Consider the following 70929-nt stretch of genomic DNA (forward strand, 5'->3'; position numbering starts at 1 on the left):
GTCACTTTGCCAAGGAGAGTGTGGGATGGTGGCGTCTTTGGACAGTACAGTCTGCCACATCCAGCCTGTATAGGAGGGAGGTGGGGATTAATGTCCGTGGGGCCATCCTTAACCAACGAGGGTGGGAACAGGCGGATAAACGCAGGCCTCCTGTCCTTCAAAGGGACAATTCTGAGGTGCACTCGACAGGCTCTTCAGAGGGATCCCAGCGGGATTGAGCCCCAACTGCCCACAGTGGAACCAGCTCAACAATGCCCCCTTAATGGCCTTGTGCTCTTTCCCCATCTTTATCTCCCTCTACCTCTCTGCTACTTCCTCCGGCCATCTCCCAGCTCTGGTCTTAGGCCTTGCTCTCCTGGGCAACCAAACCAAAACACTCAATTTCCTCATTTGGAAAAAAACCCTTAAATCAGGCTATAAAATATTGCACCTGGCTCCCGGGCTGATGACTAATCCCACAGGAATGGAGGTGAAAGGGCTTTGTAAACTGGGCGGCCCCGAAACCGAAGTGAGTGAGTGGTCACTGTGAGCAGAGGTATTCCCGAGGGAAGCACGGGGACTTGGGGGCTGCAGGGGTGGGACACCCAGGCCCCTGTCATCAGGGAGTGGTGACCAGAAGGAACGCTGCCGCCTTGGAGGTGATGAGAGGTGAGGACAGAGAGGTGGGGGGAAACGGGAAAGGGGGTGCAGACACAGGGGCTTCCTGGAGTGTGCAGAAGTAAGGAGTGCTGCGTCCCTGCCCTGCCTACCAGATTCAGGTGACTTGGCACAATGAAGTGACTCACCGGGCCGACGCAGCCTGTGACAAGGTCCCTCAAGATCATCCACCCAGTTTTGCAGGAACTTGCCCTCGTGGAATAAACTTCACCTCCTGAATTGGCCTCTTCCCGGGAGGAGAGGGACTGAATTACAATGGGAGGGTCCAGGATTCTGGTTCACTTGCCCTCCATTCAGTAAACATTGAAAAGCTGAGCCCTTTTCCACGCTGGCCAGCTTGTGGTCTGGAGCCAAGGTGAACAAGCCACTCCCTGCTCTCTCAGAGGCTCCAGACCCAGAGACAGCTTGCACAGCATCGAAGCAGCCGGCTTGCTGAGGGACGGGCTCTGGGCCTGGTGAGGGACATCTGACCCAGAATCCGGGAGCGGGGGCCAGGAACTGTGGAACTCTTCCCGGAGAAGCTGATGTCCACCTTTAACTCCAACAGGTCTTAGAACTCAGCTAGGAGAGAGGAAGGGCATCCCAGATGAAGGAAGCAGCATGGGCGGCCTGGCTCATTTGGGAAACTTCACTGTGTCTGGAGCCCAGAGAGGTGGGGGAGTAGGGGTAGGGGGCGGATGAGGTTGAAGAGGGAGACAGCACCAGGAGAGCAGTGGGAGCCCCAGAGGAGTTTAAAGCAGGAGATAAAGGGGGTCAGATTTGAGTATGGGCTCCAGCCTGCTGGTTGCAGTAATGGCCTGGTGGAGACCTGCTCAGGGGCTCTTTCATTCATTCAACAAGGGCTCAACCAGGCATCAGGCCCTGTGCTGCTGCGGGGGTCCAGGTGAGGGGCTGTAGTGGCCTGGATGGTGGCCAGGATGGAGAGAAGGGGCAGAGATTCTAGGGAGGCGCTCTCACTGTGTTACACAAACACATCCTGGCAATTCCCAAACTGGCATCTGGTTCCTGGACCAGCTGTGTATGAATTTGGAAACTGGGGACCTGTTATTTCAGGGGTGGACAGCTGATTGGCAGGGCTGAGCCCAAGCCTCAGGGGCCCCCAGAGAGGCAGCCATTCCTGGAGACCCACCCAGAGCAGCACAGCCCAGCCTGCCTCCTTTCTCCCCCTGCCTTTGCCCCAGGCTCCAGAAAGCTTCCCCGCAATGGTGGCTGATAACCTTTCCAGCAAGGGGGTGAAACACCCCGGTTTCTTTTCCTAAGTGACTCCTGCAGGATCACACAGGAGCCAGAGGCCCAGCTGGGACCCAGAGTTTGTGCTTATTTCCTATTTCTGTGCTCCTCTCCCTCTCAGGTTGCAGGCTCTTTGGGCGTAGGAACTGTCTCCTCCATTTGACTGTGGGTTTTCTGAGGGTGTCTCCCCCAACACATCAGGAGCTTTCCGGAGGGTAGAAGGAAGAGCGGAAATGCAAGTCAGGGAAGCTGTTTTGCTGCCATTTCATAGTTGTTTGAATTTGTGAAAAATCCTGTATTTGCCTCAGTCTCCTCATTTGTAAAATGGGGTTAATGATAACACTACCTGTTGTGAGGATTAAAAGACATAAGATAGAAGAGACATTAAAAGAGCCTCGGGGGTATGGGCAGGACAGAAATACCAAGCACAGACCATGAAAAACAGCCGGAAATGAGAGCAAAGGGAACCAAACTGTAGGCTCCATGAATAGGATCTCTGTTCATGTTACACGCTGCAGTTTTCCAGGTGGCTGGGACAGAGCCTGGTCCATGGTAGGTGCTGGGTGAACATTAGTTGAAGGAATGAATGGAGAGTACAGGTGGCAATGGTGGAGAGCAGGGTGCCAACTCACCACCAGGGTGGGAAGGCTTCCAGGAGGGGGCAGGGGAGGGCCCAGGCCTAGAGGGCTGCTGGGAGTAGGCGTGTCTGCCTCAGAACTCATGAAACTCTGGGGGTTCAACAATACACCCCCGTAGTTCTGACCAGGTTATGAATCTGGTGTCAACAGTGGGATTTCCCTGCCAGGGTCCTCTCCCTCGACTTCTAAATCACTTCCTCCACCTGCCATCCCCCAACAGCTCATGGGCACAGTGACAGTGACAGGAGGGTTCACGCCCCTCCACACACGGTACCCCTCCTCTGCCCTTGATTCCTCAGGAATCCCTCCTGGGCTCCACCCTCTGCTCCAGCTGCTGTCCCACCTTGTTTCCAGACCTTTCACTCAGAAAGCGCACCACTTACCTTAGCCGCAGTAGACCAAAACTACACCTTAACCCCAGCCTTCCCTGCTTCTATCAACTATAAGCAACTCTGCAAAGCTGTGCCTGGTCAAGTTGTACTCTCTGAGCTTTCATCTCCTTCACAGCAAAGGGGGCCAAAAGCCCTGTGCCCCGGGGGGTGCTCCGAGCCGCCTGTCAGAGGGCTTTGTGAGAAGGCCAAGTGCCACGGTAGTAAATAGAATTGTTACCTTGAGGCTGGAAGGGGCTAAAGCAAAACCAGTTAAGTTTGAACCTGTGCGTGTGTGTGTGAGAGAGAGAGAGAGAGAGAGAAAGAGAGAGAGAGAGAGAGGAAAGTGGGAAGATGTTTTGGCAAAGGGATGGATGGTATCAAGTCATTACAGAACCTGTTGATATTTTAAACACATATGATCCTTTATAAATGCAGCCACACCCTCATGAAAAATGTGCTTCATTCCTGAAATCACAGAACTGTAAACTTTTCCCAGCAGACTGAAGATTTTAACCAACGTCCTGTGTGGTGTGGGAAGGGGACCCTGACACTGCTGTGGAAGAGGCCAATTTCTAAACCGTTGAGACCACAAAGTCTGACAAATCTTCCTGTTAAATGGATGCATATGGGCCCAGCTGAGCCTGTCCACTCTTCTTTCACGTCCTTTCCAGCCCACAGTGCCCAGCCCTTGAGCTCAGAAGGCCTGATCTCCGGGGTCCTTCCCTGGCCCACCTTCCTGAACACAGAGGCCCTTTCAGGGGACGCCAGACGTGCCACAACAGAGCAGGTGATTGTGAGCTGGTCATGGGGGCTGCATGGGTTTGAACCCAGGCTCACCATCTATGGAGATCTTCCCTAAGTCACCTTTCTGTGCCCGTTTCTTCGCCTATAAAATGGGGATGTAATACCCACCTCACAGGGCTATTGCAAGATCAAATGAGTCCATTCACATACTATTGAGCATAAAGCGTGTAGAACGGGGTCTGGCAGACTGGCGACATGAGCTGCTAGCCACGGTCCCCCCACTCCTCTCCCCTGTCCTCATTCCAACCTGTTAACTGTCACCTCCTCCAAGAAGCCCGCCCTGACCACATCTTACGTAGCCTGCCCCTTCTCCACCTCCCCACCTCTTTCATTTTCTTGTCCCTTCCACACCACCCCAGTTCTCCCCTTGACTCTCAGGCTGTCCTCAGTCCTCCCAGACTGCCCCCCCATTTGCCCCCAGCCCCTCTCCCCCCACCCCGCAATAGCACGCATCAGACTGGCTTGTCCATCTCATGTTTTATTGTAAAAATGTTAAAATAAATTACATTTGACATCATTGCCAGTATGTACATACAGTGTGTGTGATTCCAGGACAGCCAGCAACACCCCAGCCAAGTGGGGTCAGGAAAACTAAGAAGAGCTCGTTAAAACATTTCACAGAAAAACAGAAGGCCGCTCCTTCCCACCCTGATGCTGGGCCATCATACCCCTGGGTTATAGGCTAAGTGGGGATGGGTGGGGTTCTGGCCCTCTTTGGTCCTGCAGCATTGGGGAGGGGGTTGAGAGGCAGAGAGGGTGTCTGGGTGGCACCTCCTGCCCAGCATCCAGTCGCCTGCGACCAATGCCCCTCCCCAATTCTGACACCATGACCTTGGCTGAGGTCACCGAGAAAGGCCCAACTGGGTTGGGGGATAGGAGGGTGAACATTGGACATCCCGATCCTTGGGACCCCACTCCTGCACCTTTTCTCCCCTCTGGCTCTGAAGCCAACGAGAGAACAAAAATACAGCAATTCATTTAAAAACTAACAAAACACAACATGCAGGGCAGAGTGGGCTGGCCCAAGGGTGCACCTCACGAAGAAGCCAAGAACTCTGCCAGCCCCTCACCAGAAACAGTCCATCTGCAGTTTCACATTATCTTTTGCTCCTCCCATTGCGAATCCTTTCTTTCTTGCACAGACAGACGGACAGAGACACACACACACCAAACAGCAGCTGGAGGGAGGAGGCTGATTCACATATTTGGACATTCCCCACTTGTGAGCCAAGAGTGATCTGGGGAGCGGTGAGGTCACGGGACGGAAGGGTGGAGGCAGGTTCAGCCGGAGCTGAGCCCACTCCTGCAGCTCCCCCGCTGCCAGCTCCAGGAGCCCCAGCCTCTCTTTCTGCCACCACTTCCTGGGAGGCAGAAGCCCACGCCTGCCATTGCTTGGCCAAAGGGTGTCTGGGACAGGGAACCGGACTCTGGGCTGCGCCCCATCCCAGTAAATCCACACAAGGGCTGAGATGCTGGGCCACACTTGGGACTTACTCTGAGTTCCCCGTAACGGGAGTGTTTCAGCACCTGCCTGTTAGCTCCCCTTCCCCAGATGGCCTCCTCCCTACTGAGGTCTGCAGTATGGGCGACAGCCAGGCAGACGAGGTGGGACTGGGGGACGGTTAAACACGTGCCCCAGGCGGGGCCCCACTACTGCTGAGGTGCTGAAGTGCCCAGCCCCCAACCCCACCAGGGTCTTACACCACCCTCACCCTCTCTCTGGCTCAGTGCTGGGCGCACAGGAACCTGTTAATACTGGTGAACTCAAACGGCCAAGGCCCCCAACCTAAGAGAACCGTGAGACAGTCTTAACTGAATGACTGGGCAACGACCCACGCAGGTGCAGGCCTCCCCGGGATCAGTCCTGCCAGCCCACGCGTCCGTGAACCACCAGATCCCCCAACCATGCTCAGGACAGACGCCTCCCGCTGCCAGGGCGCCCGTTCCGCTGGTGAACAGAGGCCCTGTCCTGGGTGCCCCATGTCTGACCGGTAGCATCTAGCTGCAGGGGATGAAGGTGAGGAAGGCCCCTGGCCCCCTACTCCCAGTTCCAGGGCCACACCCCACCAGGGGCCAGGGTCCCAGCCACAGTAGGACACCCCAGGTTGAGGAGAAGAGAAGCCATGGAAGGTGGGGTGGGGAGCCGGCCCCACCTCACGTGCCTTTGGGGCAGTTTGCCTTGTTGTACTCGTTCATAAGCTGTTCGTAAGGCACGGAGAGCTCTGACTCAGTGCTGGTGAAGGTGGACTCATCCGACGAGGGGAACTCGCCCAGGTTCAGGGGCACCTCGGCCGTGGCCCCCTCCTGGGGCCTCTCCTCCCCAGCCAGGTTGTCCTCCAGTGAGGACTTGGAGGTGTCCTCGTCCGAGAGGCCGGCCTCCTCGTTCACAAAGGTGATGCTGACATTCTGGAAGATGAGCGGGTGGTAGTCCTGGGCGTCCCACGGCTCGCCCTCCTCGCTAATGCGGTCCAGCTGGTTAATGAGCTCCTCAGAGGTCGGGGAGCCCTCCTCGGGGGGCCCCGCCCCGGCCTCCTCGCCGGGTGGCCGAGACACATGGCCTTTGCTCCTCAGCGTCTGGGACACCTCTTCCAGGCTGGGCACACGGTTCTTGGAGTAGACCACCAAGGGGGTCAGGGAGGTGGGCAGGGCTGTCAGCCCACCCCCCTGGGGCCCCAGGCCCGGCCCTGGGACCCGCTCCCCACCCCCGCCCGTCTTCATCGCCTTCTTCCCGATCTGCTTGATGAGATCGTTGTAAGTCTCCTCCTTTTTCGACAGAAAACTGAAGATGTTGACGTCCTTGGACGCCGCACCCCCTGCCACCTGCAGGGCCTTCCTGGAGTGTGGGGAGCTCTCGAAGGACTCCTTCCGGCGCCGCCGCCGCTTCTTAATGGCCTTGTGCACCTCCACAAACATGCTCACCTTCCAGTTGACAAACAGGGAGAGCCAGGCCAGCCCCAGGTAGATCCAGAGCTCCACGAAGTAGCGGTACAGGGCGTGGTAGTTGGCGCTGGGGTTCACACCTGAGGACGGGTCAGGAAGCCCAGAGGGTCAGGGAAGGGCCAGCGGGGACCCGGAAACACACAAAGGCCAAAAGCCGTGTCACCTGAAAGTGGACACAGCGCAAGAACACAGAACACCGATACGGATGCACCAAGAAAGAAAGGAGGCCTGTGCTAGAAGCCGGACGCCCCATCGTCCCGAGAACCCTGGCCTGGTCACTCACGTGCCTGTCCCAGACCCCTGCCTGAGCTTCCTCAACTATCAAAGGTCAGGAGAGTGTCTCCCTGGGGTGGGGGAGCTTCAAGGGGGAGGGGCTCTGGGGAGGCTGGTGATGGAGCCGGCACTCAGGTCAGGAGCTAAGCCACGAATGTCGGCCTTTCAATGATTCACCGACACTGACACTTGGCTGTTTTGTGTACTTTTTGGGTGTACGTGTTACAGTTCAGTTAAAACCTGGTTAGAAAGTAAGTGACAGGGCAGCTGGCATCCTTAGTGGGGATGGACTCACTAAGTTAATATAAGTGAGGATGACAGTTGGGCCCGGGATGTCCCAGAGCACGGGTCCTAGCAGGAAATATCCTGGACGGCCTTGATTCTCCTTCTGGTGACGTCTGGCCTGCCTCCTGACTTCCTGTATCTACCCTCGTCCTACTGGTTCCTCCTACGGCCTGGAGGGCTCTGCCCTCTCCACACCCCCACTTCCGTGGCCAGGCTCCAGACACCTGCTCCAGGGAGCCCTCCCAGGTCACCCTGCACAGCTCTGGTCACTCCCCTACCCTCCAGGATCACGGAGATTTCACTTTACACTTCCAGGCATGTTGATCCACATTATTACGTATCCTGCGTCCCCCTTCCTGCCCTGAGACTGGGAGAAACTTGGAAAAGGAACTGGAGGAAGGGGGCCACTTCCGGAGTGGGGCTCCCTTAGAGCAAGGGCTGTCTCCCTTCCAGCCAGGAGGTGCTGTCAACCTTGCTCAGGACTCCGGTCCTAAGCAGGTTATGATGACAACCGGGGCACACTAATATAACCGGGCCCTATCCACTGCACCCATGAATAGCAACTCATCTGATTGTCCAAAACCCTGTGAGGTATGCACCGTTACTTTTTTTTTTAAACCAATTTTACAGATGGGGAAACTGAGGCAGTGGTTTGGTGTCTTGCTGGAGCCGAGAAAGTATGATTAAACACCCTTCCGTGCTTCCCTGATACGAAGGGTCCTCCTTAGCCTGCTCTGGGCCCCAACAGCTAGACAATGGCAGGGCTGTGCGTCCTTCTAAATTTCTCTCTTAAGACAGCAGGCTCAGATCTGCCAGGGTCAGTGGAGTGTTCAGGCCTCTCTTTCCTGCTTCTCCCACCCACTCAGCCGCCCCCTCCCAGCATTCCGAGTCTCCCCTTACAATGGGGCAGGAGGGTAGTGACCTGTCCCTGGCCCTAGGAAGGGGGAGGGGAGAGATCGGAGGTCCTGGAGCAGAGGTGAAGGTCAGCTGGGCAGGGCAGCAGGCACTGAGGGAGCAGCCACTGGGCCAGTGCAGCCAAATGGGGCGTCAGGAAGATTAAGAATCAAGATGCTGTGCAGGCCACAGGCACAGGGACATGAGTGGCTGGAGCCGACAGACAAAGGGGCCAAAGAATCTTATCGCCCGTGTGGATTAAGTAGGGGAGGAGTGGGAGGGAGGGAGGGTCCGGGCCCCGAGGGAGCAGGGCAGCTTGGGGGAAGGCCTCTCTGGTCTTTAAGCTGCCAGTGGCAAGAGCAAAGTTTCTGGTCTCTGAGCCAAGCGTCCAGCACAGCCCCCTCAGCGCCTGGGAATGATGGGAGGAGGCAGCTGTGACGTGGACCCTGCAGGCAGAAGGCTCTACCTCCAGCCCCGAGTGCACCTAAGCACCTAAGCTCAGGAGACGGGGGAGAAGAGAGGAAGAGACCAGACGCCAAACACGAACAGAGAAGAAGGAGGGAAAATCCACGTTCCAAGAAAGAGAAATAGAAAACGTCTGCAATTATTCTGTGCCTTGGTTTCCTCTTGCAACTGGCAGGATCCCACTGGGTGGAGGCCCAGGACACTGGACGCCTACCAGGGCCCCCGGTAAAGGCCAGCTGCATTGAAATTGGAGGAGAAGCAGAGAAAGACAGGGTGGGGAGGCAGAGGCAAGGGGCAGGACTCACCGGCCACGAAGTCGCCGAAACCGATGGTGGAGATGGTGATGAAGGAGTAGTAGAGGCCCTCGATGTAGTTCCACTCCTCTGTCACCATGAACACGAAGGGTGGGATCACCAGGTGGACCAGCACGCCCCACAGGATGAAGATGGCCGTGCACGTGATCTGCGCCTTGCGCTGAGGGGAAAGGGTAGGGAGACCAAGTCAGACGGTGGTGGAGACCGGGGGGAGCCCAGCAGAACACCCAGAGGGCCGAGGAGGCAGCCAGAGGTGAGGCCGGTTGGGCGCCAGGCCTGGGAGGCTCACTGCCCAGGGGAGGGGGGTGGTGGTGATGCTCCCAGCCTCACCCAGGAGGGCAGCGGGCTCTGAAACTGCTCCCCTGCCACCTGTCCTGACACTTCTGTCCAATTCTTAGATCCTTCCCACCCCCTCATCACCTGCCAGGGTCCCCCCATCTCTGCCCAGGACCTAGGGGTGGGGACATACCAGGCTCACGCCTCTCTTGGTGAGGAACTGGCCCAGCCTCTTGGCACGTCCCCCGAAGAACTTGCCCAGGGCACTGATCCACGTCAGACAGAGTGGCACCCCAAAGAGACCATAGAAGACACAGAAGAGGCGCCCGGCGGGGGTCTTGGGGGCCACGTTGCCATAGCCTGAGGAAAAAGAAGAGAGTGAGGCCAACAGAGCCACGGCGGGGGTGATGGACCCGGACTCGGAGTGGCACCTCCCTCGGCCGCCCCCGCCACACACCCAGCCCGAGGAAAGCCCATTCCCTAAGACCACATGACACTGATTAATATCAATGCTTCAGAAGTGAAATTTCCCTTGACCATGCTATGATCGGGATCATTTATAGCAACTATGACGGTATGTCTCCTCCGTCAGACTGGGAGCTCTCTGAAGGCGGACTAAGCCTCCACCATCAGCAAGTCCTCCACGAGTCCGTATGGCACCCTTGCGCAAGCTACAAGGTACAAGTTAGTAGTTTCTCTGGGTAGACACCCCAGAAGCACTGTGGTAGACGGTCTCCAAAGACGGCGATTCTTAATTCCGTCCCTTCTTATGCTCACATCCAGCTGGCCTCTGATTCCCCTCCCTCTGAATCTGGGCTTTAGTGACCTGTTCATGGAATGTGGCAGAAGGGACCCTGAGTCAGTTAAATCCGTATCAGAAGCCTTGTTGCTTCTCCCCTTGATCTCCTGAAATGCTCACTTTGGGGAGTCTCCCTCTTGAAACCCAGCTGCCATACTGTGAGATGCTCAATCATCCCCAGCTAAGCTCCCCAGCAACAGCCAGCATCAACTACCAAACATGCAATAGAAGAAGCCATCTTGGACTTCCAGCCAACTGGGCTTTTTTGGATGACCACGGCCCCAGCCACTCCAACTACCACGGCATCAGAGACCTCAAGCAAGAACCAACCAGCCAAACCCCATCAACTCACAGAATGGCCAACAATAATAATAAATTGTGTTTTAAGCCACTAACTTCTGAGGTGGTTGGTGATGCAGTCATAGATGACCAAAACAGACACCCAGACTGGTGAATAAGCACGGGGTGCATTTGTGCAGTGAGCAACCTGCTCGAACTCTGGCTGTCAAGCTGTGTTGTTTCTACTCCAAAGCCCAGGTCAGGACTTCTAGAAAATAGTCTCCTAAGCATGGCCAGTCACCAAGGACTTACTAAATCTCCAGGGACGTGTCAGAAGGGCAGAGTGCAGCTGGCCTGATCTTAACCTTGACAAGGCCATGTGACCAGAGCTGGACTCTTACAAGATTCTGGGGAGCTCGGACGTGGAAGTAGGTATCCTGAAGGTCCCAGAAGACTTACCGATGGTGGTAATGACCGTGGCTGCAAAAATCATTGCGTTGGGCCAGTTCCAGTTGTTGAAGGTCTGGTTCCCTGTGATGGCCACACCCTGTCCTGCAGCATCAGATACTATCTAAAAAGAGAGACACAATGAAGGTCAGAGAAGAGGTCAGCACTTTATAAACTTCCTTATAAGCATTCTTATTTAATCATCACAATAACAAAGTGACAGTTACTGTCTCCAATTTACAGGTGGTGAAACATTTTATAGAGGATCAGAGAGGTTAAGTGATTTGCCCAAGGTCACACAGCTGGTAAGAATATGAACCCTGGCAATCCGGCTCCAAAGTGCCTTCTCTCACTGAGCCAGTGCTTCTCAAACTTACTAGAATCACCTGGAGGACTTCTTAAGTACAGCCTGCTGGGCCCCACCTCCAGAGGTTGATTGAGTAGGTCTGGGAAGGAGTCAGAGAATGTGCATTTCTAACAAGGTTCCAGGTGATGCTGATGTTGTGGTCCCGGGACCACAGTTTGAGAACCGCAGCAGACTCTTCTGCCTCTGAAAGAAGGCAGATGTGATGCAGACAAACAGGAGGACCTCCGGAAAAGCATTCTACTGCAGGGTTGGCCTGGGAGGGACCGCCCCCCACACCCGACATGCCTTTCACCCCCACTGTCAGGACACCTGCTAAGGTCAGCTCGGTAAGCTCTTGGGTCTGTCCTCCGAGGGCGGACATATCAGCTGGCCTCCTTTCTCCCATGCCTGGGACTGTCCTCTCCCCCCTACAAGCTCCCCCTTCCCTCCCTTCTCTGGATCCCTTTTTCTCTGCCCTGGGCTGAGCAACTTCAAGGTTTGGGCCAGGACAGGTCATCAGAAGATGGTGTGTACTTTTCAGGGTGACAAATTCATGCTATGAGTCCCCACGGAGCTCCCGGCAACTATGGGTAGCAGCAGGTGAGAGGTCACCTGGGGAAGTACACTGGGAGGCACCCAGAGAGGCCTTCCTTAACTGTTCCAGGAACACAGGCAGCTGCCAAACCTGCTCACCGCCCAGGCCCTGCCCGTACCCCATCCTCCTGCGCTACCTCCCTTCACCCACACCCACCACTGGCAGGACCCGGACCTCAGAAGGTGGCTCCCGAGGAGGGGCCAGGATCCACTCTCAATTTGGGGTCCTGCCCCTGCCCCCTAGGAGAGCCCCAGGATGGACCAGCTAAGAAACCAGAAACTCAGCCAAATTGCCTCTAAAAATCAAGCCTAGGACCGAGAAAAGACAGGAGTGAGGGACGGAAGCAGGAGGGAGATGGAAAAACCGGAGTTCTCCCTGCGGCAGGACTGAAGTTTGGTGAGAAAAGAGGGAAGGGTGGGTTGTCCTGAAGGAATGTGCAGTTTGCAGCGGCAGGCCTGTGTAAACGGATCTGCAGACTTTGTAAGGAATTTTCCATGATGACGTGCTCATCTGACAGGCCGTCAAACCACAGGACTCACCGCCCTGCCTCCCCCTGCCATTTCCTGAGCATCTCTCTGCAAAGTGGGAAGTGGGGGCGGCTGCCTTCACCTGCCCTCAGAGAGCGGCCGCCAAGCCGGCCAGGCCACTTCCACGCAAAAGCACCAGGACGTTCAGATACGAAGAGGCCAACAGGTCTATCCTGTTGGAGGTCCACTCAAAAGGTTTTCTAAACCATGAAATCCACGTTCGAAACAGGAGAATGAAAAGTCCCAGGGCCCTGAATGTTAATGTTAAACAGATGGCAGGGAAAGCAGAACTACCGGCTCCCTTTGGCCGCAGCCTTTGTTATCTCAGATATCCATCTTCGGGGGGGGGGGCATGGGGGGGGGGTTAGTGCAGCATTGTCAGGAAGCACAGCCCAAGACGGATGACAACTGACCAGGAAATCGTGGGCCTGGGGCACCACCCCTGGTCATCCCCATGGAATCCCGGAGGAACAGGAAAGATGTCAGAAGACAAGTTGCCCCCCGCCACCCTACCCCCTGCCTTCTCATACGAACGAAAAGGGTGGATTCTAGAAACTCAAACCTGAACTCTTGCTGACTCTTCTTTGGAGACAGCAGAACGTTTGGCATATTCAAAGAGGAAGTGGTGGGCACTGGAAGCTACTAGCACAGGTTCACCAGAGCAAGTCGTGCTCAGCTAAGTGCATCTCCCACTCCAAAGAGGCTGCAAAGCCTTGAAGTTCAGTGGAATGCAGTCAGTCTGGATAGCAGCAAGGCAACTGAACAGATGGGCTTAAAGATATTCACGTGGACAAGACAGAGAAATGTAGGGAGGAACCGGGGTTAATCCGGGTCCACGTAAAGGCAGATAAACAACCCCAAGAAGTACTGATCATTATCTGCCTGGCCTGAGGTCTCCATTAAGCCAAAGGCCAGGCCTCTTCAGCCTTTTAATCCCCAACACAGTAAGGACAAAGATGGCTGACCAGTTTCATCTACAAAGGATGCAAAACTGGGACAAGGCTGGGGTGGGAAGATAGCTAACACACTGCAACGGCAGTTTGGGACTCAAAATCATCTGGACTGGAAAAATGGGCCCAAACTAACAAGATATGGCTGTCTTTTAAATTTTTCATGTCTTACACTTTGGGTTAGAAGGCACTGACCCATACAGGGTTGAAAGGGAAAGTCCTTGGGTTTCAGCTGACCACAAACCAACCAACCAACACTGGTATGGCTGCCAAAAGAAAAGCAAATACAATCTCAGGCAGTGTCAATACCTTCTCTCTTCAGGGCTGGGAGGCAACGAGCCCACTGTCCTCTGTAGGTGAGGCCACATGGGGGGCACTCTGCTCCATTCTTGGGTGTCGGACTTCATGATATGTTAACCGGTGGGCCAAGGTGCCAGAGGGAACGGGGGTGGCTGTTTTGGATAACGAGCTACCTCAGAATGGATTGCCCTTGGCAGTCCTCCATTTCCGATCATGGAGAGTGTTTAGACCCAGGGAGACCAGCACACATCAGCGATGGTGAAGGTGTGACTGGAACAGGGGTTCTCAACTGGGGTGGTAGCACCCTCTGGAAGTGTTTGGAAATGCTGCCTATGTGCCGGGCACTGGTCCGGGCACCAGGGGGAGAGCAGTGAAGGGACGAAATCCCTGTCCTCCCCACACATCTACTCTAGTGGATGCTGGGGGTGCTCCTGACATGAGGCGAGCAGGGACCAGAGAGGTGAGATGCCCTGCCACCCACAGGACAGCCCCACACGCCACGACCATGCTGCCCCCACTGAGATAACACTGGATGGATTGCCAAAGGTGATCTGTGACTTGGGAATCGCTTAGTAAGGGCTAAGGAGACAACAGACGTTAGAGCTGGCAAAACAGGGTAACTGAAGAGGGCATTATGGTTGGGAGCTTTGCAGTAGAAAAGCTGGCTTCCTGCTCTTCACCCCACCAAGGATGTGTCCTTTGGGGCACAGCCCTCAGACCCAGCCTCTGCCCTGGGTTATCAGGGAGCCACAGCCCCACGTGCTGTCCCCCTGACCTCCATTATCTCTCCATGGTCACCCAGAGGGGGGGCAGACAAAGGGGACATTCTGAAGGGCCCTAAGTCCCCCAGGGCCAGAAGCACCACTCACCCTGACAACAGGCCAGTGGCGGTAGTTATGTCCACTGGTCAGGTCAGGAGACTGTGGCTGAGAGGTTAACTGGCAGAACTGGGCCAGGTTCTAGACTGTCTCTTGCAAGTCAGCCGGGCTCCCCACCTCTCTCCCTTCGCTGCTCTCCCTGTCCCTGGACGCCCCCAGCACCCCTGTTGTTGCCTTCGCTCTGCCCACGGGTCCCAAGCAGCTGGCCTGGGAATCAGCCTGGCTCCATCCCAATGCTGGGGAGACAGGCAGGATTTTAGGGCTGCCGTGCATCAGACGCCTCTTGTTGGGGCTTTTCTATATGTTCCCTGACGGGCTCTTCCTGCGATTCTGCCAGGCATCACTTGACAGAGGAGGAAAGCTAGGCTTGGGGAGCAGAGGTCCGGATGTGAACTTGGGCTGCCTGCTCCCTGCTCCCACCCCGTGTTGCTGTGGCTTCAGTCGGAACACCTCACTGGTTACGGTCAGGGTCCCACTGGCCGGTGGAGAGGTCCCCCAGAAGAGAGGGGCTTGACCCAGGACTGAGGCCATCCCTGGGTGAGGGGGAGCCACTGGACACAGCATCCCGTCCCCCGGGGTTAGGGAAACAGCTTTCTCAGGAGACGGCCCCTGTTCAGTCACAGGATTCTTTAACTTGGCTTCCAAATTCACACAAGACAATATCTTCATTTTCCACATATCCCTAGAGAGTGATGGGAGAGGGGGATGCCGCACACAGCCCAGGCCCGCCTCTGGTTTGAGGATGGAATAGAGCTCTCCTCCCCACCCGTCACCCTCATAATAAAGCGGCTGTGATTTACTGAGAGGTGCCTTCAGCTCATCTTTAAGGAGGAAAGAATCCTGCTGGGAAGACACCATCATCTTTTCCATTTTGCAAACGAGGACTTAAGTCTGAGAAGTTAAGAAAGTAGCCTAAGGTCGGGATGCTAAAAGCAAGGAAGCCAGGAGTAGAGCCTGCCTCATCTGGGCCCTGGCCGCTGGTACCCCACCCCTGTCCCACACAGGCCACAGGAAGGAGGCCAGTGCATACCTCCACCCCTTCGCACCACCTGGAAAAACAGTGCCCTAAAACCAGCCCATCCACTCAGACCTGAGCCCTCCGGGGGGAGACATTCCCGCCCCTGCCTGTGGCTCAGGCAACATGCTGCCCCAGACACCACCCTCCCAGAATCTCGCTGTCCATGCAATCTGGGTTCCCCACGGCGCCTCATCCCCCAGGGGTCCGGGGTTTCCTGTGCGGAGGCAGTGCCAGGCCTCCCCATCCTGGAGATTCATTCTGCAGAGTTGCAGGGAGGGCACATCCCGTACCTGCTGCCCACCTGCAGACACGGGCAGCGGGGCTGAGGTCGGGCCTTTGCCTTCATCAGGCCAGTGGGGAAAACAAGTCCAGGTGGCAGCCTGCCTGCGGACAGCAGCTAGGGGCACCCACAGGGCCACCGCCCTGCCTGCCTCCAGCTCCCGCGGCAGACCTCACGCTCAGGTCACAGGGGCCCCTTCCTGCCATGTAGGATCGGCCTCCAGGATGCCCTGGATGCCAGCCTCCACCGGATCCACGCTGCGTCGAGGTACACAAGCGGACGCCCCTCACCATCCTTGGCTGCATCCATCCCTAATTCATTCCGCCTCCGTTCACTTGGTGCCTCCGGCCTGGAAGGGGAATGAGACCAATGTCATGTGTGCACGGTGCTTGGCGGAGTAGGAAGAGCCTTTAATGTCCCTCTCACCTGGCCCTCCCAGCCACCTTGGGAGGTGGGCAGGGCATGGTGGATTCCTCCTCCTTTCATAGATGATAGCTCCTATTTGAATAGTAGCTGATATCTGAGCACCTATTTTATGACAGGCACAATCACAGCACTTTAAATCACTCGGCTTGTTGAGTCTTTACAACCTTGTAATGTAGGTACTCTCACCTCCATCTACAGCTGAGGAAAATGAGGCACAGAGGCTAAGTAAGTAACTTGCTAGGCAGTGGTGGAGCCGGAGTGTGAACCCAGGCAGTCTGGCTCGTAACCCCTGTGCTGTCCACAGCTGGGGAGAGGGGACAGGGGGTGCAGGGTGGGCTTCTCAGCTACAGAAGTGAAGCCGGGTCTCTAGAACACAACCAGGCAAACGCAAGGGAAACATCCATGGGAATGCAGAGACCACCCCCCAGAAGGTAAGCTCCATGAGGGCAGGACTTTTATCTGCGGTATCCCCAGAGCCAAGGACACTGCCCGGCACATAGTAGGTGCTCAACAAACATTTGTTAAAGAAGTGAGTAAACGAACTTGAATGAATGAGGATATCTCCTCTGACCTCGACTGGCTCACCCTCTCATGTCCTTCCTTCAACACCTTCCTAGCATTATTCTGCAGGTGGATTTAATAAATTCATCAGCAACAAGGGGCAGGGCTTTATCCAGCAAGAGGGCGGGAAGCACAGTCAGACCCCAGTAAGAGTGTGGCTGGCGGGGTCAGGGGGTGAATGCAGGGCATCCGACGTGTCGGGGGGGAGGGAAGGGTGGGGTCAGCAGGCTGCAAGAAGAGAGGGCAGGGGGGCTGAAGGTCCTGGGGGCCGGGGGCTGGGAAGGGGTGAGGTGAGGGAGGCAAACAAAGGCCCCCTCGTCCAAGAGGGCAGAGCGGGTGGCAGTGGGGCTGGGAGAGTCCCTGGGGTGACTGGAGGGACTGTCCCTCCTGCAGGAAGGGGAGGCCTGCCCCCTCCAGAAACTCTCCTAGGGGGCTGTGGACGTGTGGAGAACAGGGAAAGGAATATAAAGGGGGGGCGACAGGCCTCTCTCTCGAACCAGACCTGGCCCTCTTCTGGGAGAAGATCGTGGAAATGTGGGGCTGACCTGGGTGTGACTTGGGCAGGGGGCGGTCCTCTCTCAATTGCTGGCACCAAGTCTCTGGGTAAGTAACAGCCTATCAGCCTTAGTTCCTCCATCTGCCAAAAAGAGCACCTACCCCAAACATGAAAAGCACCTAGGACACTGGAAGCACTGAATGAACGTACCTGCAGTCAGTGTCATGAGGAAACCAGACCCAGTGGTGACCCGACACCCCGGGGGGAAGACCGCTTGTCCCCAAAGGTAAATCAAAGGTCGAGGGGTTTACTTCTCTGCACCTGCAGGACAAGCCTGGGTGAGAACAGGGACACCGAAGCTAGCAGGTAGGTGCTCCTGGGCCCCCGGACAGCGAGTCGGGGGACCTGGGGGTCGGGGTGTGTGTTAAGGCTCCCCCTGAGTTGGCAGAGGCACACCCAGGATGTGCCACCCCATCCGTCAGAAGGCCCATCTCTCCGGACCTCTGCCCGCCAGAGGCTCCCCGCCACCCTGGCCGGTTTCCCGCACAGCCAAGCAAGGCAGGCCGGCTGCGGAGGGAGCAAGGCCACACGCTGGTCCTCGCGCTGCGTTCCCCAGGTGAGGCCGAGGCCAGGCGTGGTGGCTTCTCTGAACCCCAGTCCTGAAGCCCCCGCCAAGCTGCCCCCAGCTTCACAAGGCAGCCGAATGCCCATCCGCCCCCTGCTCTGGGCTGGGCTCTTCCTTCCTGCGTGTCCACATCTGTCTGCACGTCCATCTGTTATCTAACAAAGAACCTCCTCAGGGTAGGGGGCCGAGGGAGTTGGGGGCGCTTCTGAACAGAACAGACCGAAGTGGAGATTAGTAAACCTAACGCAGGCACTTTTCAGGCAAATATATTAAGAGTTTGGGCTCGTTCAGAACAATGTTTTTGACCTTTAACACCACGAACTGATGAACAGATAAAGGGGGCAGGGGAGGGCCCCAGATCCCATGTACTGGGGCTCCCTGCCGCAGTGTAAGGAGGGGGAATGGGCAGGCAGGGGGCTGCGGGTAGAGCTCACTCGTCCAGCTATTTGGCCAGCCCTCCCTCTGACCGTCTTTCGGGGACTGTTGGCAGACCCAAAGTACCTTGGCAAGAAGGTGAGCACCTGTTACCTCTCTTATTCCCAAGACGAATTAGAGGACTGAAGACTATTATCAAAGCCCTCAATTACCTTCACTCTCACTCTCCCTCTCTCGCGCTGACTCAGCTTCTCAAACCTTCCTAAAGCGGGGGGCGGGGGAGGGGCATCGGAATTGTTTCCAGATGCTAAACTGAGGCTCAGAGACCTTGGATACCACCCGGTCCCTGAGGCAGCCGCTCTCATTCCCAGCTGCCCAATGGAACCACCTGGGAGTTTAAATAAATACCATGCCTGGGCCTCGCTCGCAGCTACTCTGTGCGGTGGACCTGGGCGCCGAGTGGCTAACAAGCTCCACAGGTGATTCATCCCCTCACCGCTGCCTAAGTGGGGGTGATGGGTGTGGGTGCCGGGCTCAGCCTTCCAGCTCCCCATCCAGGAGGGAGGATGCGCGGGCAGGGAGAAGGCATCCTCGGTATTCCTCCCGCCCTCTCCCTGCAGCCCAGGTGACCAGGTGTGGCTCGGGGGGCGGGCCCAGTTTATGAGTGGGGCACTGGCGAGGGCCCAGTGGTGCCACCCTGACACCTACACCAGCTGCAGGCCTGGCTCACCCGGGCCCTGTCTCTCCCAGGAGGGGAGCAGGTGTCTGCGGGTCAGGTGCAGCAGGGCCGCACCTCATCTCAGTTACGACCAGACCTGGGCTCTTGTAATGTGGACTTGGCAGACTTCTGGTTTGCTTATCTGCATTTTCAGTTTTGCTCCAATGCCTACCCGGATATTTATAATGTTTTTAGCTGAACGAAGGAAAGACAACTTGTTGCAGCCTCGGTTGGTGCACTAGGAAGTCAATGTACAGCCAGGAAGACCCCGGTGCGGCTCACGTTGCTTACCGAGACCCTCCAGGAACCCTTGACTTCCGCCAACGTGACTTCTCTGTAAAATGAGGAGGTTGGCCTATGACTACAGGGGTCCCCCTGTCTGGGGACAATTCACATTTTCCTCTGCCTAGAACCACGACTTCAGGGCCCAGTTCAGCACCTCCCAAGCTCCAGGAAAATCCACAGCACATTCGAGAAAATACATTTTCATTCTCAGGACTCAGCTCACTGGTCACCAGCTCCAGCTCTTCCTGAGCCCCCGGCAAGCCGGGCTGCCCGAGTCAGAAGCGAGCCCTATTCCTCATTCCCTCCCAGATCCCACTGCAGGATGAGGAAGGCGCCTCACTTCGCCTTGGTCCCTAAAGTAACCTGCCTGGTGCTGGCCAGGCTGCCCTCCCTCAGCCCAGGGAGGAAGCAGCCAGCCAGAGGACGCGCCTGGTGTACAAAATACAATCCCCCCAACCCCAGAAACCCACACACCCTCATCAGGCAAGGTGGAAAGTGTATCCCACCCTCACCCTCAAGGCACGCTCGAGGGGTCCCTACAGTACTGCTTCTTAACTTGGTTGCACGTGGAGATCACCCAGGGGGAGCCTGGGGAAATACTCATGCCTGGGTCCTACCCGCAGCGATTCAGACAGAAATGGCCTGGGGTGTGGACTGGGAACTAGGATGCTTAAAAGCTGCCCCAGGTGACTCTAATATTATGTACAGCCGATTTCAAAACCACTGCCCCAGACCCGAACTACCTTCACTCCTTGTTAGGGGGAAGGCCTAGTCCAGCCCCGCCCCAGGGGTCAGCACAGCAGCCATGGATGGATGACTGTCCTCCCATCCACCCTTGGGCTTCCCCTCCTGGGCCATCTCTCAGCAGCCTTTGCAGAGCTCAGAGGTGCTGCAAGGTCTCACGCTCACGGGGGAAAGCCCGTGCCAGAGGTGAGCGCGTTTTCAGCAGAAACCTCTGGGTTTCCGACTTTCTCAGGCCCGGGGGCCCTGCTTGCACTCAGGAGGGACAATGAAAACAAGGCAGGTGACCCTGCCCCCATTGTTCTCAGGCTGGGACGGTAACACTCCCCCCTCCCCCGGGGCAGCTGGGCGCCCCTCCCATGAGAGCTGAGGCCAGGGCAGAGCAGTGCAGGGACTGGCTGCCCCCACGGGTGGGCTGCGGGGGTTTGGCTAAAACAAACAGACGAGGGCTGGTGGGGCCTGAGCTCAGGATGGGACGTCAGCAAGTGTTCTCAGGCACCTGGAGGGCTGAGCTGATGAGTGAGACTGGAAATCCCTGCGTGTGCAGACCCAGGGGACCTCAAGGACCCAGTCCCGGTTCCACAGTCCTGCTGCCTGAGAGCCGGCCCTGGGGAGTAGGAAAGAGCCCCCTCCCACCCAAACACACACACCAGATAACCCCCTGGAGCCATGTTCTGAAACTCCACCCCCTGCCTCATCTTCTGAAGCGCTTGGGGCAGGGGGAACATGCAGTGAGGCTTAAATGACAAGAGGGGCACCTTTCATCCACCTGCAGCTTCCCTACCCCCAATTCACAACCACTGCCCTGCTCTGGGTGGCTGTGGCCCGACCCCATGGCCTTGTGCTAGTATCTCTTCCCTCTCTGGGATGCTTGGCCTGGATTCATGACCTGGCCCCTCCTCTGCCCCCAGAATCCAGATCCTGGGAGTATCTGACATCTTTCTACTTTGACTGATGCCAGCAGACATCTTCCTACTAGTGGGTCAACAACTCGAGGGCAGGAAATTACTCAGCCAGGACACCTCAAACATGCCAGGTGTGCAGATTACCCCCGTCCTTCCCCATAGGGGTATGGGTCACTAGGGAGAGAGAGATCCACGCAGAGGGTTCGGCTCCTGGCTTGTCCTTTCCAGGCAAGCCGGCAAACCTCTCTGGGTCCTGTTCAACTCCTCTGTAACAAGGCTGAGGAGGGCAAAGCCAGCATCTCCCGCCTCCTGGCCAAAACCCCATCCATTAATCAGGCACCTTTCATACCTACCACTCCTCTGGCCCTAATTTCATCTGAGACTCAAGACCCTGTGGGCAAGGCAAGCAAAATGGATATTGTTATTCCCATTTTTGTAACTGAGGAAACTGATCAGAGAGGGCTAGTGACACAGAAGAGCTCACACAGCAAGCTGATGACAAAGCACAGAGAAGAACCAGCCGGAAGCCCTCTGACTCTCAGTTGAGGGCCCTTTGCACCAAACAAGCAAGCCACCCATCCCCCTTCCTGGGACAGGGCTCAGAAATGCCAACCAAAGTGGATCAGGGAAGGTGAGTGACGGGAGACAGGCAGACACGGGTGACAGGTGATGGAGAGCTATAAAAGGGTGTGCAGTCACACCCGTGGATCTAATCCTGAGATGATTTTGGATGAGCGTATGCTTTGCTCCCCCCTCACCCAGAGATGCCTTAGGTTTACCCCAACCTGATAGTAGGGTGGAAGGAGCAAACACAGGAAGTCACCAGCTCCTCAAGGTTTCTAAAAACAGCCCTCAAGCAGGCTACAAAGGAGGTCGCAGGAACTGCTGACCTGCCATCTCCCCATCCTGGGCTGATGACCTGAAGGAGATTCATCAACAGCTCCGCAGCCCCACCCTGTCTGTGCCACCCTATGCTTCCCATTCTCCAGAGCCCCCGCCCACACATTAGCCTGGACGACACAAGCTGCTGATCCACTGCAAAGTCACACACGTCAAGTTTGGGACCCTCTGCAGGCGGCACGGGGGCAGAGCGGGGAAAGGCCTGGCCTTTGGAGCAGACACGCATGGGTTCAACTCCTGGCTCCATCGCCCACCAGCAGGTCACCTGGGGCATGTCCTCCCACCATCTGAGCTTCTCCTTCCGTCTCTGGAAAGCGGGGGTACCGAGACTTCCTTGGGTTGGGGTACAGATTACGTGAAAATGCACAGCTTGGTGCTGGGCATCCAGGATGCTCACTGGGTGGAAAAGTAAACTGGGAAGAACAGGGCGGTGGGGAGGCCACCTCCATTCCAAGGGTTTGTGCCCGGGCACATACCTCCAGAGCTGTGAACACAGAGCTGGCCAGTTGTCACCTGCAATGCCCTCCTTCCTGGCGACCACCACCTGGAAGATCAGGGCTTGGGACGGTACTTATCGCCCCATGACATTCTATCAGGTATCTGCTATCTGGCCTACTATTTATCTCCCCCGAAGGGACTACAGGCTCTGAAGGCAGAGATTTCACTCATCCCTCATTCCCAGAACAGAACCTGGCACCAGTAGGTACTCGGTATTTGCCAAATGACGACTCAGTCTCTGAGATGTATGCCTTCCACAACCACGCTTCCAGGGCATGAAGATGGGCGAAGATGGGTGCTGGTGCTGTATTTAACATGGGTTCTGGCTGGATGAGGTTGGCAGTCCTGGCAGGTGTGGCCACCCGGGGTGATGGCTTTGTGTTTCTCTGCCCAGTGCCTTTTCCTCACCTCACCCCACCCTACCTGTCTGCCAGGCCAGAGACCCCAGAGGTCCTAGCCCTGGTGAGTCAGCTGCACGGCAGACTTTGGAACCATCAGGATTCCTGAGGAAGGAGGCCGGCAGGCGGTGAGAGGGGGTGCCCAGGATGGGTGTCAGGGTTGAGGGCCACAGGTCCGCCCCACACCCCGGGCCCCATGCATGCAGCTGCTTCGTGGCTCCTCCAGCAGAGGGGAAAAACGATGCTCTGTTTCATAAAGCTCTCCTGAGCCCTGGGAGCTGCCAGCCCTGTTCCTCTGGACACAGACGCCTCCCCTGGGCCCCCTTGCTGGGTTCCTGAGGACAAGGCTCTCCAGCAACTGACACCCCCAGATTCCCCCTCCATGGGATGAAAGCTGCCCGCAGCCTCACCACATTCATCCCATCCGGGTACACCCACGCCCTTGGGAGAAGGATGAGGCCAACACCCTCACCTCTTACCCAGCAGAGGACAGCACCCCAGACCACCGTCAAACTGTCTCCACCCAGGGGCCCAAAAAAGGGACCCCTCTCCCTTCACCTGTGGCTGGCAGCTCCGGGTAATAAGTAACTGCCCATCCTTGAAGGCTAGGGTTCTGATGATAAGGGATTATTAAGTCTACCCACTTATTATAATTTGTTTAAGACGACCAGATGGTTAAACTGTAAACCTCTTCACTAATGGGAAAAAAAAAAAAGAAAGAAAGAAAAAAAAGAAAAGAAAACAGGCCACGGGGATACTAGGCGGTGGTGTTAATCCTGCAGGAGAGGTGACAGCGGAGTCTCGCCATGCCTATGAAGTAACCCTCCAGGCCTGTTTATTACAAACCACCGCTTCCCCCCCAAAACCTGGCCCTGCTGCCTCCAAGCATGACCCAACCCCCACGCCTCTCCACGAAGCCCCCTGCAGATCCTCCTGAGGGCCAACCACCTGTCACAAAACCCTTCCTTATTGTCTGACTCTAACCTAAATCCCCCCGGCTGCAGTCCAAGCCCATTTCCTTTGGTTCAGTCTCCAGCTGGAGACGGACAACAGCTGGTCTCCATCGTCTCTGGAATAAATTGTACAAGAAACGACCAGCGAAACGGCACAGGCATTCTGGGGTGGATGGTACTCTTTGCAGGGTGGGGGGCCTTCTGCCTCAATGGCAGATCAAATCCCAGATCAAATTTCACCACTGGAAGACTGAGTCACAACTAGAGACAAGAGCAAAGACAGACCACGACGCTGACAACTTTGAACATCACGAGGCCGGATGCAAGGGGGGTTGTGCCCTGAAGTGAAGACTCCCCAAGCCCCAGACAGCCGGACACAGATCTCTCACCACACCAGTTGCACCAGGGGCTCCGGCCACCAAGGCCCCTATCTGGAGATCACAGCGATGAGATACAAAGGAGATCCCCAAATACAGTGGGAAAGGAACAGAGCCTGATCCATGCAACCGGTGCCCCCCACCCGCCTCCCCTGCCTTCGCTGCCACAAAAGCACAAAGGCACAGCCGCCTCAGCTTTTCCACCCTGCGGGGACAGTCCCCCACCCGCCTCCCATCCCCGGCTGACTGGGGCATAACCAGGGTGAAGCAACAGAGAGCTGTTTTGTGCTGAAGGTATGGAAAAGTACAGCGAGCCCTCCTCGCACAGAGAGGCTGGGCTGAGGTGAGGGGTGCTGGGGTGGGGGGTGGTTAGGAAAACCTCCCATCCTCCAACCTGGGGCCCAGGACCAGGGACAGGCTGGGCCACAGGAAATGGAAACTCTCCCGATGGCACATCAGCAGAGTCCTGACTCTGAGGCAGCCCCATTGTGAACCACGGGAGGCAGAAAGGACCAGCACCACGCCTTCGACACACACATTCTCTCGCTCCCCTTCAGCCGGGCTGCAATTTTACACAAGAGCATTTGCTAAGGCTGCTTAGCCCCCTAACACCCACCCCGGCTCTGGCAGCCCTCAACCTTCCTAGGAGCGCGCAGGAACATTTGACACCCACGCCTGCACAGCGCTAGCTATTCCTCAGACCTCAGTTTCATTACTGCACAGCGCTAGCTATTCCTCAGACCTCAGTTTCATTACTGAGCAAACGGGAGTAATGCTATCTCCCCACCAATTCACAGGGCCATGGGTCCAAAGGCTCAGCAGGTGTGAACGTGAAGAGCGTGAAGTAGGTGCACCAGCAAAGCTAGAGATGCCCCTGACTTTGAACTTCTAGTTTCTAAACACCCACTGCCGTTGGGGGTAGGCTTTCCCCCAGCCTCCGGGTGCATTGTGCATGGCCAGAGGAGGCTCAGAGACAGGAAAGCAAATGCCACCAGATTTCTAATTCATGCGAGGGTCAGCAGGGGAGCGAGACCCGCTCCTCAAGTGGCTGCATCCTGTCCCCCTGCAGAACCCAGTTTCCCACGAAACGCTTTGAGTGGCAGCTGGAGTGGCCACTTCTCAGGCTTGTCTAGGGAGGTCCATTTGCCCTCGCATCTGCTGAAGATGGCCACCTGGCCTGGGCTACTGTGGGCTAAACCAGAGATCTAGCAGTGGGCTTCCAGGATATGGCCTGCCCTAGGTAACCCTCATGGGTTACCTCCCAGGAAGAGCAGGGGGACAAGAGGACAAGATGGGAACAGGGTTCCCTTCACCTTCCCTCCCACGTCGAGGCTCTGGGCATTCCCCTCTTTGGAGCCATTCCTGCCTGATACACATGCCACATCAGGCCAGATACCAGCCCCCAACACCCCTGTACAGATCTACCAACCTAAGTTAACCCAAGGAAAGATGGGACCAGGGTCCTGGGCAAGGTTTCCTCATGTTACGCAGCTCGAAGTCAGGTCGATTGATTCCTTGAGAATTTGCCAAGCACCGGCCCTGTGCCCTGACGTGGGCAAAATAAGGGAAGAGCCAGACACGGGCCCTGCCCAGGAGGGCCTTGGGTCTAACAAGAGACAGACAGGCAGATGGGAGGAGTTACAACGACAGAGGAAGACAGCACAAGGAAGCAGCAGACAAGCCAAGGCGAGGCCAGGACTGTCCTTGCTAAATACACACTCAGCTAAGCCTGATGGGACACAGCGGGCAGGGCACTCAGCAGACCCCGGCCAACCCGCGCTTTCTGTGAACCAGACCGGTGGGGATGCTCACCTCAGAGGAGCCTGAAAGTTTCCCGGGGGGTGGGACGGGGCAACCCCCCCCTCAGGTTCTCAGCACATCACCCTCCCCACTCCAAGGCTGCCGGCCAGCTCTGACCTCATCCACCCCAGAGCAGGATGGAATTTAACTAGGCATCAAGAGAAGCCAGTGTGCCCTTAGGAACCTCCACAGATCCCATCAGCATTCTAGCACTGCCCAAGAGAACTCTCTGTGCTGATGGGACACTATCTGAACAGTCCCATGTGGCTACTGAGCCCCCGGACTGTGGCCAGTGTGATGGAGGAACTAAATTCAAACTTTATGAATTTTAATTAAAAATTAAACAGCCACAATAGTTAGTAATATCATGTTAAAGTAAAATTAATTAGGGACCTGTGGGTGGTAATTAACATACTGATGCAGTCAAACACAACGCATCCTACCTAGGCAGGGTCTGCCTTACCCTGGACCCCTGGATTCACCCAAGCCTTGGCCGTGGCCTGCAGCAAGCTCTGGGCTCTGAATTACACGCATGGTCCTGGGCTGTCCCAAATCTTTCCTGTGCTTGTGTCTTTTGTCAGTCCAAAAGGCCAGGAGGGCAAAGTCTTCTTGGGCCCCCACAGGAGTCGGAAGAGCTGGACAGACACAGAGGCTAAGACAATACTTGTCTGTGGGCCTCTGGAGGATCCCCTCCCTTGTAGGGGACACTGACCCCAACGCTGGGGACAGCCCCTGGGACTCCCCCAGCTCTGCCAGGCCTCTCCTGGGGAACCACACTCCCTTCTTGGTGACCATCAGATGGTGTCCAATCTCAAACTTCTTGGTCTGCAGACCGAAAGCCCACCTGGTTTCCCCAGTCTTTGAGACCCTTCCCCTCAAAAGCGTTCAACAGCACTGCTGCCCAGGAAGCCACCCCTCTGGCAGCTAAACTGAAAAATAACATGTTGTTTAGCGATTTCAGAAGTGACACTAGTTTTCGGAGCATGTGCTGTTAGAACCATGTTTATTTGTGCTTTGTGTGCTCGTACATGAAAAATATCCAGTGTAGAAGTGGCTGACGCGATACGCATGCATCTTACCCTTTCAGAAAATTCGATTTCTTTGCTTTAAAAGCAACACAACGGCATTTCGGAAAACTAGGGAAGCAGAGAAAGAAAAGGCGTAGATAACCCTGCTTCCCGCCTTCTGTTTTCACGTCGAGTTTCAACTATTCAACGCTAACACGGCACCATGCATGAAACTAGAGTCTCCCGCTGCCCTCACCCCCGTCTTGTTTTTGTCTCACTTGAAGTCTGGCTCATAGCTCAGCCCCACTGAGAACACCAAATCGAAGCCCTGGGAACCCACCCCTGCCCCAGGGCCCCAGCAGGTGCCCCTGCTGGTCTGTCTGAGGGTCTCCTACTCCACAGGCCAGAGCCTACCAGGTCACTCAATAAGCAGGGATCAACCTGTGCGCAGTGCAGCGGTGGCTGGGAGTGGAGTGTGTACACAGATGGAAACCGGCTTTGGCAAGTGAAAATTTTAAGACACGTACACAGTGACGCCAACACAGAGCTGGTGGAAGAGACGGGGCGTCTGGCCACAGGGAGCCCTCAGCCCTGGGGCATTCCAAAGAGAGAGGGCATGCCAAGACTGAGACCTACGAACTCTGAAGCCCTGGCATCGTGGAGACAGAAACTTCCTAGAGCAGGACTCAAAAGTGGCCCCTCATGACTCAGAAGTTGCCTTGCCCCAGCCCTGGGTCCAGACAGGTGCACGCCCGGGGCAGGGGTGTGGGAGGGTAGGGGGGATGCTGACGCACCTCCCCAGACAACCTATCGACCTGTCCCAACAGAGGGCAGAGCGTCCCCACTCATGTGCCCCGTGCACGTGATGGGCAGCAGGGTGGGGGGCCGTCCCAGAGTGCTTGCTGGGTTGGGGTAGAATCTGGCCAGGCATGGTCCCCATGCGAAGGGCCCGGGGCAGGAGTTTTCCAGATTGGAGGTGGGCGCTGGTAGTCCTACCTTTGGGTTTTGGGGGCTGGTGGGACAGAGGCCAAAGGAGAGAGAGACACAGCTTCACAGTTCGGATGTTCATTAATCATTACCCTCGTACACAGTGTGAGGTTTGGGATCCAATGGGGCAGTCGAGGGCCTCGTGGGAGGGGGAAGGAGTGCAGACAAGGCACAACCCCCAGTGCAATGTGCTCTGACGTGGGGGAGAAGGAGGTAACCAGAAAATGATGGGGCTCAAAAGAAGGCCAACTCCAGGGTCAGGGGAGCCTTCCCAGGGGAGCCTTCCCTGGCGGCCCCAGCCTGTGGCAACGTTTCTACCTTGGAGCACACGAGTCCCCTACAACATGCTGCACCCCTATTCAATAATCCTTCATATACACCGCAGGGCCCGGCCCCAACCTCAAAGATAAGGATAATGTCTCATAATTCCCACAACCTTGAACCAGCACTGGGCATACAGCTGGCGCTAAGAGTCTAATTGGCCTTAGTGAACAAAGTCCCTGGCTCAGAGAGGGGCAGTGACCTGGCCCAGTCACACAGCAAGTCAGCTGAGCCAGGCCCAGGACCCGGCTCTGTCTTCCAATCCCCAGTCCCTGGGCCACTCATCAGTAGATCTCAGGGCTGCCGCTGGAGTCTGGGGGATGGGGTGTTGAAAAGCTGATAATCAGGACACCCTCCCTTTTCCTGCTCCCCGGGGGGTGCTGACAAGACATTACTGCACCAGCGTGCTCTGCTCAGCCCACTCAGCACTATCCCTCAGCCAGAGGCAGCCCTTCCACCCGCTGCTCCAAAGGGGGCGGGATGCTGAGGAGGGGAGGGCACTCTTCCAAAGCCAACACTGTCAGGATGCATTCCTCGACCCGGGAGGCAAGAGTTTTATTTGAACAGGAGCTATGGGGAGGGGATGGGGCTGCCGCTCTTTCTCCTCCAGTGGGTCTGAACAGGTGCCATCCTGTACCTGGGGGCATGGGAGGAACAAGAACCTTGCATCAGACTCAAGGAGCACCCAAGCCAAAAATCAACATTCAAGTCCGTGAAGGGCCTGCCCCGGGGTCCTCAGCAGGCTACAAAACAGCCAGTCTGTCCCCAGTCACGCAGGCAGATCTGAGCAGTGCTTACACCCCAGGAGAAAGGCAAGACGAAAGCTGTTCCCTCCCAAGGTGCAGACCACAGCGCAGCTCGGGCTTAGCCCTGGGGAAGCCAAGTCAGGGATGTGTCACAAGTGTGGGTTTAGCTGCTGGGGCGGTAGCAGGTAATGTGCGGACTCAGACAGGAACCCTATAGCCGAGAGGCAAACTAAACTGTACCTCACGACTCCAGGTCTTTGATTCTTTCTCGAGAGTTCGGTCTCTGGGTCCCCTGACCCACAAACCCTGCAGTGAAGGGTCAGAGCCTGACAGGTCCGTAAGGATGCCAGGGGAACAGGCTGGAGGGCAGGGATGGAGCTGATGGCCTCCGCCCTGAGCTGCGGCACCTACTTAACCTAACGCAGGTTTGTCCTGCTTTAAGACTTTTCACGCTGAGAAGAGCAAACAAACCTATATATGGTCAATGTGGTCAGAACAGTGACCAGTGTCAGAACCCACAAAGGCTGACGAGAGCAGTTCTCAGCGAAGGGTCAGAAAGCATGCACAGCCCGCTTCCGGGGAGCTGGAGCCATCAGGGCCCAAGGAGAAAACTCAGTCTCTAGGAGGGGCTGGTGGCCCAGCACAGGGGAAAGCTGATTTAGGACACCACGGGGTCTAAGTGGGGCAGGGCTCTGGCTCTGGACCCAGAAGGCCTGGGTCCAGGCCACTAACTAGCTGTGTGACCTTGAATAACTTATTCGCCTCAGTTGCCTTATCTGCAAAATGAGTTTCCACGTTGTCTGTGGTTGTCTGTGGTCCCACGGCTGGGAGTCCCCAGGGTGTGGGATGGCCCCCACCTGCCTTTCCTTCACCAGGTGCCAGCTGCAGTCACTGCTGTGGTCTGACTGCTGGAACACCTCCCTCCACTCCACCTGCAGGGTGACTTATTTATCAGTGGACATAGACCTGAGTTCTTGGTAAAAGTTGAAACGTGCTGTCAGTGTGCAGGGTTTTAGAATGCCTCCCCACCCTCAGGGCATGGCCTCCTGTCTGGAGCTGGGATCAAGGGTAGGGCTCCAGACAGAGGCAAGACCACACAGGGAACAGAGTCCAAATCACTTGGGCTGCTGCAAGGACTTTGGCTCTGAGTCTGGGGGAGAAGCCATGGAGGGTTTTCTGAGTCAAGCGTTCCAATCTCACTCTATCAGGATCCCTGACTGCCGTGGCAGTAATTGACTACCTTTCACCTCCTGTGGCCTCTGCTTCCAGGAAGCCTTCCCTAACTGCCCCACTTAGCTCTACCTACTCCTTTATTGTACTTTCCCAGCCCTGGTGAGCACAGTTACCTTGGAAAAGTTACATAACCTCCCGAGGTCTAGGCCTTGGCTTCAGGGCTCTAAAGGGAGGCTAGTTAGATAACCACTAAGCTCCCTTCAGCCTCACATTTTATGATTTGCTGCCAGGAGTGGCACCCAGAGCCTGACCCTCCTCCCCCATCCCTGCCAGCCTCCAAGAAACCAGCCAACAACAGCTCCTTGGGCTCAGACACTTGGGGAGCAAGGTCCTGTGATGGGGAAACTCCCTGGGGAGACATCAGACTACTTCTGCCCCAGGCTCTGAAGGGCCTAGAAAAAAATCCTTTTTTCTGAGCCTATGGTTGACCACAACTTCAACCTTTGCCTCTTATTTCAGAAAAACTCACTAGTGCGTAGGAAAGCTGGCACTCAAGGAAAGGGTGTGCTGGGACAATTTAGGAAATCAGGCCAGTTTAGTGTAAGTGAAATAAGTGCTCTGCACCCTAACACACATCAAGATTTTGATTTAAAGGCTGTTCAAAAGGGGATTAGAGGTGGGGTGACAAACTTGGCTTGGCGAAGAAAGGCTCTGGACCTGGGCAAGCACAGCTAGTTTAACCCAAGCTTGGTTCTAGAGACGGTCTGTCCCAGCTTCTCACCAGGCCTCAGTTTTCCCATATAGCAAAAGGGATGACATTTCACTGCCAGACCTCACAGAGGGCACAGGAAGGCACTTTAGGTGAGTAGGTCTGCAGAGACCCATGGTAAGGCCAAGGGTGGGGATGTGGGGAGGGTGCAAAGCCTGGGTATCACCCAGGTGCTGCAGGCAACACTTCTGCTCCATCCCCTGGTGCCAACGTCCCTAGTCAGCTCTGCCCCAAGGGGTGCGCCATGGGGTAGAAAAGGCCTAATGCCTGCAGGCTGCAGTCATGCCCAAGGGCTATAGGAACACACCCTTCTCCCTTACAAACAGCCTGGCCTTCCCCCTGCTCCGCCCCACCCCGCACCCCTCGTGCCCTCGTGGTACGTGGTCTGAGGACATTCCCTGACAGGCAGGGACGGCTCATCCCCTTTACAGCAGGTCTCAAAACAGGCCTGGGCACATGGTATGTGCCTGGTAAATATCTGCACAAAGGACTGGGTCTCTGCTCTTTCTCAAGTTCCTTGAAAGCAGAAACCACCTACCCTGGGGAGGACAGGCCTGCTAGGCATGCTCACGCAGACAGGCCTTGTTCATCCCATGGGAAAGGCGTAAGGGGACTCCTGGCGATGAACAGACCCAGAGAAGCAGAGCTGTTTGTTCTGTAAAGTCCCTCAAAAGGGAGAAGATAACCTTGAGCTGGTCTTAAAGGTGAACTCGTAGCGCACCTTCCTCTTGTGTTCTCCTGTGGTCTTCGCGCCCCGAGAGACAGATACCATCACTCCTACTTTCTGATGAAGCCAGGGGCTCAGGGCGCAGCTTGCAAAGGCGGTGTGAGTTTAAAGCCTGTGGCTGACCACCAGGCAACTTGGCACCGCCTCGTGAGGCTGGAAGGCTAGAAGGAGGAAATGGGCGTAAATTTTGATAAAGCCGCTCCCCTTCTGTTCTCTGGGGCCAGAGCCCGGCCTGGCTCAATTCACCCAGGTAACCACCTTGACCTGGCAGGAGGCTGGGCCCCTCATGACTAGACTCCAACCCAAAGGTCCACATGAATCTTGGCCTCCCCGTCCGAGCCAGGCACACCACTGGGCACCCGGGGGGCCCAACAGACACATTCTGAGCCAGTCACTTACTGAGCTAGGAACTGAGTAGGGAGACATGGCGCTGCCCACACAGGGCTCCTGCAGTCTAGCTGGGCCTAATTTAACAGGCTCTCCAAGCCTTCTTGAATGAAAGGCTGAACTTACTCCCAAGAAGCAGAGTCCAGAGAGGTGAAGTCTGACCAGGGTCACACAGCACAAACCAGTACTGTGGGGAGGATCAGAATCCATGTTAGAATCAGCTTTTCCCTGCACAGTGGTTCAGATAAGGGTTTCCCGACGCCAGCTCCAGCCCCAAGCACCGGTCACACAGACAAAGGGAGGGGGCTCCGCTGTGTCCTCCTCAGCTGCTGTGGCCTACAATACCCCTTGCAACCCACAGGGCCCGCCACCAGGCTACAGGAACAGCCAAGCTGGCCCTGTCCCCCAGGTAAGCCCCTCCCCACACAGCTTCTAGCCTAGCCTGGGGGCAAGCCTCTCCCTAATGGGAGGCGTCAGCTAGGCAACCTTAGCCAGATTACAGTGGCCATGGGAGGTGACAACAGCCAGAAGTACACAATACTGCCTAAACAGTTCGGCAGGAAACCTAAATATTTAGCTAGGAGGGGAAAACCAGAATGGACACTTCAAAGGCAATCCAAGGGACCTGGCCAGCAAGGGCCTATTGAGAGGGGAGACGGGTGGTGTCTGGCCCCAGGGAGAGCACAACTCTGACCCCACATCCCGCGTGACCACCCTCCGGGGATGGCACCCATGAGGCCATCTGGACCCAGGAATCCTCTGGGGAAGGGAAGAGCTTTAACAAACGCCTGGGATGAGCCGGGACTGAGCAGAGAAAGCCTGGTCCTCTTTCTGCAGAGGAGGGAGCAGGGCTCTGCTGGAAGGGAAGAGGAAATACACCTTCCACTGAGGGAGGTGCTGGGTGAATGTGCAGGAAATGGAAAATGGTGGGGACTCCGCCAGGAGTTTTGGTGGGTTTTATCATCTGTGTCTCCATCTCCAGATTGGGAGCTCAATATACAGTGGGGCTTGAACTGGGCATCAGGAACAGCAGCACCCCACCCCCGACCCTAGAGAGACGGGGTGTCAGAGAACAGCTAACACACAGCAAATCACCAGTTGCATGTGTCAGGCACTCAGTCAAATGTGGATTCTGCAGGCCTGAGGGCAATACTGAACTGTTGTCCCATTTCACAGACTAGGAGACTGACTTGCTCAAGGCCCCAAGGCTGAGTAATCAGCCAGCCACACAGAGAACCGCCCGATGCACCCTAAGGTTCTGCAGACGCCATTTTCCCACCTCTAGGCCTTTGCTGCTTGTTTTTGCCACCTTTCCGTCTCACATCGAGCAGAATGGTTCAGAGTGTGGGCTCTGGGTTCAAATCCACATTCTTCCACTTCCTAGCTGTACAGCCTCGGGCAAATGAGTGAACTCGAACTATCCATTCTGTTGCTCCTGCCCTGAGGTGGTGCTGGTAAGAGTACCTCCAGCAAAGGGCTGCTGTGAGGATTACGAGATGACGCACATACAGTTCCCACTGCCTGTGGTGAAGCAAGTGCTCAGTAACCATTAGCTGGAATCACCCCCACCTCCGGCCCCCAATCCCTGCCCACTCCCATCACTTCTACCTCCTGGCTCTACCTCCACTCCTGGTCAGGCCCCAAGGCTCTGCAGTCAGCAAGGAAGGGTGAATTTTAGCCTCTGGCTAGCCATGTAGCCCTGGGCAAACCCCTTGGCCTCGGTTTCCTAGACAATGGGCAGAGAAGTAACACCTCACCCACAGGACAGGTTCAACAGGTAAAGAACCAGCCTGGCACATGGGAGGTACTCAGCAGAGAGCTCCCAGGGGCTGCAGCTCACACCACTCATCCCTCCTGGCTGCCTCAAATCCCCCCTTCTTTAACTTCGAGAGCAGAAACTAATCTCTCAACGGTACATGCTTGGAACCTCCAGGTGTACCTACCAATGTCAGGTAACAAGCTCCTCACCTGTCTTTCTCTAGAGTAGGGGCTCTCTGAGGGCAGGGGCTATGTTTTGTTCAGAGCCAGATGCCCCACAGGCCACAGGGTTCTACAGGCCTCAGGAAACAGGAACCGAATCCTCTGAGGCCCTCTGACCCTCATCCATCTCTCCAGCCTCACCATATGCAACCCATCACTGGGCACCAGGACTACATTTTCCCTCATTTCACCACTGTGGCCCTGTTTCTCTCCCCAACTAGATTGAGCTCCCGAGGGCTAAAGCCCCACCTGGTTTCTGAGGCTTCAGTGCACACAGAAGTGACAGCAGGCAGGGAGGGACCCTTCTGTGATCCCCTAACTTTGCCCAGGTCTCTGAGGTTTGGGGGCCAGGTTAACTGCTCACAAAAAGCCGAGATGCCTCAGGCAGAGCTGTACAGAGCTGGAGCACACTACCCGCACTGTTACCTACAGAAGCAAAGAAGGTATAATCTGGGAAGGTCATCAAATGGAGGGGACCCAGACCTGGACCTCCCAAGGGGTTCATGGAAGGAAGACAGAGGTACCCTAACTGCAAGCTGGGTGTGAGGGAGTGCGGGTGGGCTCTTTTGGGGGAGGTGCTGTGAGATCTGTGGGCTTTTGGGGAAAGACCCACACTCCAACACATTGGAAGGAGAAAGAGAGGAGGCATCCTTACCAGAACACCCATAGGGTGAAACGATCAGCCCACAGAAACAGCCGATAATTTAGAGTAGAATACTCTACTTCTTTTAAGTTGCAAACAGCTGTGAAGGAAGAGGAAACTTTCTGAAATGCTGTTCACTCCCCTACCTTAAAATGGCAAAAATTTGGTGAGTTCAAATTCTTTGGCTAAACCCAGAGAGCTTCGTCATCTGGCCCTCACCCCTCTGCCCCCTGGCTGCAATACAGGACCGTCATGCAGTTTTACACCTCCCTGAGGGCTGCGGTGAAGAAAGATCCACCATCCTATCCTCCCTTCTCTCTCTAGCTTTTTAAAAAGGTGGTTGATATATACCTAGACATGGAACTGCTCGATCATATGGTAGTTCTATTTTTAATTTTTTTAAGGAACCTCTATATGGTCTTCCTTAGTGGATGTACCATTTTACACAAAAAGACAAATACTGTACGATTCCACTTATAAGATACCTGAAGCAGTCAACTTCACAGAAACAGTAGAATGGTAGTTACCAGGGCCTGGGGAGAGGGGGAAAGGGGAGGTGTTTAACAGGTCTAGAGTTTCAGTTTTGCAAGTTGAAAAAATTGTGGAGACCTGCTTTCACAATAATGTGAATATACGTAACCCTACTGAACAGCACTCAAAAGAGGTGAAGGAGGTAAACTTCGTTATGTATTTTTCACTATAATTCAAAACAAAAAGTCCGTTGACCTTTCTCCTGCACTAAGGTCTTCCTGACTCTGTGCTCACTACACTTGTGCGTGGATGGCCCCATCGCACAGTAGGGGCATCTAGGAGGTGAGTGGCAGCAGCAGCTAACGCGTGATGAGCCTTGCTATGTGCCAAGCACCGTTCTAAGCAACCTCTGAGGGTGACGTGATGGCGCGACCCAGCGCTTGGATGGTGACTCTTTCAGCAACAGGAAGGGGCCTGCAGCAGTGAGGTGAGTGGCACGTGAACAAAGATCCCTGCGGAGGGCAGCGTGTCCTTTTATCCATGTCAACCCACCCTTGTGGGGAGGATCGACAGGTCAGGGCTCCTCCACTTATTCCAGGGGTTCAGAGGGACTCTCAGCAAAATCTCCAAGGGGATTCACCTCTACCTTCTCCGCTCCCCAAAAGGAACACCAGGAGGTGAACCTATTGCACACGCCTACCTCATCTGACCTCTCTCTATCACCCCAGTTCAGGCCAATCAAGTGGTTCCTGAGGTACCACTAAGATCGAGCATCTCAATTTGTACAAAGACTCTCTTGGGGGTTCTGTCTCAGCAGCCCGGCTTCCCTGTTCCCCAAAGCCTGGTACTTCCCTTCCCCCCACTCCCCCCACCCCACAGACAAAGAGTTCAGAGGCTGAGGCCAACCTAACAGCAAACAACCAAGTTCAAGATGAAAGCTCGTGGCCTGGGGTCACAGCCAGCCAAGCATAGCATCCAAAACCAGAGGATTGTGTTTCTTTTAAATGCCAGACTATAAATAGAGCAAAACCTGAGGAAAATACTTAGAAGCAGCAGTCATCACCTCCCCTACACCCCCTCCTATAGGACTCCCCCCACCCCCACTAGAACATTTCAACACTTGCTAATCTCTACCCTCAATAAGCCTCTATTACTGTGCCATCTGTAATCATCCTAAGGGCTCTAGTGAAACTCTCAAAACGATTCAATAAAAATTCACCTTAACTGTTAAAACTAACCAGAGTAGTTAACTAAAGCAGATTTAGCGATTTGAGAATTTTTTTTGTTTTGGCTGCCCTCAACTTTGAGCGGAACATAAATAAGAAAATGAGCCTTTAGGAAGGAACCTCTTTCTTCTATTTCCTTTCAAAAACCCAACTTCTCCACTTTCCATCTCTGCAGTCTTAGACAGTGAGAGTTCAATTCCAAATGAATGACCCAGAGGCCTCCGTGATTCTGGATAATCAAAAGATCTATTGTGTTCCCTTTACATACAAAGGCAGTTAAGTGAACCAGTGCGCTTTCCGATTTCCAGCAAGGTTTGAAACAAAAGAGGTTTTCATGTTAACCCTCGGTTCCCCCCAAAATTCAAGTCACGTGCCCAGTATGCGCATTTTGGTCAGATGTGATTTAACTACATGATCCACAGTTATATTTTTTTAAGTTTTAGGAGGAGGACTGGTGTTAATAACAGGATGTCAGAACCTCAAAATTGGAATTAGCCTTATTACTATGGACTGGAACATGTGTAGGGGAGTACGAAGGGCCCAGAAAATAAAAGGAGAGAGGTCTGGCACACAGGATCTGGTCTGGCCAGCAGGATCAAAGAGGCTTCCGGGAACAGGTCAGCTACATGAGCAGTTTAAGAAAACCCAATTAGGGATGGAGTGTGCCAGCGAAAGGCAGGGCTTGGGGCGACCCCTACCGCACCCCCAAAGGAGAAGTGGGACGGGGTGGACTGCTGCTTATTTCAGTAATGGAGGAGGTGTGGCTCAGCCAGGCACAACACAGGAGACACCTGCGTGCCCATGCCTGTTCTAGGGGAAAGAGAAAATAGAATTTCCCAGCAGACCAGAGTCCAGCTGAACCAATTTACTAAGCTCACTGACAGACGCACCATTCAGCAGCTTCATATGCCTAAGGGGGAGGGCAAGGGTGTACGAGAAGCAGGCTCTGGAGGCAGACTGCCTGGGTCCCACCCCAGCCTGTGCCCTCCTGGTAACTCCCCTGGGCTTCAGTTTCCTTATCTGAACACGTAAGGGTGCTGTAAAGAGTACCCGACTAATAAAGCACCTAGCAAGTTGCCCTAGTCAACGTGTCCTCAACGTGTGCAGCAGAGGGAGGCTCGCACTCCTCAGTTTCACCTGTACACACCCAACGCCTAATGCTTCCACTTTACTTGACCTTCACCAGACCCCCATTTTGCATATGAGGAAAGAGACGCAAAGTTAAATGGTCTGATGGGTAAATGGCCAAGCCGGATGGCAAAACCAGCCTGCGCCCTCTCATAAAACGCCGAATACCGCCTACAGCGCCCAACACGCTAAGCGCTTGGTCAATGCCAAATCCCCTCGCGGGAGCCTCTGCCATTTAGGAAGGGGCTGGGGGAGCGGGTCACCAGCACCTGCAGGAGCAGGCTTGAGAGCAAAAGCGTTCAGGGTGGTTCTGAAGGCAGGAAGGAGGGGCGGCCACGTGGTCCGAGGCCAATGGGGCGCTGAGCCTCTGAAAGTCAGCCTCCGCCTCAGTTCAACCACAGCATGAACAGGGAGGAAGCACCTGACAACTCAGGGACTATTTCCAAAGATCTAAAGAAAGGTGCCTTAACTCCCTTTCTCACGCCTGTGAAAGTACACACACAACATCCACTCTAAGAAAAACCCCAACCCAGGCTGCACCCCACCCCCTTCCAACAGCCTTTCCCGGGGGGGTGGGCCCCTACCCCAGGAATTCCCAACTGAGGGACTTTCTTTAGGATTACAAAGGTGATTATTCAGAACCTGATAAAACACAGAACTCAGGGGAAAATGCAGGAGCAGCCAGATGGGAAAGAAGATTTTTGAGTTTCATTTTTCCTTAAACCAATTTCCTGTGGCCTGCAGCAGTGCCCCGAGTCCCAGATCAGCAAGCGAAGCCGGGCAGGTTTCTGCAGACTGAATGTGATGCTGGCGAAATGCTTCCACTGGTTCGTTCTCATTTCTGGGGTTCTTCCTATGAAGGGAGGGGATTCGCCAAGTTGCAGATGGCTTGAGAGGTTGGCTGGGGATGGGGACAGGCCTGTCCATAATCACCTCCAAATCAGACTGGCCTGATGCCCAAATCCTTTTCCTGAAGCTACCTGTCGGCTTTTGGGGGGTAATCGCTGGCGGGTTTAAAAGGACCTCAAAATACCAGGCATCTTGCTTGCTCCTTAAGAAAGCTTAAGACACCTTAGGAAAGCTGCCTAACCTCCAAAGCTATTATAACCACCAGCTGCACCCGGCTGCCTCACCCCGACTCCCCCCCCCTTTTCCCTTCTCCTCATGTTTTGAACTTTATTTTCCCACATTCAGCCTTGAATTCTTTCCTTCCTTCCCCTGCAGTAGCGGAGAAGCAGCAAAGAGGCAAACACTTCGAGGGCAGCTCGATTCTTTATCATCCCCGCCTGCCTTCTTCCCCCTCTAAACAAAGCCCCGGAGACAAGTAAACAACAACGCGTTCTACAGAGGAATTGTTTCCTCAAGGGAAATTATAAAGTGACCCTCCCTCCCCAACACACACACACAGGGCAGTCACCCATCTCAAGGAAGGCAGAGCTGCCCAGAACTCCTGCTATCAGGAGCTAAAACACCCTACTTCCTTCTGAAGCTCATACTCCCACCAGCCTCACCTACCAACGGCCCCCGCCCTGGGAACTGCTCCCGGGGAAGGGGGGTCCCCACTAAAATCCAACACCCAACCTTCTGGCCTAAACCTCCCCTTCTACTGGCTCCTAAGAGGACACGTCTTTATTTGCCCGGCTGCTAGCAGGCACCTATATGCTCACCTGTGGGAATGTCCGTCGATTTGGGGACAAAAAGGGGGTACCACAGGCGAGATATCTACACATTTCTTCCCATTTTACATACGGGCTGTTGAGGCCAGAAAAATGAGAGACAACTACACAGCCATAAAGGACTGGGGAGCCGCAAGCAGTTTAAAGATTGTTTCTCATCAAACTTCCTTTCCGGCATCTTTTACCCCAAGAGAAATGTAACACCTTGGACAATATCTCCACTCCACCTCACAACCTAGAGCCTTCACGGGCTCTTACCCAGGTCTGGCCGTTCCACTGGAGGGAGGCCATCCCTGCAAGGCCAAGAAGCGTGAAAGGTTGAGGCCAAGAACCTTCGAGAAACTGGGGTAGAAGTCTTCGATCCCCAAACAAGCCCCACAGTTTATCCACGTGAGATCAATGCCATCCATAGGGCATATGAACCAATGCCAACATGGAGGAGAAACTCTCCCCCAACCTCCCATTCTATACAACCTCTCTGCCCGCCGCCCCACCCCCATCCCGCCCCGTCCCCCGAAAAGGGGCTCTCCGGGTGTTGTTCTTTTGTTCAACCTGTTACTTTCACAAAGTTGAACTCCGAGCCCTTCGGGGATGTCTCCGCGAGATAAGCTTTCCCGGAAGCCTGCGCGCGTCCCCAGCATTCTGGCCACCAGCCCGCATCCCGGGGGCTCAGGCCCGACAGAGCCCCGGACCCCACCGCTCCCGAGCCCTGCGGGGGCGGGGGAGCCTCGCGCCACTCCGCCGGGCTGGTGAAGAAACGCCGAAAAAAGCCGGCCGGGTGCCGCACTTGGCCCCGGAGCTGGGAGGTAGAGAAGCGAGGAGGCGGCACCCGGCGGGTCTCCCGAACTCTGGGAGCGTCTCCAAGGAAAGACAAACGCCTTTATCCGCCCCACAGCCTCCTCCAACCAGGGAGGTACCCGCACACCCACACCGAGCCACTGCGGGCCCTGGTTCACCCGGGGGTCAAGCCTAAGTTCTTCCCTCGGGACAAACTGGGTTCCAAAGTCTCCGCGCGCGTGGGAGACTCCTGCGCCCACGGGTGAACGGCAGATTCCAGCAGTCAGACTCATGGGGAGACATCCTCTCCGGTCACCCCGGGACCACCCACAGGGAGTGAGGGTTATCCAAAGCTGCGAGGCGCTCCCCTTCACTTCCAAACCTCCAGCTCACCTGCAGAATCTTGTCCAGGCCCTCCTGGCCCAGGCACGGGAACTCCTTGAGCAGATGCAGTTTCTGCGTATAGTAGCTTTTCTTGGCCTCTTTCCAATGCGGCTCCTCCAGCACCTCGAAGATCGCCGCCCCGATGGCCAGGTAGAAGATGATGGCCGAGGTGAGCAGAGGGCCCCGGTCCACCATGGCTCCCGAGAGGCCACCTCCTGGAGAATGAGAAGGCCTCAGCTAACCCCAGCGGCTCCCGGTCTCACCCGCCCTCCAGCCTCTGGAAACAGCTGTTTGAATTTGGAGCTCCGCATGCGCAGTGCCCCGTTCAACCCGGCGCCGCTCCACCGACACAGCTGCCCCTGCAAGTTGGCCCACTGAGCGCAGGGAACTGTGCGGGACCTCCTCACGCGGGCCAGAGGTGGGCGGACACCAAGGGGGCCGAGGGGGCACCCTGGACCGCGGGAGCTAAAGCAGCTGGGTGAACCCAAGGCCGAACGCCCGGAGACACGTGCGCCGCTTCTCCGCGCGCCACAGCAGTGTGCGCCGCGCCCGCCTCCGCGCGCCTCTTTAACCCGGGCCCGTTGCGCTCTGCCCGTGGAGGAGGGGCCCGCTGAGGGCCCGCCCCCGTGCAGGCCCCGCCCCGTGCAGGCCCCGCGGCTGGTCCCAGAGTTACCGCTAGGTGCGCGCTGGAAGCACTTGCGGACCATGTTCGCTCCCCAGGGCCGCCGACAGGGTAGGCTACGCGCCCCGCATGCCCGGAGGCGTTGTGGTCTCTTGGACTCACGTTTCTTACTAGTGATGGTGTATTAACTAAAATGAATGTGTACCTAAGGACTGGGGTCAGGAAGTTATTGCTATTGTTATTTTCATTATAAGCCAGTTTTCATTTATTGATGTTTCTGCCAAGAAAGCTTGATTCTCTGTCTTTCTGTCTCACACGCCTTCCTGTAAGATTGGGGAAAGGACATTAGAAAGGGACCGGAGAAAGTCAGAGGATATTAGGAACTAAACCAGTCACAAAGGTGTGACTCCTTCCTCTCACCCCAGTCTCACCTGCCCTGGTGAACATCTGAGAAAGAGCAGTCAGAGGCAGCACTGTTCATATCCCTCCCCACAGACGCACTGCAATTCTACAAGAAACACTTGATGTCTTTCATACTCCCAAGCATATTTAAAATTGCAAACACCCTGCCCCAGACACATAAACACATACACTCACATACACACACACTCCTTATCCCCCTTGTTGGTCTTATGTTCCTCCTGGCAATAAATTCCCTCTAATATAAAACACTAAAATGATGACAGCTCGGGGGTGGAGTCTGGATTGTTTGATGACATATCCCCAGTGCTTGTTATATAGCAAACACTCAAATATTTGTGCAGTGGAGTGAATAAATTTATGAATTTGTCAAAGACATATTTGTCAAAAGCACACACCCAATGGAAGTCCTAGCCAGAGCACTTAGGCAAGAAAAAGAAATAAAAGACATCCAAGCTGGAAAAAAAAGAAGTAAAATTGTCACTATTTGCAGATGACATGATATTATTTATATATAAAAAACCCTAAAGATTCCATCAAAAAACTGCTAGAACTAATTAACAAATTTAGTAAGGTTTCAGGATACAAAATCAATATACAAAATATGTTGTGTTCCCATACACTAATAATGAACTATCAGAAATGGAAATAAAGAAAACAATTCTATTTATTGCATCAAAAAGAATAAAATACCTAGGAATAAACTTAACCACTAGGGTGAAAGACATGTACACTGAAAGCTGTAAGACATTGATGAAAGAAACTGAAGAAGACACAACTAAATGGAAAGATATCCTGTGCTTATGGATTGGAACAATTAATATTATTAAAATTTCCGTAGTACTGAAAGCAATCTCCAGATTCAATGCAATCCTTACTGAAATTCCAATGGCATTTTCCACAGAAATAGAACAATCTTAAAATTTGTATGTAACCACAAAAGACCCAGAATAGGCAAAGCAATCTTAAGAAAGAAGAACAAAGCTGGAAGCAACACACTTCCTGATTTCAAACTATATTACAAAGCTATAGTAATCAAAACAGTAAAGTATTGGCATTACAAGCAACTTATGAATCAATGGAACAGAAAAGAGAGCCCAGAAATAAACCCACAAAATTAACATGGTCAATTAATTTACAATAAAGGAGTCAAGGATATACAATGGGGAAAGGATAGTCTCTTCAATAAATGGTGTTGGGGAAACTGGACAGCCACATGCAAAAGAATAATGAAACTAGACTACTATCTTATACCATACACAAAGATTAACTCAAAATGGATTAAAGATTTGAATATAAGACCTGAAACCATAAAACTCTTAGAAGAAAACATAGGTGGTAAGCTCCTTGACATCAGGTCATAATTTTTTGGATCTGACTCCAAAAGCCGAGGCAGCAAAAGCAAAAATAAACTGGTGGGACTACATCAAACTAAAATGTTTCTGCACAGCAAAGGAGATCATCAACAATGAAAAGGCAACCTTTTGAATCAAGAAAATGTTTGCAAATCATGTATCTGATTTGCAGATATTTGCAGATATTTTATATATCCAAAATATATAAAGAACTCATACAATTCAATATCAATAAGAACAAACAATTCAATTAAAAAGTGGACAGAGCATCTGAATAGACATTGTTCCAAAGAAGACATACAGATGGCCAACAGGTACATGAAAAGATGCTTAACATCACTAATCATTAGAGAAATGCAAATCAAAACCACAGTGAGATCTCACCTCACACCTGTCAGAGCGGCTATCATCAAAAAGACAACAAATAACAAGTGTTGGCCAGTATGTGGATAAAAGGGAACCCTGTGCACTGTTGATAGGAATGTAAATTGATGCAGCCACTGTGGAAGACAGTATGGCTGCTCCTCAAAAAGTTAAAAATAGAACTACCATATGATCTAGCAATTCAATTTCTGAGTATTTATCCAAAGAAAATGAAAACAATAACTCGAAAACATACATGCATCCCCACGTTCATTGCGGCTTACAATAGCCAAGACATGGAAACAGCCAAAGTGTCCACTGATGAATGAATGGATAAAAAAATTGTGGTATATATATACAATGGAATACTAAAATTGAATACATAAAAGAGGAAGAAATACAAAAAAAAGAAATCTTGCCATTTGCGACAATATGGATGGACTTTGAGGGCATTATGCTAAGTGAAATAAGTCAGACAGAGAAGACAAATACCATATGATCTCACTTATATGTAAAATTAAAAAAAACACAAACCTAATAAACTCATAAATACAGAGAACAGATTGGGGGTTGCCAGGGATGGGGGTTGAGGGTTGGGTGTAGGGGGTTAGAAAGTACAAACTTTCAACTATAAAATAAATAGGTTCTGGGGATGTAATGTACAGACAGCATGGTGACTATAATTAAATAATACTGTACTGCATATTTGAAAGTTGCTAAGAGAGGAAATCTTAAAAGTCTTCATCACAAGAAGAAAAAAATTTTTGTAACTGTGTATGACACATGTCAACTGGACTTATTATGGTGATCATTTTGCAATACATACAAATATCAAATCAGTATGTTGTACACCTGAAATGAATATGTTACATGTCAATTATACCTGAATTTTAAAAATTAACCGAATTTATCTTTTAAAAACACAAACAATAAAACAAAACAAAAAACACTCACCTGGGATATTTCTCACTCACCTTGCTACCAAGGGTTCATAAACCTGAGGCCACAATACATCCTTTCCATGCATCTTAAGCAGGGCCTGTCATTACATCCACTTTGCAGTGAGGAAACTGAAGCTTGGGTGGGTTAGTTTGTTCAAAGTCTCTCAACCAGCAACAGCCAGAAGTTGGGGAGGGGGCACACTCCCTCCAGCACTCGTATCAAAGGCTGGCCCTGACCCTGGTGCCTCTGTGTGGGCAGGTAGAGCAGCGGGCTGTGCACTGACCCCTGGCAAAGGACTTTTCTTTTTTTTTCCCATTGCGGGATGGGGAGTCTTCCTTGGGGCCTGGGGGATGGTATCTGTGGTATCTCCAAATCAGTCTGGAGCCCAGGGACTAGGGATGCAGGTTTGAAGGAATGATCTGGGTTTGTAGATGTTTCTGTCTCTCCTTTATGGCACCACGTGTGTCCCCTGGAGCCTGGGGCAGGAAGCTGGGAAGCCCGAGGTTTCCTAATTCTGCATCCCTGAAGACTTCAGGGCCCTCTTCCTTAACCCCTGCCCACCTCCTACAACTCTGCACTGTGACTCTCCAGCCCTCAGCCTGTAGGGAGACCAGGCTTCTGTCCCAGACCCCCCTCTCTGGATAAAGTCAGGGACTGTGGTGTGAACAGTTCATCCAGCATGGGGTGGGGGCAGTTTGAGAGGCCACAGGCTCTCTTTGTTTGCAAAGTTCTCTCCCATGCCTCTCCTACCTCCAGCCTGCGTTCTCTTCCTAAGAAAATAAAGGGCCTCTTCCTATTTCAGTCTCACTGTCTCACAGAAACACTGCAGGAGACTTTGGGATGAATTGGGTTTTATTTGAAGTTTTTATAATTTCAGCTTTATCTTTCCACATTGCCTACTTCTCCATTCCCTGACCCCTTCCTCTTTTTGCCCCCTCAATGTCACGTTCATTCTCCTCACCCTCTCCTTCTGTGGCCCCATTCCTTCCCTTCCCACATTTTCCCAACCCCCTTAACCCAGCTCTCCGTTCTCCCCGCTCCTGCCTCTCTTGCTTTCCTTTGGCTCCTTCTGCGTTGAATGTTCTCCTCCCCTCCTCCGCCCTTTCCCTCACTCCCTGGCCCTATCCACACTTTTGGATCAACAGTTTCCGATGGAGATCAGGAGATGTGCCCATTCTCTGCACAGCAGCCAGTGGGGGCTTTGGGAAATATAAACTGTACCGAAACAAATGAACGTCTGCACAATTTGAGCCTCAGGGACAGAAGAGGAAAAAGGTGTATTGGGGGAGGGGGTGTATTCTCTTAAACGGCTAATAAATACATTCCAATGGATTTATTATTATGCTTATGGGTGGTAATCACTCCGGAGCGCCATCTTTTGAAAGGCAATCAGCTTTAAGAATGATTGAGTTTCACCTTGGTAGCAGCACATCACTAGACTCAGCTGGTTCCCAGGTGAGAAACTGGCACAGCGGAAGAGTTATTTTCTCCAAGGCCATGCTCCCAAGCTCTGGCCGCAAAAGGATCCTTACCCACTTTCGTCATTTCTTCCTCGGTTCAATTAGGTGAAGGGTTTATCCTCTTGGTGAATGAATGGCTTGATGATCCTTTCATAATGTTGAGACATTTACTGTTTTACTTCTGTTTAAGATTATTTCTGTTGTATTCTGTTCAGGAATTTCAAAGGGAATAATCCCCCTCTGAAATTCATGGCTGATCTAAGGAGGCATATAAAAAGCCATTAAAAGAATAAAGTGGTTCAACGTCACCTGAAAACCTTGTTTCCTTAAAAAAAAATTTAAAAAATGAAAAAGAAACCTTTATAACTCTTAACTCAAAAGATTATATTTTCATTTTTGTTCTTTTCATATTGCTTGGAAGAGAGACAGTTTTAAATGCCTTATAAAATAGCTTGCATTACGAAAGATTATCAGTTAATTTATAAACTTGCTTTGTTTCTAATGGATCATTTGGAAACCTGGGGAAAGTATCTGTTAAATTTTCATGTCTACAAATCCTCTGCTAATTCAATTAGAAAGGTTTCTGAGCAGTAAATTCAAGGTACGTGATAAGGTTACCTTCATGTTTTATACCAGGAAAAATAAAATAAAATCACTGTGCAAAATGAAATCTCAGAGCCATATAGTTGCAGTAAAAAAAAAACAGTAATGAAAATGGTATACACATATAATGGAATATTATTCAGCCTTAAAAGAGAAGGAAAGCCTGTCATATGCTACAACATGGATGAACCTTGAGGACATAACACTAAATGAAATAATCTAGTTACAAAAAAGACAAATACTGCATGCTTCCACTTATATGAGGTATCTAAAGTGGTCAAACTCTTGGAAAAAGAAAGTAGAATAGTAATTGCCAAGGCTGGGGTGAGGGGAAAAAAGAATTATTCACTGGGCTTCAATTTTGTGAGATAAAAAAGTTCTAGGGGACTTCCCTGGTGGTGCAGTGGTTGAGAATCCGCCTGCCAATACAGGGGACACGAGTTCAATCCTTGGTCCGGGAAGATATGCCATGAAGCAACTAAGCCCGTGCGCCACAACTACTGAGCCTGAGCTCTAGAGCCCGAGAGCTACAACTACTGAGCCCACAAGCTATGACTACTTAAGCTCACATGCCTAGAGCCTGTGCTCCACAACAAGAGAACCCACCGCAATGAGAAGACTGCGCACTGCAACAAAGAGTAGCCCCAGCTCGCCACAACTAGAGAAAGCCTGTGAGCAGCAACGAAGACCCAATGCAGCCAAAAAAAAAGAAAAAAAAGCCCTAGGAATCTGGTGCCCAACAAGATACACATAACACATAGTTAACTCTGCTGCGCTGTCCACCTCAACGTGGTTAAGATGGTAAATGTTATGTATAAGGTTTAAGGGAAAAACACAATAAAAACAAGTAGTGAAAGTTGAACTTGTAAATCCAATGTTAGATATTTGAAGGGACAAAAATTAGCCAGGTATTGAGGAGAGAGACATGGCTAAGTGACAATAATGAAGTCAGATAAGGGTTTCCCTGGCAGGATTTCCGTTACTCTTAATACCAAAGCCACATGTCCTTCGCTCTGAGAGCCAATTAAGCTGTGGAGAAACGTGTCCTTATGAGTTAAGGGTAGAGCTTGAGCACTGATTCTGAATTATTTGTTTTTGAAGATTTCAGATAGGTCTCTATTGCCATTTCAATGTCTTTACCTTTAAAAGTGGAACATGATAATATTAGAATTTCATTGCTCTGTGGCAACATCTAAAATTTCTATTGTCCCCAAAACAACTTGGTAACAAGAGAGGCTCCCACTCTGACCAGTTCAGAGGTCACCCGAAGCTATTCCTTAGACAGGGTCATTTTTAGAGTAACATAGCAGGGCGTCAGTTATGGGACCTACCCCCAAACCTTTCTCTCCAACTTTCATTGACCCTTGAAATTCTACCATTTGAGAGTCATTCCTTTGTGTTAAACATTGTCCTACCCACTAAGATCTCTTTTCAAACTCAGGGAAGGAGTAGGGCATTAAGACCCTATCACTTTACTTCTGTGGATCTTAACCTTTTTGTTTGTTTGTTTTGGTCACACCTTTGAGTATTTATGCGCCATTTTCTCAGAAAAACGCACTCATGCACAAACCGAAAATTTCTTACAAGTTCTGATGGTTCACAGGAACGCACCACCCTTACCGCCCACCAAAGTTGTTCCTGGCTGGGTGACTCTGTAAGCACCTTGGGCAGGGAGGTTCGGGGTGATTGAGTGGAGCTAGTTGAGAAGGAGAATAGAAGAGGAAAAGGTGAGTGGAGAAGGTGGGGGGCCCAGGGAGCTAATTTGTATTTTCAAATTTGCCTGTAGCAATAACAATTAGGTAGCTTTTAAGTGTTCACTATGTGCTAGAAATTTAATAAACACTAAATGAGATAATGCAGGTAAATAAAGCATTTAGTCATTATTCTTTTCTCATTTCATGGTTGCAGTGACACCATAGGGGATTACTAGCCCATTTTACACATGCGGAAGCTGAGGTTCAGGGAGGTGAAGTAACTTGTTCAAGGTAACTTGCTCAGGGTGACCTGAGCCCAGAGAGTGTGGATCTCCTCGTTGACCTGGTCACGTGTCGTCACCACCGCCTTTCCCATGGCCTCCTCCAACTCTCCTGCAGCCTCCTGGTTTCCTTCTGTGCTGAGAATCCTTGCCCTGCTGGCTCAGGTCTTCCCCTACGCATTGTTGGGGTGACTGGGTGTGCCTGTCAGCCCTGTGGGGATATCTCTGTTGCCCTTCTATCCATCAGTGAGCAACTTCCTCTGTAGCCTGTTGTGCCTCTTTTGGAGATGGTGGCCTGTCCCCGCTGTTCTCTTCCAGACTGCTCCCTTTGCTGGTCACCCTCAACACAGATAGGGGTTTTAGAGATAAGAAGTGTGGATGGTCAGTGGAAGAATTGCTCTTTGTGTGTAGGATGACGGTACCATACTGATCCTGCCGGTGTCTTTGGGTGACTGTTTACAACGCCTCATATTCATACATTTGGGTATTGACTCATTCATTCCTTCAATTTTTTTTTTTTTTTTTAAAGCAACTGCTATATGCCAGACTCTGTGCCCAGCACTGGGCACTGTCCTTGTCCCAAAGGTCCTTTGAATGACCAGGAGACAAAACAGCAGTAAAAGTCTATCCAGGGTTGGGGGCAGGGAGCACAAAGGTGGCAGACTGTATCTGGTAGAGTCAAGTGACTTCAAAGAGAGGCTGACCTTGACATTCATTTTGGAAGCTAGGTAAGCTTCACCAGATGCACTGGGTGAGGGCGGCAGTGTGAAATAAATCACGAAGGCAGAAGGCAAGGACGTGAGTTGGACTCCATGAACTTGAACGCAGAAATATTTTCCATCTTTACTCGCACTCACCTCTAGCTGAAACTCAGCATCCACTTCAATAACAAGTCGCAGCATTAACAGCCTCTGAGACTCGGTCACCCACAGATGTCGTGGTTCTTTGGCTATCACAAGAAAATGGTGGCAGATACCTCAAAATATTGTTACAAAAACAAAGTATGTCAGTTATTAGACCCACTGCTGTAACTTGTAATACAACACGTTAATTAAAACCACATATATTACTATACACAGATGTCTTTTTTTTTTCTTTTTTTTTTTGCGGTACACGGGCCTCTCACTGTTGTGGCCTCTCCCGTTGAGGAGCACAGGCTCCGGACACACAGGCTTAGCGGCCATGGCTCACGGGCCCAGCCGCTCCACGGCATGTGGGATCTTCCCGGACCGGGGCACGAACCCGTGTCCCCTGCATCGGCAGGCGGACTCTCAACCCCTGCGCCCCCAAGGAAGCCCCTACACAGATGTCATTTTTAAGAACTATTTTGACAATCGTGTTTTGATATAATTGGTTGCCTTTGGAACACAGCACATTTTATTTCAGGCATTTAAAAACATTTTACTAGGATGAAGTCCACAGGCCTCACCAGACAGCTAGAGGAGTGTGTGAAACAAAAAGCAGTTGAAGCACTCTGACTGGAAGGGCTTCAGCCAGGCAAGAGTCCTGATCACTGCAGCATTTTCAAGAGCTCACCCAGGCATCTGTGCCCTTTAGGAGGCGATGGCACCAGTGCAGGCGTGAGACTGTGGGCTCCAGAAGGAAGGTAGGAACAGGGGCAGTGGGAGGCAGGGATGCTTCAGGAGATGCTAAGAAGTTCTGGGGTCTCATCACTGTTTTCGGAGCTCCCCTACTTTACGCTGCTGTAGGCAAGACCTGCAGCACCCCGGAGTTTGGCAACCCAGGATACTCTGCCTCTCATCCCCCACTGCCTGAGTCCTCGGCTTGCATGGGAGCCTCTCCCCTAGCCTGTCTCCCCAACGTCCCTCACCCCCTGGCCGCTCTAAGTAACCCCAGAAGGCTTCGCTCAAAATCACTGTGTCATGCCCACGACAGCCCCATCCGGCCCCAACGTGGCTGCCCCCGAGAGAGACATAAAGATCCCAGAGACAAGCGGCCACTTGTCCACCAGATGGGAGAGGGGCCTGAGGATTGGTGGAGAAGGGGGCGGGGCAGGGAGGAGGATGAAGAGGATGCCAAGGGGAAGGAGGAACCAGGATTCCTGGAATTTCTGCCTTCTGAGCCGGTGCCAAGAGCGAGCCGGGCAATAAGCAGAACTCGGGCGCACACCGGACTTCAGCCTTGGAGTCCTGAGATATGTTTCTGGGCGATGGCTCACCAGGCGCTGGAGCCCAAACCTTATTACAGGACCTGCAACACGTAAGCCACTATTCATTTAATATTGTAAGAGACCGGAATCCCTGTCCTGGTCATAAAACACCCCGGTCCTCACACCAGCCACCGAAATCTTCCTATTCTTGTGTCAGCGACCCAAGCTGGCTTGGTCTGGAAAAGCCATTGATTGGGACCTTACTTAAGGTGAACATATTGGGGTGAACAATCTAGCCCCTCTCCTCTTACCACCTTACTGTCAGGACAAGGAGGGGACTAGTCTAAGTGATGCCATGATATGAGTCACGGGCACTGTGTGCTTCTCATGTGCCAGGCTCTGAACTCAGCACTTAAACACGTCACTGCATTTAACCTTACAAGGACCCTCTAGGGTGAACCTGACAATTTTTCCCATTTTACCTGCGAGGAAACTGCTGCTCAGGGAGGGGAAGTAACTTGCCCAGTCCAGTAAGTGGGGAAGCCAGGATTGAGACCCAGGGGCGTCTGATGGCAAAGGCCTCTGAGTACTTAAACAGGGTGGGACCCAAGTGAGCTTAGCTCCTCCAGCATCCAGTCCCATGTACCTCCAAAACCAGGCTTTTACCTGCTGGGCCACAGCAGTGCTGGTTCTGCTGCCTACTTTAAAACTGAAAACCTACAGATATGGCTTTAAAAAAGCTCTTATCTGTTAGGAGTTTCATATTGAAGCATCTACAGATGAAATGATATACTGACTAGTATTTGCTTTAAAATACTTTACCGTAGGGTCAGCAAATTTTTTCTGTCAAAGGCCAGATAGCAAATATTTTAAGCATGTGGCCCACATGATTTCTGTCACAACTACTCACCCTTGCTGGTGTGATGCAAAAGCAGGTATAGACAATACAGAAACGAATGGGCATGGTTGTGTTCCAATAAAACTTTTTTACGAAAAGAGGAGGCAAGTTGGATTTGGCCCATCGTTTTGGCCAATCCCAGCTCTAGTGCAAGAAAAGGAGAGGAACAGATAAGTGAAAAAGATTAACAAAATGTTGAAAATTGTTGAAGTTGGTTAAGGGGTACCTGGTGGTTCATTACACTGTTTCCTCTATTTTTGAATATTTTGAATATTTCCATAATAAAAAATTCAAGTCCCCTGGGGAAAAAAGAAAAAAAGAAAAAAACAAAAAACCTGAAAACCTTGGGCACAAGGAAAGTCCATCTGAAATTGTCTTCATTTGTCAGGAGCAGATTCCTATACAGGAAAGCTTCCCCATGACCCCCTGATGGACTCATGTCCTAGGCGATGACTGTCAGTGGCCGTCAACCTCCTCGGAAGAGAGACAAAGCAGTGCCCCCGTGGGAAGTAGCCAACACCACCCTGAAATAGACTTACGCCAAACTGAGCTTGAATCTGATCAAGTCTCTAGATACTACTACCATTCCTAGGAAATACAGGGGACAGAGGAACACGTTAAACTACACCACAGGGGTATAATTGGCATAATCCAGGTCAAATGACTTGGTTTCTTTAACCAATAAGTCACAAGAAAAAAAAAAAAAAGAAAGAAAGAAAAAAGATGGGAGGGAGGAAGATTGAGCAGAGACCTATGGATTGCAAGGGACTTTGAAGAGAGCAATCAATTACGTGTAGAGCCTACATTTGGTTCTTGACTGAAACTTTTATAAGTGTAAATGGAGCATAACCTTCAAAATTGTGGATCACTCTACTGTACACCTGTCACTTATATAATATTGTACATCAAGTACCATCTAAAAAATGTTTTTAAAAAGAGACAATTGAAAATGTGAACACCAAATGGACATTTGATGTTTTTAAGGAGTTTTTGTTAATTGTTTGCCTGACCATTGGCTATCTGCTGCCTCTATTTTTTTTTATTATGGTAAAATACACATAACATAAAGTTCACCACTTCAACCATTTTTAAGCATACAATTCAGCGGTATCACGTACACAGTGTCATGCCACCATCACTGCATCCATCCCCAGATACTCATATTTTTAAGGTATAATATGGCATTGTGTCCAAAAGACATTTCCTTTTTAGAGATTAAATAAAATGTTCAAAGAATCTTGTCACCTCTCTGCTTTCCTATCGCTAGAGGATAATGTCCTACATTCCTGACGTGGCCTCTGGATCCAGCCCCTACCTGCCCTTCTAGTCACATCTGCCACCACCTTCTCAGGCCACTCTCTCTGCTTCAGCCACATGGTCTTCATGCCAGGACCACATGGTGACTTTCAAGGGCACTTTTGCCTTTGTGAGGTTCCTTCTTTCATACATTATATTTTACAAATGTATTAATATAAAGACCAATGCATGAATATTATATCTAAAACATTTTCTTCAACCCAAAGTCCATTTTTTTCTTCTGGTTTTAAAAGAAATTGAAATATTTGCATGGGCTCCTTTTAGTGTTGTGGGCCCCTGACGCTGTACTGGTGACAGCTAACGGAGAAATCAGCCTGGTCACGAATTCAGTCTCCACCTCCCCAAACACCCTCTCCTCCACCTCCATCCTGGCGAGCCCTGCTCTTCCTTGGAGAAGCCTTCTCCAACTTTCCCAAGTCCCCACGATGAGCTCGTGGCCCCCTCATGTGCACTCATGCTTCCCTACACCCTGGCTTCATGAGAAGCATCACGGTTGAGAATCATGTATTAATGTGTGTGATTCTTTGCTGTCTCCCCCGCAAAGATGGTTGTCCATCTCTGTAATTCCAGCACCCAGGCCAGTGCCTGGTGCTTAATAATAAATATTTGCTGAAGAAATAAATACATTTGAGGTGGGAAGGGACATCAGTGGTATTCTAAAACATTCAAATAAGAAAAAGAAAAATGTCAGGAAAGAAATACACCAAAAGGTTAACAATGTTTTTTTCTGTGGGGGAGAGGGTTGGGGGGAGGTAGTAGGAGTTAGAAAGAGTGGTGGGTTTAAGAGTGAGTTTTACAAAGTTGCTAAGAGACTAGATCTTAAATGTCCTCACCACAAAAAAGTAATGATAATTGTGTGATGTGATGGAGGTGTTAGCTAATGCTATGGCCGTAATCATATTGCAATATATAAATGCATCAAATCAACAGGTTGCATACCTGACACTTGCTCAGCGTTATATGACAATTATGTCTCAATAAAAAAAGAGAGTGATTTTTATCTTCTTGGTTATACTTAAGTGCATTTTCAAGTTCTTTCTCAATGGCCACCTGTTGCTTGTGCCTTAAAAATATTAAAACCAAACAGCAGAGAAGCATTCTTTCCAGACAAGTACTAAAAGAAAAACTCTACTGCCTACAAACTCCTTGAAGCATGGCTGTGTCTATCTTGTTCTCCGTGGTGTCCCTCGTGATGGGCACATTATACGTGCTCAGTCATTACTGTTGACTGACCAAATGCTGATCCTCGGGGTCTGGATTAGAGATGGGAGCTGGTGACAGCAGGAAGGAGGCTGCTGTTTTGCCCCGATAAGGATGAGATGGGGATGCTGCGCAATCAGCAGAAGGTGGAGAGTACGGGACCTTTCAGAGGTACGATTAGCAGGATACAGAGAGAAAGAATTCATTTTGCGTAGACAACTGGGTGGATTGTGAAGTAGGGATTAAGGCGGAGAGAGTACAGTGGAGGGGGAGAGATAATGAGCTCACCTTGGGCTTTTTACATGTAAGATGCTCTTGGCACACCTGGGTGAAAAAGCCAGGAGGGCAGTGAGGATGAAGGACTAGGAGTTCAGGAAACTGAAGAGCCATATTCGGGGGCCACAGCACCCAGATGGCGTTTGTTGGCAGCTGTCTTCTCCCAAGTGGATCAAACTGCCCTGCTCCTGTTCCCAGGCTGGAACACCAAGATGTGGCCAGCTGTGGCTTGCTTCAGAGCTCTTGGAGAGGAAGAGGAAGCTTTGCTGAGACAAGGATGCAAACCGATCCCATGGGGTGAGGCAGAAACTGGGGAGAACTGGTCTAGCCTCTGAACTCGGGACTAGAAGCAAAACAGCCATCAGTTACATGTACTGAGTCAGAGTCCAAGTTGAAGTTTAAGAAAACAAGCACATAGGAACATAGAGAAGCAGATATTCTATTCAGTAACAATCACTGCCTTGGACCAACTGAATCATGCTTCAGCTCATGCCTAGACTGGAACCACTTCTCATTCCTAGTGTGTCCTTGCTCTGAAATGGGCATATGAGTCACTGGGAAAAGAGGATTCGATGAACAAAGATTCGATTTGACTACAGCTGTGGCCAAAAAGTGGGGTGTGCCTGCAGGGCAAGCCTTCCCCTTGGGCAGCCAGGTTGCCGTGCACCCTGTTCACGCCTGCTGCCTGTTACTGTGCCCCAGATCTCACCATCAGGGGGTGTACCATTGGGGGAAGGCATGGCAGCCTCCAAGGATCTTATTTCAAAATGTAAATGTCCCATCAGGGTAGCACATCCCAGTAGCTAAGAACTTGTTGCAAATTTGCTTTTCAGTTCTCTTTTCTCCTTGAGGGTTTGCTAGGATCAGCGCCCTGAGAGTAGACAGGAGTTTTAATGAGGGAAGGAAAGGACAGAGGTAGTTGTGTAATTTGGTCGGATGCAGGGGGAGGGAGGGGGCTGGGAGGTGCAGCTTGAAAGCTGTGGGCATGGGATGGGGGTGGGGTATAGCATGGCAGGGGTCTGCATGAAGTGTAGCTGTTCCAGACGCATGTGGGGACCAGTTGAGCTGATCCTACAAGTAGCTCACATCCTCCATGTGCTTTGTGAATTGTTCTGAGTGGTCCATGTATGTTCCGTGATTTTTTTCCCAACTGTATAGAAAACCTCTTCTTCCAGGGGCCTTTCCTTATATTTCAGTAACCTTTGTTTTTAAAATACATTTATTTATTTTATTGTATTTATTTCTGGCTGGGTTGGGTTTTCATTGCTGTGTGCGGGCTTTCTCTAGCCGCGGTGAGCAGGGGCTATTCTTCGTTGCGGTGCTCAGGCTTCTCATTGCGGTGGCTTCTCTTGTTGTGGAGCACGGGCTCTAGGTGTACAGGCTTCAGTAGTTGTGGCTCGTGGGCTCAGTAGTTGTGGCTCGTGGGCTCTAGAGTGCAGGCTCAGTAGTTGTGGCGCATGGGCTTAGTTGCTCCACAGCATGTGGGAACTTCCCGGACCAGGAATCGAATCCGTGTCCCCAGCATTGGCAGGCAGATTCTTAACCACTGCACCACCAGGGGAGTCCCTACTTCAGTAAACTTTGAATCGCTTGGCAGTCTCTGCTTTATAAGACATGCCCATTGTTAGCTTGAGGAGAAAAGCCCAGCCAGAAACCAAGCATCCAGCAAGCATAGTGATAACTTCAACAAGTTTTGCACACAACAGCATCTGCAAATAACACAGAGCTCCACAAACAGCTACAGTCTCCACAAACAGCTCTAGGCTCTGCAAACAGCTGTATATTTTAAAACAATTAAAAATTTAAATTGTGATTTAAAAATTTAAATACATTTACAGACCAGAGGCTCTGCAAATAGGGGTAGGCTCTGCAAACAGCTATGGAATATGTGAACAGCTATAGACTTTGCAAAAGAAGACAAGCTCTGTGAACACCTGCAATCTGCAAGTGCCTGCAGGCTCTGCAAACAGCTACAGGTTCTGCAAACAGTTGGACAATAGGCTAAAAGTATCAACTACAGACCCAAGGCTGAGAACGCTATTAGAGCTTTTGAAACTGGTCACCACTTACCCTTTCCACGAGGAATACATATTAAGATAAAGATAGGAAGGGATGGGAGAAGGGCAAGTAAATTTGATAAATAAAGGTTAGGGGCTCTGGGTGGGTTGAAAATGTGTCAAAAATAATTCAACAAACATTGATGGGGGCATTTTGATGCACTGAGAATGGTGCGAGGGACAATGAGAAGTGTGGGGAACTATGTGTTCTCACTGATCATGGAAATTCAAACTCCCCCTGGGGCCTTTCTGATAGCCCTTGGGAATACCTGCACACAGCACAGATTGATTTCCTTCTGAGTCATGATTACTGTGTACCTGGCTAATGCCCCTGGTTATCAACTGGAGCAATAAGAACATATTACAATCCACTTGAATACTGCATCCAAAGGAGGTTGACACCCCTGCTGATGGCTGATGGCATCAGGGCTGGGACAGTCTTGTCTGTGGGGACACAGGTACTCTAAGGGCAAAGAGTAGACCAGGACTGGGGGCAGGACTCCGTGCATGACACCACCCCAATACATGATCCCCACGTGCTCCTATGTGACCCTAAGGGTCAGAGGAGCATGGGAATGAGGCCGAAGCATTTGCTTGATTAAAGCAGGCTTGTGGCAGGAGATGATGGGCCTGGGACATAGACACACCAGCTGATGGCTTGGGAGAAAGATGGCAGTTGAGGTAAGAGGAAAGGAGCGGTCCTGGGGGCGAATGCACAGACACTTTCTGGCTGTATGGCCTCGGGAAGATGATTTAACCTCTGAGCTTCAGTTTCATATTCTATGGAAAGTGGGGATAGTAATAGGACCTACCTCATAGCGTTATGATAAGGATTAGATGAGCTCAGATAAATAAAGTGCTCAGAACAGCGATGGCGTATGCTGAGCTCCATCTAGGACAGGTAGGTGACAAAGGTAATGACGGTGATGGTGATGGTGATGGTGATGGTGATGGTGATGGTGGTGAAGATGTTGGTGCAGATGATGGTAGTGGTGGTGGTGATGCCACTGCTGATGGTGATGGAGATCGTAATAGTTTCCAAGAGCTGCTTTAACAAAGTACCACAACTGGGTGACTTAAACAACAGAAATTTATTGTCTCACTGTTCTTTTTTTTTGGCTGTGCTGCATGGCTTGTGAGATCTTAGTTCCCTGACCAGGGATTGAACCTGTGTCCCCTGCAGTGGAAGCGCAGAGTCCTAACCACTGAACCACCAGGGAATTCCCTGTCTCACTGTTCTTTATTGTCTCATAGTACCTGTAAGTCTGAGGTCAAGGTGTTGGCAAGGTTAGTTCCTTCTGAGAGTGTGAGGGAGAATCTGCCTCTCTCTTAGGTTGGATGGCAAGCTTTGGCATTCTTTGGCTTGTAGATCCATTATCCCAATCTCTACTTTCACATGGCATTCTCCCAGTCTGTGTGTCTGTGTCCAAATTCCCCCTTTTTATAAGGACACCAGTCATATTGGATTAGGGCCCATCTTTTTTTTTTGCGGTACGCAGGCCTCTCACTGTTGTGGCCTCTCCCGTTGCGGAGCACAGGCTCCGGATGTGCAGGCTCAGCGGCCATGGCTCACGGGCCCAGCCACTCCGTGGCATGTGGGATCTTCCCGGACCGGGGCACGAACCCGTGTCCCCTGCATCAGCAGGTGGACTCTCAACCACTGCACCACCAGGGAAACCCTAGGTCCCATCTTAATGACCTCATCTTCTTTGATCATCTGTAAAGACGCTATTTCCAAATAAGGTCACATTCTGAGTACTAGGAGTTAGGACTTCAACATTTTTGGAGAGACACAACCCATAACAGTGATAATGATGATGACTGTGATGATGATGGTGACGGTGTCCTTCCTTTCTCTTGCCTCTCTATGCCTGATTGAACAGTATAAAGAAATTCCTGTTCATTGCCTGGTGTCAGACCTTGCCCGTTTTAGGCCCATAGTGAATACCTACAGCATGGAATTGCAGTCAACCCCACCCTGCCATGACCTTGCTGGGTGACTTTAAGTTGGAGGTTCCCTACTCTCTGTTCTGAGTCCCCTCTCCGATCCAAGACAGAGGACCACACGGGGTGGGAAAACTCAGCCAGGGAAACAGGATGCAAGTTGTTTCAGCCAGCATCACTATATTGATATTCCCAAGGTTTGAGCAAGCCAGGCATGAGGCTGTGTTGTTTTATAAGTGTCTGTATAAACAGATGGCAGGGAAACACTCAGTTGTGACAGGAAGGGAGGATAAGGCATGAAGAGTCACAAACACTCTGGCACAGTCTTCATCCCAGCTGAGCCCGGGCTTGGTGTTTGCTCAGATGTGACCCTTCCCTGGCCACAGCACGGATTGTATCACCTGTTGCCCCGGGGAAGAAGGGGTTAATCTGGGGGGATGGAAAATAAATAAGCACACACTCCATGGCAACACTGCCACCCCCGCCCCCCACAAACACACACATTGCATACCCTCCGGGAATAATCCCACATTCTAACACATCATATAACAGCAGTCCCCCCCTTACCTTCTGTGCCGTTTGCAAAGCACTCGGGTACACTTCTTTTTTAAAAATTTTAAATAATTCATTTTGAGATCATTTCAACTTTACAGAAACATTGCAAGAACAGTACTAAGAACCCCCCTGTCTCTTTCACCCAGATTCTTTAACATTTCTCCACATTTGCTTTGTCACCTTCTCTCTTTTAATATACACCCATTAATCTTTTTCTGAATTTCAGAGCAAGTTGCAGAAATGACTGCCTGAAAATACAAGAATAATCTCCTGTATGAATCACTCTAGGGCTCTCCAGTGTAGGGAATTGACATTGGTAAGACCCTACCATTCAACCCATAGACCCTGTTCAGATGTCCACTGTCCCAACGATGTCTTTTTCCTCTTCTGGTTCAGGATGGAATCCAGGACCATGCAATGCTAAATGTTGTCATGGCTCATCCATCATTTTTTTTTGGGGGGGGGAGGCGTACCACAGCTTGCGGGATCTTAGTTCCCCAACCAGGGATCAAACCCTGGCCCTCAGCAGTGAAAACGCAGAGTCCTAACCACTGGACCGCCAAGGAGTTCCCCTCATGCATCTTTTTTAATCTAAGTTTCTTCATCTTTCTCTGACTTTTGCATCCTTAGCAGTCCTAAAGAGTTCAGGTACAAACTTCCAGTTATAAGAGAAATAAGTTCTAGGGACATAATGTACAGCATGGTGACTATAGTTACCAATACCGCATTGTATTTTTTTTTTTTTTTTTTTTTTGTGGTATGCGGGCCTCTCCCTGTTGTGACCTCTCCCGTTGCGGAGCACAGGCTCCGGAGGCGCAGGCTCAGCGGCCATGGCTCACAGGCCCAGCCGCTCCGTGGCATGTGGGATCTTCTCAGACCGGGGCACGATCCCATGTACCCTGCATCGGACTCTCAACCACTGCGTCACCAGGGAAGCCCCACATTGTATTTTTGAAAGTTGCTAAGAAAGTAGATCTTAAGTTTTCATTACAAGAAAAAAAATTGTAACTATGTGAGGGGATAGATGTTAACTAAACTTACTGTGGTGATCATTTCATAATATATACATATATCAAGTCATTATGCTGTACACCTTAAATTAATATAACATTATATTTCAACTATATCTCAATAAAACTTGAAAATAAAATAAGATACATTATATCAATTAAAAAAAAAAAGAATTCAGGACTTCCCTGGTGGCGCAGCGGTTAAGAATCCGCCTGCCAATGCAGGGGACACAGGTTCAATTCCTGATCCAGGAAGGTCCCACATGCCGCAGAGCAGCTAAGCCTGTGCACCACAACTACTGAGCCTGTGCTCTAGAGCCCGTGAGCCACAACTGCTGAGCCTGAGTGCCACAACTACTGAAGCCCAGGTGCCTAGAGCCCATGCTCCGCAGCAAGAAAAGCCACCGCAGTGAGAAGCCTGCATACCGCAATGAACAGTAGTAGCCCCTGTTTGCTGCAACCAGAGAAAGCCCGCACGCAGCAACAAAAGCCCAACGCAGCCAAAAAATAAAATTAAAAAAATTACAAAAAAGAAATCAGACTTTGTATTCTGCAGGATGACCTTCAACTTGGGATCATCTGATGTTTTCTTCCGACCAGCCCAGACCATGCAAACATTCTTGACAGGACTACCACAGAAATGGTTCTGTGTCTTCATCATTTGGTCAAGTTGCTGGCCGCCAGGCTCCTACATCACAAAGTCAACATCTCCCCTTTGTAATTAATTTATACTTTGTAGGGAGATATTATGGAATTACGCCAATATCCTGATCCTTACTGACGCTCTCCGCACCAGCTTTAGCATCTGTTGACCATCCTGTCTGAATTAGACACCACTTTGGCAGTTACCAAATGGGAATTTTTCTATATCCAGCATTCCTTCTACCAATTTTTAGTTAGCATTCTACTACAAGGAAAACCTTCCTTTCTCCATTTGTTTGTTTATATCTGCATGGACTCGTTTATTCTTATTTTACTTATTTGATGGAAATGCATTAATATTATGTTTATTTTGGTTATCAAATTGTCCCAGATTGGGCCAGACAGACCCCTTTCAAGGTGGCTCCTGTGTCCTTTGACATGTCCTCATCATTGTTTGAGCATTTCCTTACTTTCTGGCACAAGAAAATATTCCAGCCTCATTTGTACTTTCCCTGCTCCAGCCCTGGAATCAGCCATTGCCTCAAGGAGCCCTGGTTTCTTTTAGTGAAGGATAGCATTTAGATACTGAGATCTGGGTGCTCACTGGGCTGTTGTTACTGGGGTATCGTTACTTCTCGGCTCCCTGAAAAGACAGAGCTAGGATATGTTTGTATACACTTTTCATTATTTGCAGTGGTTATGTTTTATAAAGTCGCTGCAAACACCAGATTAGCGAACATTGGGCCACTGAGGCAAAGTGGCAACCAATAGCCTTAACATAGGGCTAAGAGATCTCCTGGCCCCAACGTAACTGGTTCAAATCCAGGGCAGACAGAATATGGGGAAGGAAGCTCCAGCTGTGCAACAATACCCTGCCCAGCCATCAGATGGTGGTAGTGATGAAACTGATGGTGAGGAAGGGGTGCTGGCTGTTTAAGGCGAGGGCTCCAAGCCGGCGGCAAGGCCACTGGGGAAGCCCAATGAATGGCCTCTGTCAAGGGGAGAGCAGGCCTCGTTCATGGGTCCGACTTGGGTTCTCTTTTCCATGACTCAGCCACACGAACTCTTATTATTTTCCACTTGCCTGGGCCAGGGGACTTTCAGGGATCAGTGGCTTCATAACCGGGAGGAATCTGAGGTGGAGTGGGAAAGCAGAGGCCTGTGGATTGGCCCTGTGAGGAGATGGCAAAGGGATGGGGGTAGAGATCCCAGACAGCTGCGTACCCTGAAGAGTCTGACCCCAAAAGGAAAGCAGACAAACCCCAATTCAGTGGCCAGTCCCAACTTAACTGACTGATTAGGACTGCTGGTGGGGAAAGGGGTTCCTTGCTTGGAATGGCTTAGAGCAGGACTCCTGAGATGGGGCCCTGCCAGCCTGACCGGCAGCCCCTTCTTGGCCTCCGAGGAACACAGTGGAGGTGGGAACAACTACTCACAAGTCTCTGTTTCCGTGCTTCTTGCCCCTGAACCCTCCCTGCCCCCCAACCCCAAGATTTGCTCCTTACCACCCCCCCCCCCACACAGTGCTTAAACATTTACCAGAGCCTAGTCAGGCGGTTTTCCAGGAGCTTTGGCCCCGTCAGGCACTGATGAGCGCTGAGCGTCACTCAGCGGTCCACGGAGCAGAATTGCTGACGCTGACTTCAATGCCCTCTGCCCCCGGCCCCCTACAAAGGCCCCCACTAAGGTCCACACCACTAGACAACCCTTCAGCCTTGGCCTACCTCCCAGACTCCCAGGAGCCATTGCTCTGAGTTACTTTACCACAAAAGCACCAGGTTTGTCCCCAGAATCCAAGGGGAATGGGGAGGGGTAGATGGGGGAGGCTGGTGGTTGTTATGGCCACAGCCATTCTGAGTGACAGGTCAGGGAGCTGGAGACCTGGCTTTCACATCCATGTGACCTTAGACAAGTGATGTAAACCTCTCTGGGCCCCCATGTCCTCATCTATAAAATGGGAATAACCAGATAGGTAGGTGGATAGATAGATAGATAGATAGATACTAGAAGTTTTGCAAGCCTCAAGGAAGATCATAAGTACTTTTAAATTGCTGAAAATAGGGACTATCTACAAGAAAATGTTTAACTTCCACCTGATTTCTTTTATCAGCATTTGTGTAGCTGTGGTGCCAGATGCTGAGGGAACACATGTCTGGCTGTGAAGCCTTATAAGCCAAGAATGTCATAGCTTCGATAGCATTTCTCAATTATTCAAAAGTTTCTGACACTTTCAACACTGATATGTAGTACTGAGAACTGCCAACATTTTGTTAAAAGGGCATTTCAGCACTTTTTTTATTTAAGTGTTTTTCAGTAAAAAAAATATATATCTTAAAATTGTATTACTAAAGATTATATTATAGAGTTCATTTTAATTAAACATAATGTATAAAGACTAACTTTGAGTTTTTCCAATGGAACTGCCACTTACTATCTAAGGAAAAGCATGATTTGTTGGACAACTTCAAAACGACAAGTTATATATCATGTTTAGATTAGGGATTGAATGTATTTAAAAGTGGGCTGATACTATTCTATATGTTAGAACATCAACAATTTCAGGACGTGGTGTGTGGAATTCTTGCATTTTCCATCATGAAAAAGCAACCGGTCCCCTCCCATACCTTTCAAGCCTGGTTTCTACGAGGTGGGAGGAAGGTTTCAGGCTGGTTTTTCTAAGCACGTCTCCACTCTTAACACTATACATAGTCTCCACTTCCAATCGAAGCAAGGCCGAATTGGAAGGAATCAGCTTGTTTTCTGGTTCTGTTTTAATATTATTTTGGAAGAACCCAAGATGTCTTGTTGTATTTTAAAATAATTTCAATCAGATGAATGCAAATTGTAAACCTGGCGATAATACGTTGAGGCAAATTGCAAGACTCCTTCCTTGTGAAGTTGCTGTGCTTCAGCATTAGTAGTTTTTTCTCTTTCCCCTTACTAACCAACCAGCCATTGTGGATAGACATAAAACGATAAATGACAGTTTTGAAAAACTATTTAAAGTTGTTTAATGTCGACTATCATGTCCAGTTGAGTAAGAAGATGTGCCCCAGAGAGACAAGTCACAAGGACTGCTTGCTCACTCAGTAAGCACTCCCTTCACTCTAGGGGAAAGCTTTTTAATTTGTTTTAATTTATTTTTAAGTAGCTAGTATGGTTAGGTGGTTTTAAATGCCAAAACTACCACAGCAAATTGGAATTGCTGGGTTAAATTCAACACGCATTTATAATTTCAATAGCTGTTTGCCAGACTGTTTCTCCAAAGGGTTTGTTCCAATTTACTTGCTCAGCAGAAAAATCTGAGTGCTGTTTCTACACATCTTTGCCAACTCAGGGTGCTGACGAATGTGTGATCTTGGCCAATCTGATAAGTGGAAGTGGTATGTTAGCGCTGGTTTAAATATGCAATTCTCTTTTTGCAGATGAGGTTGGCATCTTTTCAAATGTTTAAGAGTCATTTGAATTTTTGTTCTCCTGTAGATCCTTGATGTCCTTTGCTCACTTTTTTCTATTGAGGATTGTAAGTTTTTTTAAAAAATTAATTCGTAGGAGCTTCTTGTATATGAAGGAAATTAGCTGTATGTTTATGACATTAACCACGAATACTATTCCAAGTTTGTTGTTTGTCCTCCGGGTTTGTTTATGATAGTTTCTGTCATGCAGAACTTATATATATATATATCTCAAATTTTTTGGAGTGGAATTTATCAAGCTTCTATTTTATGACTTCTAGGTTTTGTGTCCTAATTAGAAAGGCCTTCAGGGTGACCAAAATGATTATTTAATGTATTAAAATAGTAAGAGTTGGAGATGGAATAGACACCATCATTTCCTTTAAAAGTCCTGGGCTAGGAAGACTTTGGGAGACCTTGCACTTTCACAAGCCTTTGGCTGGTATAAGCTGATTTATCCCAACCTCTGCACTGAACCAGAGTGAAGACTGATACCCAGAGACAGAAAGTCCACCCAGGGTTGGTGTAGATCCAGCCCACCCATCTTCCCACAGTGGGGGCATTGCTTTCTCTTCTCAAGGAACCCCCAGGTGAGGGGAGCTCAAACTGGGCCACATTTCTGCTTACAGCACACTCTCCCCGACTCTGCTGGGAAGGGGAAGAGAGGCTCCCATTGGCTGCAACAGGGAGGCAGATTCTCCGTGGGGAGCTGAGACTGTGCTCAGAGCCTATGCAGGTGGGAGGAGGTCAGCCAGGTGTGGGAGGAGCCTCGGCACCTCCCCGTCCACCATCTTCTCTGGGCCTCGCCCCTCCTGGAGCCCCTCCTGACCTGTCCGAATGCCATTCCTTAGTGCCCAGCACCTTTCCAAGAGCCTTATCCTGAGGATGGGTTCCTTTCATCCATCTCTGCACTTCTAAGAAGCAGTGAACTGTGTTTACCGCAAAGCTCAAGAAGATCCAGCATCTGCCTTGCTTATGGGGGTCCTTCCCAGGCTGCGATGGACCCCAGCAATGTGCTCCCAGGGTCATATATTTTTGTAAAAATTGCCGTTTTGAATTATTTTTCTAAGAGTGCTCCCTCCCCAACTGGGGCTTTCGGCCCCTCAATCCACTTCCGATCTATAGTTAAGCAGCAATAATGGTGGGATTTCAGGCCAGCTAGAGGGAAAGCCCCGTGTGGGAGGGGATCTTCCTGCCGTCTCTAACATCACATCAAGCCAGGGAACCGTCTTAGTCACAAGCTCAGCAGAGCAACGTCAGCCTGTTGCCAGCCGCTCCTTACACCGAGCCTGGCCCACGGCAGGACTTTACTGACGGGGTGAATGGATGAGTGAGTGCATGAGTGACAGCCCCCAACTCCGCCAGGTGTCACAGCAACACTCCACCCACTGCTTCTCCTCTCAGCCCCTCTCAGAGGATGCAGGGTGGAGAGGAGGAGATGCAGCCAGAAGGTGCTGGTTCCTTCCTCCAGGCCCAGCTCAGCAGCCACTTCCTCTTGGCTCTAGGTAGAGGTGCAGGTGCCCCCCTGGTCCCGGGGGCTGAAGTGGGTGGGTTGGGACCCTCTCTTTATTCCCCCCGGGCCTGAGTGAGTAGGTCGTGGGAGATGTCCTTGAATGAGAAGTGCCCAGGGGGGTCCTGTGGCGGGGAGGTGATGGGTGGTGCAAGTTTCTGAGAGGGAAGGAGATGGGGGGCAGCACCCCACTGTCCACGTATACTCACCACCGCCTCCCTCCATGGGCTTTTGGGTGGTATTTCCCTTCTCCCCTTACCTTCTGTCATCCTGCGCTTCCAACCCTTCCTAACTAACAAGCCTTTCCCGATTATCTCCAACAAATCTGGAACGTGATTAAATCTGTGTGTTTCTTCACACCCATTGTTCTGTCTCCTCTGTTCCCTCCAAGGCTCTGTAATCCCTGCTCCCCATGTCGTGCTGGGGGCTCCTTCCTGATGGGGACGGTGCCTCCTCCCTCAGACTAGGGGCTCTCTGTTCCTTGATAACCGTTGGCATTTAGGTAAAAGTTAAGGGCGGAGCGTCGTGTGGGGAGTGTCGCTCTCAGACGGGGATCCGGGGTTGAGTGGAAACAAGGGGCTGTGACAAAGACCCCAAGAAGGTGTCTGACTTGCACATGGGCTTCCCCCTTTCTTCTTTGTTAATTAAAGAGGTCGTTACTAGGTTACACTTTAACATGCTTCAGAATTCCAAAGGCGTAAATAAAGAGTGCTGAGGGACATCTGTCTCCTCCAGCCCCGTCCTCTAAACTCCCAGTTCCCCTCCTTCCCCTCAAACACTATTGCCCCTGCACAACCACACACAGTGTATATGAAATGGGCGGGGGGGAGAATGCAGAGGGTTATATAAGCTTAGACTTGCCCTTGTATTTAAAAAAATCAATGGTGTGCAACCACTTCAGAAAACTCTTGGCGATATCTTTAAAGCTGACCACCTGCCTATCCTATGACCACACAATTTCTTTTCTAGGTTTCTTTCCAACAGAGATGCACATGTCCGCTCACCACAAGACTGTTCCAAATGTTCATGACGGCATCATGCCTAAGAGTCAATCATTGGAAACGACCAACAATCCATGGAAGGCAGAAAGGATAAATGAGTTACAAGGTATCCTTCTAATGGGACAGCAGTGATAAAAATGATGGCACAACTGGGTGTGTCCCACAAACGCGCTGACAAAGGCAGATTCACAAGGGGTGTATGTAACTGTTTATGCAAAGATTTAGCGCAGCCATGATGAATCTACAGTCTTAGGTGTCAGGCTGTGGTGACATCTGCGGGGAGAGAGGGTGGAAATGGGGGCAGCCAGGAGAGGGGTTTCTGAAGTGTTGTGTGTGTCCTTCTCGGCTCGGACCCTGAATCTCCTGTACCTGTCCAGGGTGTACAGTGCACTAGGGTCGAGGACCCACAAGAAAATGGGGGACATCATGGCAGAGGGAAGTCATTATGTCTGAGAAGCGTGGGGAGCCCCACGGGGGCCATGTGGGCTGGACGATCAGCCCCCAACTTCGCCTGAGTAGCACATTGGCTGCAGCAGGGCTGGGAAGAATGGTGTGCTGGTGAATAAAGCGCAGGATTTGAGTCAAAAGCCTTTCTGTTCAGTTCAACAGACGCCCAAGTACCTGCTCCGTGCCAGGCACAGCCTCGGTTCTCTAGGATCCAAGAGGAGTAAGACCTGGTCTCAGCTCTCACGGGGCTCGCAGTCTGGTGGGAGGGAGATGCGGCATCTGTGTGAACAGCTAACATGCAACATGGTGCGTGCCACCAGGGAGGTGTGTGCCCATGTCACGGGAGCCCTGAGGAGGAAGCCTCTCTCAGGGCTGGGGATCCGACACAGGAGAGCTGAGTCCTGAAGGGAACAGGACCCCCAGGGCCAGCAGAGGTGGTCCAGGCAGGGCCAGCAGGGTCAGAGGCTCAAGGGCGGGAAAAAGCATGCGTTTTGGGGAACTGCATTTTCTCTGGAGCAGAAAGTTTGTGCAGGGAAGTGAAGAGAAGTGAGGCAAGAAACTTGGGCAGGGCAGGGCCCCGAATTGTGAAGAGCTTGATTTACAGTTTGGACAGGAGTCAACCTTTCCCTCCCTCCCTCCCTCCCTCCCTCATTTCTTTCTTCCTTCCTTCCTTCCTTTCTTTCTTTCTCTCTCTCTTTCCTTCTTTCTTTCATTCTTTCTTTCCTTCTTTCTTTCTTCCTTCCTTTCTTTCTTTCTTTCTTTCTTTCTTTCTTTCTTTCTTTCTTTCTTTCTTTCTTTCTTTCCTTCCTTCCTTCTTTCTTTCTTTCTATCTTTCTTTCTCTCTCTCTCTCTCTTTCTTTCTTTCCTTCTCCCTGTCTCTGTCTCTCTCTCTCCCTCTCTCCCTTCCTTCTTTCGCTTTTTCACTTTTTCTTTTCCCTTTATAAAACCAATACACCCGGGACTTCCCTGGTGGTGCAGTGGTTAGAATCTGCCTGCCAGTGCAGGGGACACGGGTTCGAGCCCTGGTCCGGGCAGATCCCACATGCTGCGGAGGAACTAAGCCCGTGCACCACAACTACTGAGCCTGCACTCTAGAGCTCGTGAACCACAACTGCTGAGCCTGAGTGCCACAACTACTGAAGTACGCCTAGAGCCCGTGCTCCGCAGCAAGAGAAGCCACCCAATGAGAAGCCCAGGAACCGCAACGAAGAGTAGTCCCTGCTTGCCACAACTAGAAAAAAGGGAGACCCAGAGGCAAGAGAACACTGGGGTGTATATAGGTGTGGCTGGGGCATGGGGGTGAGTTTGAGGATGACAGAGCTGCAGGGTAGAGTTGCAGAAGGGGAGCAGAGGTGGCTGCAAAGCATAGTAGGGGTCGTACTTGAAGGCCAAAGGAAGAATACGGGGCTTTGTCTTGAGGACAATGGGGTTTAGGCAAGAGAGTGCTGTGATAAATTTCATAGCAAATGGAATAGATGTGAGGGGGCAGGGAGATGGGAGCCAGGCAGGTGAGACTGTTAACACCAGGGGATGGAGGGGAGGGTGGTCCGGGCAAGGGCAGAGGCCAAGGGGATAGGAAAGGACAGGAATCACAGAGTCTTCTAAAGGTAGACTGGTCTTGGGGGCCGAGGACTGAGTGGGTGAAGGAGAGAGAAGAGCCTAGCATGCCTCCCAGGTTTCTGGCCCAGAAAACAGACTCAATATGGGTGGAGGGCCGTAAGGATATTATGAAGCTACACAAATGTTACAGCTACTTCTTCTTATTATTCAAATGCATCGTTTGCATGTGGCTCCCAGTCAGTGATGACTGATAGAAGTGGCAGGTGCCCTGCCCCGGGCTCAGCTGGCTCCCAGGCCCCTGCCCTCCCCTTGCCAGCCTGCTCCTTCCTTTTGAAAGGCTCTCCCAGCCAGCGTTCTTGGTCTGTGGATTTGCTTCAGGCTCCTTTCTCCTCCCTCCACCCCCTAGCTCCTAAGGAAGCAAAAAATTTTTCCTTCCTGGCCCTGAGCCCAGCTGTCAGCCTCATTGCATGCGTCCCCTCCCTGTCACCTGCTCCTTACTCACTCCTGCAGGGACATGCCCCACCAGACACAGGCTCAGCCTTCAACTCAATTTCCCTTTCTCCCACCAGCGTTTTCTGCTTACCTGTTGGGTCACTTGCCCTGAAGCCCCTTCCTTCCTCTTTGCTTCTCTCATCTTTCTCCTGAAGCTGCAGCTTCTTTGAAAATCTTCCCAACCCTTCTAGAGCCCCTTGATTCTGCGTGTGTGCACGTACCTCTCGTGTGCTGAGCTATAGGTCGGCTCTGATCCTGACAGGTGGCCACCCTGACCCCAGAATAAGGAATCTGGGCACATAACCAGGTTCGTGCAGGGAGATGTGCTAGACTGGAAGGTCCCCAGGGCAGAGCCTGGTCTGATTTGCTCATTGCACATCCCCAAAGCCTGGCACCCAGGAGGTGCTCGGTAAATATTTGTTGAGAGGAAGAAAGCGGCAGACACAGAGACGTGCCTGCAGACCTCCCTTCAAGAAAGGACTTGCTGCCTCTTGCAAGGAGTGTAGTGAGCTGACGAGTTCAGTTCTTAGCCTCTCCCTGGTCCCCAGTGCGGGGCCTAGGGTGAGGAGAGCAAGGCATCTAGGACACAAAATGTAAGGAGGTACTGGCTCTCAGGACCACGCAAACACCTTTTACTTTTTGCCTGAGACACCTCACTCACCTGTCTCTAGTCTTGGCCTTTGAGGGCCGGCCCGGTCTGAGCACAGCAGTGGTTCTAGGGCCTGGTCATTTCTGCCCAGCTCAGGCCGGACTCCTCCCCTGGGCAATCTTTGCTCAAGAGAAACTTTGCTCTGGTAGAGAACTGTCAGATCTGCCCAATCCTGTTTCCTTTCACTGGAGGGACTCCCCAGGGACCCTTTCCCATGCGTATCTTCATCTCGGCAGCTGCTTCCTGGTGATTACAAAGTAAAGCACACATGCCCCCGGGAGTACCTCATGCCCAGTCCTGGACGTAATGCCTGGCATACATAGATGCTCAATAAATCACCAAGGACTGACTGAATAGCGAAGAGATCCCCAAGGGTCTGAACACCTGGTGGGAATCCAGTGACTAGATATGCTGACCTTGCTAGATGTCTCCAAACTGAGGTTCCCAAGGCACACTTGTAGCCAGTAATGGAGGCGACAGAGCTGTTTCCACGGTTTAAATGGTCTCATGGAATTTATGCTTTTAGATGAGATAAGGTCACTCGGGTTCATGAAAAGGCCCGATCTTTTGCTTTTGGTGGGAATGATATCAGAGTGGTGTGGCAACCCAGTCTTATCTTGGATAAGCAATAATTTCCATCGGTACATGTTTTTCACTGGGCGTAATTGGGGCAGAGGAGAGCAGTGGGAAGCTCAATGGCTTTGGACTGTTGTACCAGATATCCTCAGGCAAATCACTGAGCCTCAGTTCCCCCATCTGTAAAGTGGGAACTAGGAATGTCCTGTTATAAGGGCTGTGAGGTTTAGATGAGACCACAATGTAAAGAGCTCACTACAGTGTTTAGCCCGGAGTAGAGCGGCAGCTACTAGTATCAACAACTAACGCCCATAGTTTGCCCATCACGACCTTTTAAAAGATGGAATTGATGGGCACGAGTGCCGTAAGGCATGATTGGAGGTGACTGGCCTAACTGCTTTGCATGGACCAGGTCGGGACAGAGACCATTCATTTTGAGAATAAGAGAGGACCCCAACTCCGAGGCCACAGCAAACACTGGCATGAGCTGGGCCAAGCTCCCTGGGAACCAAGGCTAAGCTCCCTGGGAGCCAGGGACAAGCTGGAAGAGTGAAGTACAACAAGAATCCTCAAGTTTCCAGCCCCAGGCAGAGCTTGGTGAGGAGTGTGGGAAGTGGAACGGCCTCTGTATTTACAGGATTAGGGTTTGGTCAGCGTCCCAGGGATGTTCATGTAAATCAGCCTGGAGGATCAATATATGCAAATGATTTGGTACCTGGGATCCACCACAAAGATCCACAGACCTGCCTTTCTGTGGGTGACCTGGGGCTTTTTAGAAAGGAGACTCTTCCCTTCTCCTAGGAGGCAGGAGGTTGCACGTAAAGAAAGCCTTTACGTGGTCTGGTGCTCTGTGGAATACACACGTGCACATATGGAATAAAGACTGGAAGGAAATACATCAAAGTGTTCACCATCTTTTTTTCACTTAGGGAGTGGGATAATGGGTAATTTAAATTTTCTTCTTTATACTTTTTTTGTTTTCTCTGAGTTTGTTCTCCATGGCTTGATGATGTAGGTGGATGGAGGGTGGAGTGAAGGAAGTCATCATATATTTTAAAAAATGTATTATCCATTTAACGTGAAGGTGAGGTTCTAGACTCAGCATTTTTGCATAATGGATGAGAATCCACTAGAGCGTATGGTTTCTAGCCAACAGGTGAAAGAAATCCAGCAAGGCTCTTTAAACCCCATTCAGGATGGGAGTAAGGGTGGCCCAGGAAGCCTGAATGATCATCTCAGATTCTCACTTACTCTTCCCTTCTACACAAGGAAGGAAAATGGAGACAGAGGACTGGTTTGCTCCCAGGGCAGTGCTCGGATGAGGTGGAAGCTCAGAGAGGGTATACAGTTTAATACCAGGCTCAGCTTCTCAGCCTGAAGAAGAAGAGTCTGGACACCGAGCCCGTTGATAATCTAGTAAAGTTTGTGTTTGGCACTCTCACTCTCTTTCCTGAGCTATCTCTT

General features: G+C 51.6%; 1 protein-coding gene across 3 annotated transcripts; it reads right to left on the reverse strand.

Moving 5' to 3' along the window:
* Positions 1–4158: 4158 nt before the first annotated feature.
* KCNK5 (potassium two pore domain channel subfamily K member 5) lies at positions 4159–40579 on the reverse strand. 3 transcript variants are annotated; one of them, XM_032650060.1, is made up of 6 exons: positions 40036–40128; positions 11050–11222; positions 10685–10796; positions 9341–9507; positions 8863–9031; positions 4159–6720 (listed from the first exon to the last, which is right to left on the reverse strand). In XM_032650060.1, exons 3-6 carry the CDS (start codon positions 10716–10718, stop codon positions 5855–5857), a joined length of 1236 nt encoding a protein of 411 aa, XP_032505951.1. In that variant the 5' UTR covers positions 10719–10796; positions 11050–11222; positions 40036–40128; the 3' UTR covers positions 4159–5854. The 3 variants fall into 3 exon arrangements, with proteins under 3 accessions (XP_032505951.1, XP_032505950.1, XP_032505952.1); XM_032650059.1 differs by lacking the exon at positions 11050–11222 and having other exon boundaries at positions 40036–40579; XM_032650061.1 differs by lacking the exons at positions 11050–11222; positions 40036–40128 and adding an exon at positions 17260–17278.
* Positions 40580–70929: the final 30350 nt, after the last annotated feature.

This window comes from Phocoena sinus, chromosome 11 (assembly GCF_008692025.1).
Source record: "Phocoena sinus isolate mPhoSin1 chromosome 11, mPhoSin1.pri, whole genome shotgun sequence".
Taxonomy (NCBI): Eukaryota; Metazoa; Chordata; class Mammalia; order Artiodactyla; family Phocoenidae; genus Phocoena; species Phocoena sinus.

Bases quoted from the DNA above. Each gene is read 5' to 3' on its own strand.
- KCNK5 (XM_032650059.1), bottom strand. From the start codon at position 40,221: ATGGTGGACCGGGGCCCTCTGCTCACCTCGGCCATCATCTTCTACCTG. The intron at 9,032-9,340 runs GTATGTCCCCAC...CTTTCCCCTCAG, and splicing joins CCAAGAGAGGCGTGAGCCTG to CGCAAGGCGCAGATCACGTG. The intron at 6,721-8,862 runs GTGAGTCCTGCC...ACCCGTCCTCAG, and splicing joins TTTCGGCGACTTCGTGGCCG to GTGTGAACCCCAGCGCCAAC.